This window comes from Budorcas taxicolor, chromosome 4 (genome assembly GCF_023091745.1).
Source record: "Budorcas taxicolor isolate Tak-1 chromosome 4, Takin1.1, whole genome shotgun sequence".
Lineage (NCBI taxonomy): Eukaryota > Metazoa > Chordata > Mammalia > Artiodactyla > Bovidae > Budorcas > Budorcas taxicolor.
Genome location: NC_068913.1, coordinates 113773196 through 113844081, shown reverse-complemented (window position 1 = coordinate 113844081; position 70886 = coordinate 113773196). Strand labels below are relative to the sequence as shown.

General features: G+C 50.0%; 1 protein-coding gene and 3 non-coding genes across 4 annotated transcripts; 2 read left to right on the top strand and 2 right to left on the bottom strand.

Annotated features, from left to right (window-relative positions):
- Positions 1 to 26468: 26468 nt before the first annotated feature.
- KRBA1 (KRAB-A domain containing 1) lies at positions 26469 to 48322 on the bottom strand. Its single transcript, XM_052638335.1, is given in 18 exon segments — positions 26469 to 29164; positions 29166 to 29956; positions 31618 to 31863; positions 32299 to 32403; positions 33090 to 33500; positions 34324 to 34506; positions 34957 to 35109; positions 36663 to 36836; positions 37292 to 37465; positions 38103 to 38327; positions 38920 to 39075; positions 39910 to 40095; positions 40250 to 40384; positions 41285 to 41434; positions 42034 to 42171; positions 42843 to 42962; positions 43822 to 43948; positions 48171 to 48322. Coding segments are annotated over 18 exon segments (3579 nt in total). The 5' UTR covers positions 48183 to 48322; the 3' UTR covers positions 26469 to 29071.
- Positions 48323 to 53924: 5602 nt separating this feature from the next.
- On the bottom strand, positions 53925 to 53996 carry TRNAC-GCA (transfer RNA cysteine (anticodon GCA)). The gene has a single exon. It is a non-coding gene; the product is annotated as a tRNA-Cys (tRNA).
- Positions 53997 to 58361: 4365 nt separating this feature from the next.
- On the top strand, positions 58362 to 58433 carry TRNAC-GCA (transfer RNA cysteine (anticodon GCA)). The gene has a single exon. It is a non-coding gene; the product is annotated as a tRNA-Cys (tRNA).
- Positions 58434 to 63296: 4863 nt separating this feature from the next.
- TRNAC-GCA (transfer RNA cysteine (anticodon GCA)) lies at positions 63297 to 63368 on the top strand. The gene has a single exon. It is a non-coding gene; the product is annotated as a tRNA-Cys (tRNA).
- Positions 63369 to 70886: the final 7518 nt, after the last annotated feature.

Sequence of the window (70886 nt, the reverse complement as noted above, 5' to 3'; positions counted from 1 at the left end):
ATAGAGGATCTGGCTGTGATTTATGTCGGAGAGTGTTTTGCCTATGTTCTCCTCTAGCAGTTTTATAGTTTCTGGTCTTACGTTTAGATCTTTAATCCATTTTGAGTTTATTTTTGTGTATGGTGTTAGAAAGTGTTCTAGTTTCATCCTTTTACAAGTGGTTGACCAGTTTTCCCAGCACCACTTGTTAAAGAGATTGTCTTTTCTCCATTGTATATTCTTGCCTCCTTTGTCAAAGATAAGGTGTCGATAGGTGCATGGATTTATCTCTGGGCTTTCTATTTTGTTCCATTGACCTATATTTCTGTCTTTGTGCCAGTACTATACTGTCTTGATGACTGTGGCTTTGTAGTAGAGCCTGAAGTCAGGCAGGTTGATTCCTCCAGTTCCATTCTTCTTTTTCAAGATTGCTTTGGCTATTCAAGGTTTTTTGTATTTCCATACAAATTGTGAAATTATTTGTTCCAGCTCTATGAAAAATACCATTGGTAGCTTGATAGTGATTGCATTGAATCTATAGATTGCTTTGGGTAGTATACTCATTTTCACTATATTGATTCTTCCGATCCATGAACATGGTATATTTCTCCATCTATTAGTGTCCTCTTTGATTTCTTTCACCAGTGTTTTATAGTTTTCTATATATAGATCTTTAGTTTCTTTAGGTAGAATTATTCCTAAGTATTTTATTCTTTTTGTTGCAATGGTGAATGGAATTGTTTCCCTAATTTCTCTTTCTGTTTTCTCATTATTAGTGTATAGGAATGCAAGGGATTTCTGTGTGTTGATTTTATATCCTGCAACTTTACTATATTCATTGGTTAGGTCTAGTAATTTTCTGGTGGAGTCTTCAGGGTTTTCTATGTAGAGGATCATGTCATCTGCAAACAGTGAGAGTTTTACTTCTTCTTTTCCAGTTTGGATTCCTTTTATTTCTTTCTCTGCTCTGATTGCTGTGGCCAAAACTTCCAAAACTATGTTGAATAGTAGTGGTGAAAGTGGGCACCCTTGTCTTGTTCCTGACTTTAGGGGAAATGCTTTCAGTTTTTCACCATTGAGGATAATGTTTGCTGTGGGTTTGTCATATATAGCTTTTATTATGTTGAGGTATGTTCCTTCTATTTCTGCTTTCTGGAGAGTTTTTATCATAAATGGATGTTGAATTTTGTCAAAGGCTTTCTCTGCATCTATTGAGGTAATCATATGGCTTTTATTTTTCAGTTTGTTAATGTGGTGTATTACATTGATTGATTTGTGGATATTGAAGAATCCTTGCATCCCTGGGATAAAGCCCACTTGGTCATGGTGTATGATCTTTTTAATGTGTTGTTGAATTCTGAATGCTAGAATTTTGTTAAGGATTTTTGCATCTATGTTCATCAGTGATATTGGTCTGTAGTTTTCTTTTTTTGTGGCATCTTTGTCAGGTTTTGGTATTTAGGTGATGGTGGCCTCTCAAGAGACCCACCTAAAAACAGGGGACACATACAGACTGAAAGTGAAGGGCTGGAAAAAGATATTCCGTGCAAATAGAGACCAAAAGAAAGCAGGAGTAGCAATACTCATATCAGATAAAATAGACTTTAAAACAAAGGCTATGAAAAGAGGCAAAGAAGGACACTACATAATGATCAAAGGATCAATCCAAGAAGAAGATATAATAGTTATAAATATATATGCACCCAACATAAGAGCACCACAATATGTAAGACAAATGCTAAGAAGTATGAAAGGGGAAATTAACAATAACACAATAATAGTGGGAGACTTTAATACCCCCACTCACACCTATGGATAGATCAACTGAACAGAAAATTAACAAGGAAACACAAACTTTAAATGATACAATAGACCAGTTAGACCTAACTGATATCTATAGGACATTTTACCCTAAAACAGTGAATTTCACCTTTTTCTCAAGTGCACATGGAACCTTCTCCAGGATAGATCACATCCTGGGCCATAAATCTAGCCTTAGTAAATTCAAAAAAATTGAAATCATTCCAAGCATCTTTTCTGACCACAATACAGTAAGATTAGATCTCAATTACAGGAGAAAAACTATTAAAAATTCTAACATATGGAGGCTGAAGAACACGCTTCTGAATAACCAACAAGTCACAGAAGAAATCAAAGAAGAAATCAAAATATGCATAGAAATGAATGAAAATGAAAACACAACAACCCAAAACCTGTGGGACACTGTAAAAGCAGTGCTAAGGGGAAAGTTCATAGCAATACAGGCATACCTCAAGAAACAAGAAAAAAGTCAAATAAATAACCTAACTCTACACCTAAAGCAACTGGAAAAGGAAGAAATGAAGAACCCCAGGGCTAGTAGAAGGAAAGGAATCTTAAGAATTAGGGAAGAAATAAATGCAAAAGAAACAAAAGAGACCACAGCAAAAATCAACAAAGCCAAAAGCTGGTTCTTAGAAAGGATAAATAAAATTGACAAACCATTAGCCAGACTCATCAAGAAACTAAGGGAGAAAAATCAAATCAATAAAATTAGAAATGAAAATGGAGAGATCACAACAGACAACACAGAAATACAAGGGATCATAAGAGACTACTATCAGCAATTATATGCCGATAAAATGGACAACGTGGAAGAAATGGACAAATTCTTAGAAAAGTACAACTTTCCAAAACTGAACCAGGAAGAAATAGAAAATCTTAACAGATGCATCACAAGCACAGAAATTGAAACTGTAATCAGAAATCTTCCAGCAAACAAAAGCCCAGGTCCAGATGGGTTCACAGCTGATTTCTACCAAAAATTTCGAGAAGAGCTAACACCTATCCTACTCAAACTCTTCCAGAAAATTGCAGAGGAAGGTAAACTTCCAGTTGTTTTATATATGCAAGACCTGGGAGACCTTAGGTGGAAGCTAGCCACACAGACATTGATGACTGTTGTGCTGGGGAAGGTGGCGAAAGGTGAAAAGCCAGGCTGCCCTCCCGAGTCAGAGCACAATGGTGAACAGAGCACAGCTCCTCATACCAGCCTGGGGCTTTGAGACCATCTCTACGGCTTAGCGGGCTCCTTCAAGCATCCACACCAGTGAAGAGGCATCCACCATTCCTAACTTGTTGCCTTCCCACTTTGGTCAGCGAAGGAGCCAACCTGCTGTGCTTTAAATATAGTTTCCTCCAGTATCTGAAAGTAGACCATTCCTATGAAATACAGCCAAAATTCACAATCACTACCACTATTATCCCCATTTTATAGATGTGGAAACTGAGTACAGAGCAATTAGGTCATTGGAACAAGGTCATTCCTTCCTTCGTTCATTCAGCAAACATGCATTGAGTACCTGCTTGTGTGTCCAGCATTGTGAGATGCTGGGAATAGAAATACTCGTTATAAACTAAAATGTGTTTAATACTTACTCTTTGCTAAGTACTCTCAAGTGTACTTAGTACACTCAGTAAAGCCCTAAGTGAATCAAGGGCTTTACAAGTGTTGGCCTGTTTTTCTTTCCACCACCCTGTGAGTGGGCATCCTTGTCCTTGGTCAAGTTTTTCTCATGAGGTAAAAGAAGCTCAGAGAGTCCAAGTAACTTGCACAAGTGACACAGAGTATGTGATGAAAGCAATGCAGTGGTTTGCTTCGAGAGCCTGTGCTTTAAAAAAAAAAAAAATTGCGGTGACTTCCCTGGTGGTCCAGGTGGCTCAGGAGGTAAAGAAAAAAATCTGCTTGCAGTGTGGGAACCCAGGGTTCGATCCCTGGATCAGGAAGATCCCCTGGAGAGGAAATGGCTACCCACTCCAGCATTCTTGCCTGGAGATCCCATGGGAGAGGAGCTTGGTGGGCTACAGTCCATGGGGGCAAAGAGAGGGACATGAATGAATGACTAACACTGGTGGTCCAGTGGTTAAGTCTTCACCTTCCAGTGCAGGAGGTGTGGGTTTAATCCCTCTGGTCAGGGAGCTAAGCTCCCACATGCTTCAGGACCAAAAAAAAAAAAAAAAAAAATAGATAATAACATAAAATAGAAGTAATATTGTATTAATAACAAATTCAATAAAGACTTTAAAATGATCCACATTAAAAAAAAAAGCTTTATAAAAAAAAGCAAATTTTATGTTCCCATCAACAGTGTATAAGGGCTCCAATTGTTCCTAGCCAACACTGGCTGTTTTTTGCCATTCTAACAAGTATGCAGTGGCCTCTCAGTGGGGTTTTGACTTTCCTTTCCGTGTGTGTGTGTGTGTGTGTGTGTGTGTGTGTGTGTGTGTGATTTAGTTGCTAAGTCACGTCTGACTCTTGTGACTCCATGGACTGCAACCTGCCAGGCTCCTCTGTTCATGGGATTTTCCAGGCAAGAATATTGGAGTGGGTTGCCATTTCCTTCTCCAGAAGATCTTCCCATCCCAGGGATGGAACCTGGGTCTTCTGTGTTGCAAGCAGACACTTTACCAACTGAGCTACGAGGGAAGCCCTTCATTCCCCTAGAGCCTGTATTTTTTAGCACCAGACTCGGTCTCCTTGCAGAGAGGTCCCTTATGTTCCCAGTCTTCAGGGCGCTCAGTGGATGGGTCTGGTGATCAGCATGCAGGGGACTTTTACACGAAGCACCATGGGATGAAGGTGAAGAGCGACGAAGTACATGTGGAGGGTCGGGAGGGTTCTCTGCAAGGAGGGGCGGTGACTCGCTGAGACCTCACCTGCTTGGACCAGGCTCTCGGTACCATAGTCACCTTCACCCCCCATAATAATGGGTGTCTGTCTCCTGGGAGAGGAGAAGGGGCTTCTGCCCAAGGCAGCAAACCACTTTCGGGGGCAAAGCCCTGCAAAAATGCAGGAAGCAACTGAAAGCAAGCTCATGTATCAGTTACAAAATGCCCACTTTCCAGAAGTGATGGTGAATTATGGAGTCACCCTGAGGTGGGGATATGAAGGTCTGTTTAGAAGGGTGGCTGTCCGCTAGAATCGACTTGTAATTGGGACAAGAGCCTGTATCACACGGGCTTTAGTGACACCACCCAGTGCAGCCCATCTCCCAGCCCGGGATCTGAGAACCGCCTGACAGTGGCCTGCTTGCTGCACACACAGAGAACTTAAAAGCTAAGTCTGCGCTAGGGACTCCTTCACCAAAGACACTCTGTTTCCTGGGGCTCCTGGAACCAAGCCCCACACACTGAAGGATGGAAAACATTCTTCCTCTCAGCTCTGAAGGCCAAAGTCCACAGCCAAGGTGTGGGCAGGGCCCTGTTCCCTCCAAAGGTTCTGGGGTGGGTCTGTTCCAGGCCTCCCTTCAAGCTTCTGGAGTTGCTGGCAAGCCTCGTTCTCCCTCGACTTGTGGCGGCATCTGTCCAGCCACCACCTCCTCTTCTCACATGGCCTTCTTTCTCTCTGTCTGTGTGTCTGTCTGTGTGTGTGTCTCTTCTCCTCAGGACCTAGTCCTAGTGGATTAGGGCCACCCAACATCCTCACCTGAACTCAACTGCATCTGCAGAAACCCAGTTTCCAGATAAGGTCACGGTCACAGGCCCTAGGGGCAAGGGCTTCAGCCTATCTCTAAGGGACACATTTCTGCCCATCGCAGGGACCTTCACAGAGATACTGTGCCAACCGTGGAGGAGGCGAAACTGACACACAGGCTGGGAGGGGCTGGGCTGGCTCCACCGAGGCGGGAGGGGGCAAGCGCTGCATAGTTCAGATCAAACTCGACTGGTCCCCAGAGCTCTAGCCTCATGGTGACAGGCTGGGAAACGAGCTTTGGGGATGTGCAGTGGAGCATTCAAACAGGCTAAACAATGATAACAAAGATGTCACTTCGAGTTCCTTGACTCTACAAGTGATTTTTAAAATTTATATTTTCTTACTTTTCTAGCAGTAAAACAGCTTGACATGACTGTAAACGAAGAAAAAGCACAGTTGACTTTTAGGAGACTGCAGGAGGAGCTGAGATATGAGCGATCTTCCATCAAATGTGACTGTTTTGTTCAGTGTTTCTGTAAACTCTGTGTGTGTGTGTGCGGTGTGTGTGCGTGTGGTGTGTGTGTGCTTGTGCATTCGCATGCATGCACCTGTTCTACAGTTTATTTGTGGGGAGATATAAGATAGAGGAGTCCAATGGGGAGATGCCGCCTTGAGGGTTAAGTGGGTTTGAAGGCTAGGGGTGCAGGTCAGACAGATGGGCTGAGATGGGAAGGTGCTTCTGAACGGCATTCTGAGGGACAGAGATGGGCAGACTGAAGTGGGATGAACTGGTCTCCCACAGTGAATGTTTTTTCTGCCCCCTGAGAGTCAAGAACCCTCCTGGGAGCTGTGGTGGGTTGTGGCCTGTGGTCCCAGCATGGCAAACACTCTCCGGGAGGGAAGTGGTTCCCAAAGGCTGGTGGAGACCTTCACCCTGCCTCATAGTAGGGGAGACAGGTTGCTTTGCCTGAAGGGTATTTCCTTAACCAGAGACACATCTACATTCCACTATGCAAGACATCGTGTCCTTTCCTGGGGGTAGTAATTTGGGGAAATTCGGTGGCAGAGTGATGTACTATGGCCTCAGGCAGAGGAGAAGCAGGGCTCTCAGAGGAAGTGAGCCTGGGTTCCTCGAGACAAGGCATTGCTGTCAGAGGGGGCTTGACTGAAGGCTTTTAGGAAACACTTTCCCAACTGCTTGACAGAGAATAGACCTGTGGGCTAGGATGAGTGCAGCCTAGCACTCATCCTAGCAGGGATGCTCTTGGTCAAGACCAGGAATTGGATTGACGTCATAGACTGATGACCCGCTCCAGTGTTCTCGCCTGGAGAATCCCAGGGACGGTGGAGCCTGATGGGCTGCCGTCTATGGGATTGCACAGAGTTGGACACGACTGAAGCGACTTAGCAGCAGCAGCAGCAGCAGCATAGACTGACGTAATGAACGTCATTACGTAATGTCCTTGGGGCATCGCAGTGGGTTCCGCTTCAGGCTCTCCAGATGCCTGACCTAGCGGCCCTACAGCCCAGCCACGCAGTTCTGCGTAGCTCAGAGCCCCTTTACCCTCGCTGGTCTTTCTCCACTCGCAGTTTCCCTGGACGGTTTTCAGGGCCCCCCAGAGACTGCCCTGTGGCCCAGCTTCCTCCCAGAAGGGCTGTATTTTGGTGGACAAGGCCAACTATCTCAGTAGCCGGCTCTGGGATCCTCTCCTCTGGGACGCAGGCCCACGCATCCTGAGGCACTTGCGCTCCCCACGCCGACTGGTCCTCCTGCACATTTGCCTAAGCCCAGGCCACCCCCAAGCCCAGGCTTGCCGACCACTTGGACTACTGATTTCTCCTCCCATTAGGTCTGGCCTCCAGCTATAGGCGAAGGTCCGTCTAGTCAAAGTTATGGTTTTTCCAGTAGTCATGTATGGATGTGAGAATTGGACCATAAAGAAGGCTGAGTGCCAAAGAATTGATGCTTTTGAATTGTAGAGCTGGGGAAGACTCTTGAAAGTCTTCTTGGACAGCAAGGAGATCGAACCAGTCAATCCTAAAGGAAATCAGTCCTGAATATTCATTGGAAGGATTGATGCTGAAGCTGAAGCTCCAATACTTTGGCCACCTGATAGGAAGAACCAACTCACTGGAAAAGACCCTGGTGCTGGGAAAGACTGAAGGCAGGAGGAGTAGAGGGTTGCAGAGGATGAGATGGTTGGATGGCATCACCGACTCAATGGGCAGGAATTTGAGCAAACTCCAGGAGACAGTGGAGGGCAGGGAGCCTGGTGCACTGCTGTCCATGTGGTTGCAAAGAGTTAGATAAGACTGAGCTACTGCTCAACAACAAAATGTTCTGAGTGCTTATTGTGACCTAGGCTCTTAGTTAATTCTCCAAAGTCCCCTTGGCTTATCCCCATTCCACAGGTAAGGAAACAGAGGTTTATCATGCTTGAGCGCTTAGGGATGTGAGGGCCTTGTCTCCCCAGACCAGCTGGGGGCAGCTCCAGGGCAGGCCATCTTGTTTACTATCTGGATTCCCGGACCCACCTCACTGGGTGCTTGTTGAGCTGTGGAAGAAGAGCACACCCATCTGTTCTCTCCCGGGAGCTTTGGTGCCTAGAATCCACCTTATCAGTCAGAGCTTCGACTAAGTCAGGGTAATAGCCAAAGCACAGATCCTGGAGAGAGAATGAATATTCAGTGATCCATTTTTCCCTTGGCTGCCAGAATGCTTAAAGCTAAATTTACTGCTCAAGTGCCACTCTAGGAGATGTCTGGTGTAGCTCACATACTTTACGTTTTACTAGCCGTATGGTAACGTATCGCCTTTGTTTGTGGTTCCTCCAGACGCTCTATACCTGCGGTAGCAGATACAAAGACAGGCACACAGACACAGGGGAGGAAAGAGCCTCACTTGGCAGAGGGGACCGGAAGGGAAAGTAAGAACGCTGGTGTTGGAGGAGCCTGGGAGTAGACCAGTGGTCCTTAAACTTCTTTGGACCACCAAGCAGGTGGGTAAGATATTTGAAAACTCTCCCCAGAAAAATGTGCATAAAAACAGCAGACTGGAGACTCCCCTGGTGGTCCAGTGGCTAAGACTCTGAGCTCCCAATGCAGGGGGCGCAGGTTCGATCCCTGGTCAGGGAAGTAGATCCCACGTGCTGCGGCTAAGAGTTCATATGCCACAACTAAGACATGGCACTGTCAAATAAGTACATATTTAAAACAAACAAAACCAAGAATTTGCATGTAATTTCAGAAGGCACATGGATCCTCCCACCCCCACCCAAGCCCACTCATCACCTTCAGAGTCTCTGAAGCTCTGAAATTTTAACCTCTCATCCTTCACATATAAGAGCAAGTCAAGTCAAGCTGCTCAGTCATGTCCGACTCTTTGCGACCCCGTGAACTGTAGCCCACCAGCCTCCTGTGTCCATGGGATTCTCCAGGCAAGAATACTGGAGTGGGTTGCTATTTCCTTCTCCAGGGGATCTTCCTGACCCAGGGATCGAACCCAGGTCTCCCGCATTGCAGGCAGAGGCTTTAACCTCTGAGCCACCAGGAGAGGGGCCCCTGGGGCTGAGGGTGGGAGGGAAGGAAACATGGAATCCACAGTTTTGCCAGGGCAGGCCCTACTGGCAGGTGTCCGGTTCTCCTTGTGACCCTGGGCCTGGGAGCACCCACCACAGGAGTGGGGAAACTGTGGGGCCAAAGTAAACAGCTCCCCAGCTCTGCAACGCTCTTCTTGTTCAGTAGGCTTGAGAGAGTGGGGTATGCAAGCCTACAGCTAAGTGGGCTGAGACTGGGGCCAGATCGGGAGTCTCCACTAGCCAGAGGACCCTGAGACCTCGCCTCTGGGCCCGGATTGAAGGCTCCTCCTACCTGGCTGGGCGTGGAGGCTGGAAGTACAGCCTGGGAGGTCCTGCCTGGGTCGGAACCAGGAAGCCCAGGGCCTGCCTGCCCGTGAGTTACCCCTTCCTCGTGAACAGTCTGATGAGGGCTTTTCATTTCGCAGCTGCAGCAGCTGCCGGCTCCACCCGTTCCATCTCATCTGGCTCTGTTGTGCTTTGTTTCAGGAAGAAGAGAAAGCAGTGATTACTCGCCCCCATTTCTATTCTCAGTCAAGGTCACAGGCTTCTCCTCTCCTCCTGGGGTCAGTGCTAGTCATCTCTTATCAGGGTTTCGAGAACAGTCTTCTGAGCTTTCCACAGCTCTGTGAAAGCGGTTGTTTGGGGACCCATCGCTGGGGGGTCAGGGAGACGCTCAGGAACTCTTGTTGTCTGTCTGAGTTCAGGTAGGCGCTTGAGAGAACCTGGGGGAAATCAAGGACTTATCCACTGTCACCATGGGGACCTGCCTTTTGCAAATGTATCTGGTTTATCAAATGAGCTGCACCAGGCGGGTGGCAAGCAAGAGGCAACTTTATTTTTTCTTCCATCATCATGTTCAACCCCCTTCTGTCAGGCCCACCTTCTTTACTGTACCAGATTTCCACTGCTGCCCGATTATCACCGACACCGAGTGACTGAAAACAACCACCTCTCACGTGCACACAGTCCTGCGGATTAGCAACTTGAGACAGGCCCCGAAGGACAGTTTTCCGGCTGGTGCCACCTGGGGTCCTTCATGCTGTTGTTGTCGTCTTGTGGCTTTGAGGCTGGATGGGGCCTGGATGGCTCCAGATGGCCGGTCCACGCGTCTGGTGGTTGGTGCTAGCTCAGCTAGGCCCCCTCCTGCCCCAGCTTTCCTGCTGCTTCATTCACGTGACACTGCCTCCATGTTTTAAAGGTCCCACTGCCACCACTGGGGCTTCTGGCTGCAATGCAGGAGATGCAAGAGATGAGGGTTCGATCCCCAGGTGGGGAAGATCCCCTGGAGGAGGGCTTGGGAACCCACTCCAGTACTCTTGTCTGGAGAATGCCATGGAGAGAGAAGCCTGGCGGGCTACAGTCCATGGGGTCACAAAGAGTCAGACGTGACTAAAGCGACTGAGCGTGCACACACACTGCCACCATCAATCAGACGACTGACTGGCTTTCTCAGTTCCAGATTCCTAGAGGAGAACATGGGACAGGCTAAGTTCAAGTCAAGTTTATTCAGGTTTGATCAGCCATGACCGGGTGGATGCTGTCTCGTGGTTGTTATACGAGCGTCATGTTCTGCTCTGTTTATGGCAGAAATGGAAATTCCCAAGGAGACATGTGGGCATGGGCTCCCGGGCTGGCCAGACAAGCCCAAGAGGCATGTGCTGCAGTGGGCACTGCAACCAGAACCAGCCCCAAGCTGACCACTCATGACAACAGCTCCCACAAGCCCATCAGGCTGATTAATTCGGAAATCATTGATGGTTACTTAGAGAGCTGCTTCAGCAAAGTGGTGGGAGCAAAAAGCAGATTACGAGTGGCTGAAGGTAAGTTGGAGCAAGGAAGTGGAGGCAACATTTACAGACTGCTTGAATTCATAGAGTCAGAAAGTTCACTGGTAGATGCTGGGGGCGGGTGGGGGCGGTGAGGAGTGGGGATGGGTACTTAGTGTTTAATGGGATGGAATTTCAGTTTCAGAAGGTGAAGAATTCAGGAGGTGGGTGATGGTGAGAGATGTACAACAATGTGAACGTACTTAGTGCCACCGAACTGTGCAGTCAAAAATGGTTGAAAGAGTATGTTTTAGACTTTTGTTGCTGTTCAGTTGCTCAGTCGTGTCCGACTCTGAGACCCCGTGAATGGCAGCACACCAGGCTTCCCTGTCCTTCACCGTCTCCCAGAGTTTGCTCAGACTCATGTTCATTGAGTCGGTGATGCCATCCAACCATCTCATCCTCTGTCACCCCCTTCTCCTTTTGCCCTCAATCTCTCCCAGCATCAGGATCTTTTCCAGTGAGTCGGCTCTTCGCATCATGAGGCCAAAGGATTGAAGTGTCCGCCTCAGCATCAGTCCTTCCAATGAATATTCAGGGTAGATTTCCTTTGCAGGATATTTCCTTTTCAGGGTTTGATTGCCTTGCAGTCCAAGGGACTCTCAAGAGTTCTTCTCCACCACAGTGTGAAAGCAACAATTTGTCAGCGCTCAGCCTTCTTTATGGTCCAACATCTGTACACAACTACTGGAAAAACCATAGCTTTGACTGTGCAGACCTTTGTTGACAAAGTGATGTCTCTGTTTTTTAATACACTGTCTAGATTGTCATAGCTTTTGTTCCAGGGAGAAAGTGTCTTTTAATTTCATGGCTGTAGTGATTATCCAAAGTGATTTTGGAGTGCAAGAATGTGACTTTTACCACAGTAAAAAACATTACCAAAAAAAAAAAAAGATGTTCAGACTGCTCAGAATAGACATCTTTCACTCATCCAGCACATCCGTCCTGGGGAGAGCTTCGCTGTTATTCCTCCTGCTTCACCGACATGGCCGGGTGGAGCTGCCATGTACTCACATGGTCCTGCTCCCCGTACCAGTTGGGTGAGGCCCCCTCAACTCCAGCTGGGCCCGTTGGAGCCCTTCCGCAGGGCACAGGACTTTGCACCAGGAGTGGGGAAGCAGAGGCCGTACTTGTCAAACTTGGAAGATTCTATAGGACGTTATTTTCTTATCATGTGGACAAGACCGGTCTTCAGTGAAGGACCATGGAGGTGACCACAGAGAGGAACGGGACTGAGAGATGGAGAGAAATTTGGCATCCAATGAACCATAGATTCCGGACATTTCTGAGGCCACATTGCATTCAAGGCTTTCTGTGGCAGCTATGAGATGCGCCTCGTGGGTTTCCCTCCCAAACCAAGGCCATTCCATGTGGGTGAGTTCAGCCTGGTCAGCCTGCTGCTGCCAGTGTCTCCAGAGTCCCCTTCAGCTTGTGAGCTGAGACTCAGCTCTCCCCAGGAAGTCCCTGCCAACTGGAGGGTGGCGGTCGCTCAGGCCTAGCCTTTTCTGACCACGTGGACCCAGGCATTGCCGTCTGAGGTCCCACCTGCACGATTCTGTTCCCCCACTTTCCTTTCCGAGGTGTCAGAGCTACATTGTGCCTGAGACTGTTTGCTCCCTTTTAAAAAGATCTTCCAAAGGAATTGGGCTTCCCTGATAACTCAGTTGTTAAAGAATCCACCTGCAATGCAGGAGACCCTGGTTGGATTCCTGGGTCAGGAAGATCCCCTGGAGAAGGGATAGGCTACCCACTCCAGTCTTCTTGGGCTTCCTTTGTGGCTCAGCTGGTAAAGAATCTGCCCGCAATGTGGGAGACCTGGGTTTGATCCTTGGGTTGGGAAGATCCCCTGGAGAAGTGAAAGACTACCCACTCCAGTATTCTGGCCTGGAGAATTCCATGGACTGTATAGTCTATGGGGTCCCAAAGAGTCAGACACGACTGAGCAACTTCCACTTTCAAAGGAACTACTTCCCAATATATCTCTTACCCCCGCCTCCGCCTGCTTTCAGAAGGGCTTATCTGACACCCCTTCCTATGAATTCAATGAACCAATATATTTCCCTTTTCATCTTGGCTAGTTGAGTTGGGCTTCTGACCTTGCAATCAAAAGAACCCTGACATTCTCTTCTTGGCTTACACAAGCAGTATTAAAAACACGAAGTGGGTTCCTCAGCCTCTTGCCCAGGACTCCTGCCCTTCCTGGAATCTTCTCTTCCCACCACCAGAGGACCCAGCTGGCCTGGTTTCCCATTCAAAGAATAGCCCTCCCAACCCCTGGCTTGTTCCTACTGCCTGGAGTCCAGAGCTCTGCTCCATCAGCAGAGAGGCCATTCCTGTGATGTTCATTGGAAGATAGGAACACAGATTCGTGGAAAAACCCACTCCCCTCTCCTCCTAGCCACTGATTCTCAGAAGATGGAGGCTCACCGCTTCCTCTTCCTCCAGGTGAAACAGCAGTGGATGGGCTCAAGAGCCCTACTAAATGGGAGCCCAGTTATGTGCAGGCCTCTAAGCGGGTGGCAGAGTCCAACACTTGCAAGCTTCCAGCTGGGATCAAGATTATTAACACCCCACTGTGCCCAACATCCAGGCAGTAACCATCCCTGGTGATGCCACTATTGGAAACGTCACTGCATGCCTGGCTGCTAAAGGAAAAGAGGGCTTCCCCGGTGGCTCAGCAGATAAAGAATGCCCTTGCAATGCAGGAGCCACAGGAGATGTGGGTTCAATCCCTGGGTCAGGAAGATCCCCTGGAGAAGGAAATGGCAACCCACTCCAGTATTCTTGCCTAGAGCATTCCACGGACAGTAGACCCTGGCAGAAAAAGAAGGTGGCAGCAATGGGCCCTGTAAGTTCTGTCAACTTAAAAACAAAGAAACAAACAAACAAACAAACAAATAAAAAACCCAGCCACAACCTAAGAGTGGAGAGTTATGTTTTATTTGGTGGAAATTTTTAGGATTTCAAGCTCAGGAGACAGCATCTTCAGTGACCCTGAGAAAATTGCTCTGAGGAGGCGAGTGGAGGAGCCAGGTTATAGAAAAGTTTTACCACAAAGGGTAGGTAGGCTGAACATCAAGAGATTACTGTTCATTAAAGGAAATAAGATATCCCAAGTCAAGGAGTGTAGCACTTTTCTATGTATGGGAAGTTGCAAGAGTCTGGGCTCACCGAAATCATTCCTTTCACATTATCTTAGCAATCTGAGGCCGGTACATCCTGAGTTCCTCAGTGCTCGCCGTTAGGAGTGGCTTCAGCCTGGTGGCTGCTGGATCTCAGGTATTGTTCTCATTCCCGGGTGTCTTCAGGACTCACAGATTCATCTTTGGATGGCTGGAATCGCTGATGACTGTGACATCCTTGTTCACTGATACAGCAGACGGTAAAGAATCTGCCTGCAGTGCAGGAGACCTTGTTTCAATCCCTGATTTGGGAAGATCCTCTGGAGAAGGGAATGGTAACCCATTCCAGTATTCTTGCCTGGAGAATTCCATGGACAGAGGAGCCTGGCGGGCTACAGTTCATGGGGTCACAAAGAGTTGGATGCAACTGAGCAACTACATTTTCACTTTTCACTCCATTTCTCAGTTGCTTTTCATCAGCCTGCCTTCCGGAACCATTGTTGTTGTTCAGTTGCTTAGTCGTGTCCGACTCTTTGCAACCCCATGGACTGCAGCACACCAGGCTTCCCTGTCCTTCACCCTCACCTGGAGTTTGCTCAAATTCATGTCCATTTAGTCCATGATGCCATCCAACCATCTCATCCTCTGTCACCCTCTTCTCCTCTTTCCCTCAATCTTTCCCAGCATCAGGGTCTTTTCCAATGAGTTGGCTTTTCCCATCAGGTGGCCAAAGTGCTGGAGCTTCAGCATCAGTCCTTCCAATGAATATTCAGGGTTGATTTCCTTTGGTTTGATCTCTTGCTGTCCAAGGGACTCTCAAGAGTCTTCTCTGGCACCACAATTCAGAAGCATCAATTCCAGAACCATCCTCCAAATCAAACCAGCATGATACCACAAGGACAGAAATGATAACTGAGGCCCTCAGGCCAGGGCCTGCAGCCAGGGATACATCCTTTCCTAGACCACCTAGAGCCATTTCCAGGCAAACATGGGAGAGCCCGCGGGTGAGGCAGCCCTCCCTCTTGACTGGAAAGACTGGCCTCCGGCAGCCTCAAGCAAGAAATGGAAGAGAAGGAAAACCGTCCCTGGAGTGGGGCCTGTGAAGGAAGAGGAGACCCCTGGCAGGCCTGTGCGACAAGAGGGAGAGCTCTCCACTCTTACAGGATGTGATTCAATGTGCCCCCAGCATGACTGGGAAGAGAGGACCCAGGGAGAGCTTATCTGACACCAACTCAGCCCTTCCCCTCACCCTAGCTGAGCAGGTGACTTAACTAAGCCCCTACTTCCTCTCGGCAAAATGAGGACAAAGTGACACTTCACTGGAGGAAATGAAATAGTGCATCATTGATGGAGCACAGGGCCTGGTGCATTCTGGGTCTGAAACTATCTAATGTTAATTAAAAAGCACATTAATTCTTATTTTACAAAACTCATTTGGGGCAGGACTATTCTCAAATCTTTCCAACCTAAGTCCTCATGATTGTGAGCTGCTGATAGTAAGTGCTTCCCTTGCGGCTCAGCTGGTAAAGAATCCACCTGCAATGCAGGAGACCTGGGTTCGATCCCTGGGTTGGGAAGATCCCCTGAAGAAGAGAGTGGCTACCCACTCTAGTACTATGGCCTGGAGAATTCCATGGACTGTATAGTCCATGGGGTTGCAAAGAGTCAGACACAGCTGAGTGGTTTTCACTTTTCACCTTCAGTGAGTGGTAGCCAGTGATGGTTTTGTTCATTTTGTTTTCTCCCCGGAGACAGGAGGTTTTATTGATGCTGATGGGGTAGGAAGGGCCCCAGGAGCCTGGAGCAGGTGGCGGGGCTGAGTCAGTCAGCAGATGCATAAAGCCTGGGCACATGGGGGTGGGTTAGGGCACATCCATCTGTTTAGGAGTCTTCTTTTCAGGGGTCTTCGTGGTGGCGTGTGAGATCTTTGGTTGTGGCATTTGGGATCTAGTTCCCTGACCCGGGATTGAACCTGGGCCCCTGCACTGGGATTGCAGAGTCTTAGCCACTGGACCCCCAGGGAAGTCCCCAGCTTTTCAGGATTCTTTGGCTCCTTCTTTGGGGAGGGGAGGGAGCACCTTGACGGGGAGCAATTTGCAGAGTGGCGAGCAGGAAGGTGGGGATGACTGAGAGCTCCTGACCTGAGAGAAGTCCCTGCAGCAGGCAGGAACATCTGTGGACGGCTGGTTTAGCTGGTCAGTAGGGGAAAGGGAGGGGGTCCTGGGTTGGCACAGGCCAGTTCTCTGTGAGTGACAAGTGCGTGCTCCAGCTGAAGGTCAGGCCAGGGTCAGAGGCACATTCGTTGAATGTGTCTTGATAAAGGGCTTCACAAACAGAGGTCACGGCCAGGGTGGAGAGGCCCTAAGTGAAGAGCCGTGGTGATGGGAGAGTAAAGAAAACAGGATGGATTTTAGGAGAGAAGTTGCTGGTTAGAAACATTCGTAGGTTTGGGGGCGTGTAGTTCATGCGAGGGTCACCAGCAGTAGGTCACACAGCCCAAGGTCCAAGTTCACATACCAGCCAAGTACTCTGACACTGCGGTGTCCCTCTTGGTGGAGGCATCTCTCCATCTCTCTCTCTCCCCACACCCTCCCTCGTAGCATCAGACAAAAGTCTAATCCCCACAGCAGACCAGCTTTCATCAGTACGTGCTGGACAAGTGCCAGCCACGGGTAAACAGTAGGACACCTAACATGCACGTGGGATGGGGTGGGGCTGGAGGTGGCAGCTGAGGCTCCCTCCTGCCCTTGTGCCCACGGCGGGCACACAGGCTGCCACTCGCCCGGCTAGCCCCACACGGCCAAGGAGGCCGGCAGGGCCAGGAGGTTGAGCAGCACGAGCGCCAGTAGCCACCCACCCCCAGCTGCACAGTGGTCCACGCCACTAGGCAGCCCCCCCACCGGGCTGCAACCTCTCTCTCTCTCTCTCCCCCTTTCCTGGGGGCAGGGACTTGAACAAAGGCTCAGGACCCCTCCCCGGCCCCTCTGCTTGGATCCGCATCCTTTCCCCAGGCTCAGGGAGGAGACGGTACCTCCGATGTGCCGCCCGCCCCCCCCCCGCCATGAGCCAGGGGCGCTCTGCTGGTTGGAAATCGTGGTTCTCAGCAGAAGCCTCTCCTCTCCCCAACTTCTTCCCTGCACCTGGAGACCCTGAACAGCCTGATATAAAACAATGGAGGACACTCAGCACCCCCTGGACTGGATGAGAGTCTTGAACACGATATCAGTCATGAAGAAATAATGAGTCAAATTCAGATAATGGGATGTTGTACAAGACAATGTGCTGACCCATGAAGAATTGTCAATGTCCTTAACAAACAGAAGTAGAGTTACCATGTGATCCAGCACTCCCATGCCTGGGCATGTATCTGGAGATATCTCCAAATATACAGGCATATATCTGGAGAAAACTCTAATTCAAAAAGATACATGTACTCCAGTGTTTATAGTAGGACTGCTTATAATAGCCACGACATGGAAGCAACCTAAATGTCCATTGACAGATGCGTGGATAAAGAAGATGTGATATACATGACGGAATACTACTCAGCCATAGAAAAAATGAAACAAAGGCATTTGCAGCAACATGGATGGGCTGAGAGATGATCATACCTAAGTAAGACAGACAAAGACAAATATCACTTATTTGTGAAATCTTTAAAAAATAGTAGAAATGAGCTTAGTTAGTTACAAAACAGACTCACATAGAAAACAAACATGGTTACCAAAGGGGAAGTTGGGGAAGGGATACGTTAGGAGTTTAGGATTAGCAGATGCTGCTGCTGCTGCTGCTGCTAAGTCGCTTCAGTCGTGTCCAACTCTGTGCAACCCCATAGACGGCAGCCCACCAGGCTCCTCCGTCCCTGGGCTTCTCAAGGCAAGAACACTGGAGTGGGTTGCCATTGCCTTCTCCAATGCATGAAAGTGAAAAGTGAAAGTGAAGTCGTTCAGTCGTGTCTGACTCTTTGCGACTCCATGGACTGCAGCCTACCAGGCTCCTCCATCCATGGGATTTTCCAGGCAAGAGTACTGGAGTGGGGTGCCATTGCCTTCTCCGGAGATACTACCATCTATAAAACAGATGAGCAACAAAGACCTCCTGTATAGCACAGGAAACTATATTCAGTATCTTATAATAACCTATAATGGAAAAGAATCTGAAATATATACGTATATTTATATATGCTATATATGTATATATATATAAAACTGAATCACTTTGCTATACACCTAAGACTAACACAACATTGTAAACCAATTATATACTTCACTGAAAAGAGAAAAAAGAATTGTCAATGTCATGGAAGAAAAAAGTGCAGAAGAGGTTCTACATGAAAGAAGACAAGAGATGGGCCAACCAAATGCAATGCATGACATTCAGTTGAACCTTGGACAAAGATAAACTGTAAGTCATTATTGGGACCACTGGGAAAATTTGAACATAGACTGCATTATACAATGATATGTCAAAGTTAAATTTTGGGGGTTGTAGTAGTAGTATTATGATTATGGAGAAGTTTATCCTTAGGGTATCAGTCCCGTCCCCCAATAGTCACTCAGTCGTGTCTGACTCTTTGTGACCCCATGGACTGTAGCCCACCAGGCTCCTCTGTCCATGGGATTCTCCAGGTAAGAATACGGAGTACAAGAGTGGGTTGCCATGCCCTCCTCCAGGGATTCTTACGGTATACATGATGAAATATTTCAGAGAGAAATACCATGATGAATGTATTCCATGATGAATAAAATACCATGATACTACATTTATGAATGATTCAGCAGAAAAAAAAATATATATATATATATGGAGAGAGAGATGTAAAACAATTGTGGCTAAGTTTTTTCTTTTTTAAAATTTATTTTGCTGCACCAAATCTTAATTGTGGCGTGTGTGATTTTGTTGCGGCATGTGGGATCTAGTTCCCCGAGCAGGGATTGAACCCAGGCTCCCTGCATTGGGAGCACAGAATCTTAGCCACTGGACCACCAGGGAAGCCCCACAGTTCAGTCGCTCAGTCGTGTCCGTCTCTTTGCGACCCCATGAATCGCGGCACGCCAGGCCTCCCTGTCCATCACCAACTCCCGGAGTTCACTCAGACTCACGTCCATCGAGTCAGTGATGCCATCCAGCCATCTCATCCTCTGTCGTCCCCTTCTTCTCCTGCCCCCAACCCCTCCTAGCATTAGAGTCTTTTCCAGTGAGTCAACTCTTCACATGAGGTGGCCAAAGTACTGGAGTTTCAGCTTTAGCATCATTCCTTCCAAAGAAATCCCAGGGCTGATCTTCAGAATGGACTGGTTGGATCTCCTTGCAGTCCAAGGGACTCTCAAGAGTCTTCTCCAACACCACAGTTCAAAAGCATCAATTTTGTGCTCAGCTTTCTTCACAGTCCAACTCTCACATCCATACGTGACCACTGGAAAAACCATAGCCTCGACTAGACGGACCTTTGTTGGCAAAGTAATGTCTCTGCTTTTGAATATACTATCTAGGTTGGTCATAACTTTTCTTCCAAGGAGTAAGGGTCTTTTAATTTCCTGGCTGCAGTCACCATCTGCAGTGACTTTGGAGCCCAAAAAAATAAAGTCTGACACTGTTTCCACTGTTTCCCCATCTATTTCCCATGAAGTGATGGGACCGGATGCCATGATCTTCATTTTCTGAATGTTGAGCTTTAAGCCAACTTTTTCACTCTCCACTTTCACTTTCATCAAGAGGCTTTTTAGTTCCTCTTCCCTTTCTGCCATAAGGGTGGTGTCATCTGCATATCTGAGGTTATTGATATTTCTCCTGGCAATCTTGATTCCAGCTTGTGCTTCTTCCAGCCCAGCGTTTCTCATGATGTACTCTGCATAGAAGTTAAATAAGCAGGGTGACACTATCTGTAGCTAAATAACAACTGGTGAATTCTAGGTGAAGCATGCTTGGATTTGATAATACCATTCTCTCACATTTTCTGTAGGTTTGAAATTAAAGGTAAAGATATCAATTCCACTATACTACAAGATATATTTTGTGGAATTGATATGTTTTGCTAGTGCTGAACGTCTTTCCGAAAACATTGGACTTCCCCTGTCCAGAGCCCTAAGATGCATATTCAGTGATTCTATTTCAGGGGACTTCAAAACAGGAAAAAAGCCTTGGGCACTGCAAGCCAAACACCAATAGTAAAAATATGTTCACACAAATGATGGTGCCTCAGTTGCATGGAATATTGTCCAGTGATTAGAACTGTAATGTGAAATGGTTCACACAGTCACATTAAACACTCAGGATAGACTCACTTCTGGCTGCAGGAATCATACTGGAGGGCTTTATAAGAACTTTGAGATTTATTAATACCAATGTTGTTGCTTAGTCGCTGACTTGTGTCTGGCTTTTTTGTGATCCCATGGATTATAGCCCACCAGGCTCCTCTGTCCACGGGATTTCCCAGGCAAGAATACTGGAGTGGGCTGCCTTTCCTTTCTCCAGCGGATCTTGCCAACCCAGGGTTAGAACCAGTGTCTCCTGCATTGGGAGGCAGATTCTTCACCATCTGGGCCACTAGGGAGGCTCCTTGCTAATACAATGGACTTTGTAAAATAAAATGTGAAAATTGAGAAAGGATATTTCTGGCAGGGGGAACAGCAAGGAAAACAGTGAATGCATGGGCTCAGGTATGCGGAAGGAGCCTGGCTGAAGTGTCAGTTCTGGAGAAGTGAGCGCGTGATAAGATTGTTCAGCCAAGTCTGTGGATACCAGCGGGAGGCGTAGGATTTGGTTCCGCCCGCCAGGCGGAGTCTCGGAAGGATGCTGACCCCGCCCCCACCCCACCCCCCAACTTCTGCCAGCAGCAAGGTGGCAGCAGTATCCAGCCCTGCTTTAGGGAGAGAAGCCTGGCAACAGTAAGACGTGGACTCACCCCACATCCAGGAAGCACACACAGGATGACCTCATGTGTGGGCAGCGGAAGCTTTGAGGGTGTCCTTCAACTTGTTCGGAAATAGGAGGGGCCGAGGTCATGGCTTCTCAGCCTTCCCTTCAGCCCTAGGACCACACTGGTTGCAGCTTTGATCTGTAATTTCTTACCTTTCCCTGCAGGTGGCGCCGAGGCCCTGGGACGGACGCCCCTTCTACCAGATGCCAGCCATTGCCTCCTAAACTGGAATTCCAGAAACGCAGCCACTCTGCCTCGGTTTGACAGAGCAGGTGGTTCCCATGCAAGGTGATGGACGGTGAGAGGCACCCAAGACTAAGGAGAGCCTCCTTCTCTGCTCACCACTGCCTGCGAGGCAAGGGGTGATAGAGCGATAGACAGACAGACCCCAATGCCAGGCCCCTCCAGACCAATGGAATCTGTGTGCCCAGGGATGAGGGCCGCTGTCTAGGGTCTTGTCCTTCGTCACCTTAAAGTCCAGATCACCGCCAAGCCAGAAACATTTACAACCTTTAGAGCGGAGAGGATGGAGTGTCAGGTCCCATGCTGGGAGGACACAGATGCTCCAGGATCAGGAAACAAAGTTCCTAACTTGTTTCCTGTCATAATGTGTGGCCAGCCTGTTAACAGGTGGTGCAGTGGTAAAGAACCCCCCTGCAATGGCACCCCACTCCAGTACTTTTGCCTGGAAAATCCGATGGACGGAGGGGCCTGGTGGGCTGCAGTCCATGGGGTCGGTAAGAGTCGGATACGACTGAGCAACTTCACTTTCACTTTTCACTTTCATGCATTGGAGAAGGAAATGGCAACCCACTCCAGTGTTCTTGCCTGGAGAATCCCAGGGACAGGGGAGCCTGGTGGGCTGCTGTCTCTGGGGTCACACAGAGTCGGACACGACTGAAGCGACTTAGCAGCAGCAGCAGCAGCCAGTACAGGAGACACAGGTTCAATCCCTGGGTCGGGAAGATCCCCTGGAGAAGGAAATAGCTACCCCACTCCAGTATCCTTGCCTGGAAAATTCCATGGACAGAGGAGCCTGGTGGGCTACAGTCCATGGGGTCGCAAAAGCATTGGACACGACTGAGCGACTCAGCACACACAAGCTGTTAACACGGCGGAAGCAGAAACACAGCGCTGAACCCCAAGTGTTGACGGTACAAGCTCACAGTTTCAGTTAGAATCTGGAGGTTCTATAAACCCTTGGGAAATTTCAATGAATTCATATCAATACCCTCGTTCTCTGGTGTCTCAAATCCAAATAAGAACATTATCCAGGCTTTCAGTACATGTTGATTGAAGCCCTACTATGTCCCTGACCCATTGTTGGTACAGAGATATGATATGTATCCACCCTCATTCATAGAGCTTACAGTTGGGGATGGGGAGCAGATGGTCAACAAATAATGTACAAATAAATATTCAAGTTAGTAGTTGTAAAAATCTTTTCTCTTCCTCCCTGAATTGCCTCAAATGTGATGGTACAGCTTTCAGTATGCCCTTGCTCTGGATGTTTTAGGCCTAACTTTGCTCCGAAGCCAGATTACCCAAGCTCCCAGCACAGCTTCATCCCCTGGTGGCTGTGTGACCTTGAGCAAGTTTATTAACCTCTCTGTGCTTCAGTTTCCTCATTTATAAAATATGAATGAGATAATAATAGTATTTACAGCTATCTAAACTGTTGTGAAGAATGAAGGAACTCATAAAAGTGCTCAGCAGTTTTCACCATATAAAACGTTGGCTGGATTTATTCCTAGATATTTGAATTTTTTAGTAAAGTTAAAAATTGTTTTCTAAATGCCAGCTGTTGGTCTATGCAAATATGACATTTCATGTACTGGTCTTTAGCCAGTTACCTTATAAACTCTCCCATTAATTTTAATAGGTTATCTATAGATTCTTTTTCAACTGTCTATGTATAGAGTCCCGTCACTTGTGAGAAACAACTCCTGTTTGTTTCCTGTGTCTCCAAACTTCGTCTTTACTCGCTGTCCTACCTGGGACATCCACTGCAGTGCTGAGTTACAGTGTGAAAGCCAGCCTTCTTTTCTTGTTCAATACGTCATCATTATGTATTATGTTTGCGGTAAGATCCCCGCCTTTTTTGGGGGTAGATAATCTTTATCAAATAAAGCAATGTCCTTTCAAAAGGACATCATGTTATTATAGGAAAGAAGTTAGAAACATTCTTTCCTCGTCCTGGAGCATCTGTGTCCACCCGGCATGGACCCGACACTCCATCTTCTTTGCTCTAAATGTTGTCCATTCTCACTTAGCATGACTTGGACGTGCCAAGTCATGTCCATGACTAAGTGTTTCAATTGTGTCTGACTCTTTGCCACCCCATGGCCCAGGACCCAGTCCATGGGATTCTCCAGGCAAGAATATTGGAGTATTGCCATGCCTTCCTCTCTTCCTGACCCAGGGCTTGAACCCACTTCCCTTAAGTCTCCTGAGTTGGCAGGCGGGTTCTTTACCACTAGCACCACCTGGGAAGCCCAATCTGGTTAGCGTATTTATGGATGTAGGCTCTTATCAAATGATCTTTATGCAGCTATTGATCATGTGACCTTTCTTCTTTATTATGACGAAGGGTTTTGACTAGTGATTTCCAAATGTTAAAACCATCTGTGAATCTCTGCAATAAACCCAACTCAGTCATGATGTTTTTTTCTTTTTATAAACTGCTGATTGTTGGATAATACTGTGAGATTTTTGTGTCTTTGGACGTTTTTGGAAACTAGCCTGTGACTTTCTTCTCTTGTACTGTTCTTAAGTTCTGGCTTCAAGATTATGCTAGTTTTACAAAATGAATCCAAGTATTCTATATTTTTCTGTTTCTTGGGATAATTTACATATTACTGAAATAAGCCCCTTAAATGAGGTAGAACTTACCAGTGAAGCTTTCTAGGTCTATCATTTTGGGGAAGGTATTTGATCATCAGTGCAATTTTTCTAATGGCCTGAGACTAGTCAGGTTTGCTATGGCTTCCTGAGTCTCTCTTGGTAAGTTGTATTCCTGTGGGAGTTGTTTGAGTTTTCAAATTTTTGGCAAAGTTTGCAATATCTTTATCTTCATATAGCCTATACCAGAATCTGCAGTGACATCAACTCTTTCATTCTTGAGATGGGTGATTTCTGCCTTTTTTTTTTTTCAGTGATGAATCACACCACAAACTGGTCAATTTTATTAGTTTTGTTAAAACCAAAATTTCTGGCTTCTTTAATTGTATCTATTTGTGTTGTTCAGTCACTAAGTTGTGTCCAGCTCTGCGACCCCATGGACTGCAGCATACTGGCTGTCCTTCACTATGTCCCGGAGTTGCTCAAACTCCTGTCCATTGAGTTGGTGATGCCATCCAACCATCTCACCCTCTGTCATCCCCTTCTCCTCCTGCCTTCAATCTTTCCCAGCATCAAGGTCTTTTCCAGTAAGCTGGCTCTGCATCAGGTAGCCAAAGTATTGGAGCTTCAGTTTCAGCATCAGTCCTTCCAGGAATATTTAGGAACTGATTTCCTTTAGGATGGACTGGTTGGATTTCCTTGCAGTCCAAGGGACTCTCAAGAGTCTTCTCCAACACCACAGTATGAAAGCATCAATTGTTTGACGCTCAGCCTTCTTGATGGTCCAACTATCATATCCGTATGTGACTACTGGAAAAACCATAGCCTTGACTATTCAGACCTTTGTCGGCAAAATCATGTCTTTGCTTTTGAATATGCTGTCTAGGGAAGCCTCTCTATATATTTATGTTTATGCTATTTCAGTAATTTCTACTGTTTTAAAAAATTAATTTAATTGGAGGATAATTACTTCACAATATTGTGATGGTTTTTGCCATACATCAACATGAATCAGCCATGGGTGCACCTGTATCTCCCCAAATTTTTCTTACCTTTACATCTCCTTACCCTTTAGGGGGATTTCCTTTATTGTCCTGTTTGTAAATTCTCAGCCTTACCTTTTTTTGTCCTCAACTTAGGCCTACCCATTTTTAAGTATTAATTTAGCGTAATCCCACAAGTTTTGATATGTGGTACTGAAGCAACAGTTAGAACTGGACATGGAACAACAGGCTGGTTCCAAATAGGAAAAGGAATACGTCAAGGCTGTATATTATCACCCTGCATATTTAACTTCTATGCAGAGTACATCATGAGAAATTCTGGGATGGAGGAAGCACAAGCTGGAATCAGGATTGCCGGGAGAAATATCAATAACCTCAGATATGCAGATGACACCATCCTTATGGCAGAAAGGGAAGAGGAACTAAAAAGCCTCTTGATGAAAGTGAAAGTGGAGAGTGAAAAAGTTGGCTTAAAGTTCAACATTCAGAAAATGAAGATCATGGCATCCGGTCCCATCACTTCATGGGAAATAGATGGGGAAACAGTGGAAACAGTGTCAGACTTTATTTTTTTGGGCTCCAAAGTCACTGCAGATGGTGACTGCAGCCAGGAAATTAAAAGACCCTTACTCCTTGGAAGAAAAGTTATGACCAACCTAGATAGTATATTCAAAAGCAGAGACATTACTTTGCCAACAAAGGTCCGTCTAGTCGAGGCTATGGTTTTTCCAGTGGTCACGTATGGATGTGAGAGTTGGACTGTGAAGAAAGCTGAGCACAAAATTGATGCTTTTGAACTGTGGTGTTGGAGAAGACTCTTGAGTGTCCCTTGGACTGCAAGGAGATCCAACCAGTCCATTCTGAAGGAGATCAGCCCTGGGATTTCTTTGGAAGGAATAATGCTAAAGCTGAAACTCCAGTACTTTGGCCACTTCATGGGAAGAGTTGACTCATTGGAAAAGACTCTGATGCTGGGAGGGATTAGGGGCAAGAGGAGAAGGGGACGACTGAGGATAAGATGGCTGGATGGCATCACGGACTCGATGGACGTGAGTCTGAGTGAACTCCGGGAGTTGGTGATAGACAGGGAGGCCTAGCATGCTGCGATTCATGGGGTCGCAAAGAGCTGGACACGACTGAGCGACTGAACTGAACTTATAGTTCAGTTTAAAATATTTTTTATGAATTCCTCATTGACCCACAGATTATTCAGAATAATTCTTTCCTAACATATAAGAATTTTTCATTTTTTGTTATTTGCTTCTAGCTTAAAGCTAGAGTATGGCCAGAAAACATACTCTGTATAATTTTAATACTTTTAAATTTGTTTAAATTTGGGCTTAGTATAATGTCAATTTTTGTAACTGTTTTACATATGCTTGAAAAGAAGGAATATTCTGTAGTCCTGTGGTGCAATGTTCTAACTATTCATCAATCGAGCCAATTTTGTTAACTGGTTTGCTCAAATCTTCCATATCCTTCCTGCTTTGTCCAGTTTCTAAAAAAGAAAAACTATGCTAAAACTTCCCAAATACGATTGTAAATTTGAATGTTTCCCCTTGTAATTCTTTAAATGTTGAGGCTCATCAAGGGGGGAAAGAATGACTCAAAACCCACAACACTGTCAGTAGGAAAGAAGCCCCCTGCCCGAAACGAGTGAGACAAAAACACCAGCAAAAATAAGATGGTATATTCAAATCTCAATATATCAACAATAATATTACACAGAAGTTGATTAAGGGCTCCAACTAAAGAATAAAATTTGTCAAGTTGGATTAAAAGCCAAAATCCAACAGGAGGCTGTTTACAGAAGCCACATCTGAAACACAAGGATACAAGAGGGTGGAGAGCAAGCCTGGTCCACCCGCCTGACGAGCTCCTTCCACAGAGTGGTGACATCGTGGGGTGTCTCCAACAGTGGGCTAAGGCCCCCCTTTCTGTCGGACCCTTGGAGGGGCATCTGGAGGCTGTGGGGCCTGCCCTAATCCACCCAGGTGGGACCTTCCCACTTTCCTGACTCACAGGGGCCTCGGGCTGACAGGCGGTGCTCGGGACACAGGGGACTCTCATGTGCGCAAGCGCCAGGGGAGGGAAGGTTCTCTGGCCCCCACCTCTGACCCCAGGAATTCCTGAGTTCACAACAGTCTGTGGTTTCTCCTACCAAAGTGACCACACTTCCTCACCAAGTAGATGGAGACGGACACAGGACCAAACTCCTAAACTGCCAACGGGTTTTTCTGCCAGATCAGTGGTTCTAGAAGGCTTTTCAATTCATGACTTGGGAGGAGTGTTGTCCATGTGGCAGTGGACCAGAGGGACGAACACGGCTGCAGCTCACAGAACCTCCCACCTTTCACTTCATGGCTGACTTTCCACATTCTTAAACAAGGATCTGAACTTCCCACAGGGTCCAGCTGGACTGGGAGACACCCGGCCTGGGTGGCATCAGGGCACGCACTGTCCTAACTCGGCCGGAGGAAGGCTGTGCATCCCCGAGCAAGCCCCTCGCCCTCTCTGAGCCTGTGTGCTCCTCCACGCCTGCGGCACAGGGTGGTACAAAGGCTGGTAATTGCAAAGCCCACAAAACCAAGCCTTAAAATGCCACACGGGCATGTATGGCAGGCCACCCCCCGACTGCTGCTACGGAGGATGAGCAGAGGGCCGGAAGAGCCCTCTTCCTTCCAGCCCGAGCCCCTGGTCCACAGCGCTGACTCCATCAGACCCTTCCAATGGCTCTGAAATGGCCCAGCGTCACTCCCTACACAGCCTGGAAACAGCTGGACTCATCTTTCTAGGCAGAAGGCCTAGACCTCTTCTGTTATTCTTCAAGTTATGGCTAGCTGTGAAGGCTGCATGTTTAAACAACCTACTTACATAAACTCATATACCTAGCTTCTGAGACGGTCATCAAGGGACTTGCTCCAGTCCTGGAAACGTTCTAACACCCACTTTTGATGGTCTGTTTAGCCAGCACCTGGCTCTCCCGCCGTTGGCATCAGTGTCTGCTCCTTCCACAGGGACCATGAGCAGCACAAGCCAGGCCCTGAGTGTCCCCCAAAACCCAATTTTAGGGGCACACTGGGCAAACCAGCCAATGGGCCCCCCTTGAGCACTCACTGCAGCTACAGTCCCTCTGGGTCCCAAGCCGGCTTGGGCCTCAGTGCTGCGCCCGGTTCCCTGACAGCACAGCCAGGCAGGGCCTTCCCGGAGTGCATGGACTGATCTGAGCTTGGTGGGGAAAGAGCGGGAAAAAAGATCTGAACTGCAGTGATGACAGACAGGTCACTCCTGATCCCCCAAGTGAGGGGTGGGCCCCAGAGCAGCCTGGTGGCCCCAGGAAAACAGGCTTAGTGACCCTGGTGATGCTCCCTCCTCCCACCAGGACCAAGACAAGCTTGGTCCCTCATGTGTGGATTGTGCACTCCCGTCCCCAGATTCCCACACTGGAACCCTAACAGCCCCAGGACCACGAACGAGACCTGAGTTAGAGATGAGGTCTTTACAGAAGCGATCGTGTTAGAGGGAGGGCATGAGCATGGTGTCCTTAGACAAAAGGGACACTGAGGGGCATGAGCAAGGGGAGAGCGCACTGGGAATGCAAGGACAGTCAGCGACCGGCCCCGCAGAGGGGCCTAGGGCAGACTTGGAAGGAACCAGCTCTGCTGACACCCGCGTCCTGGCCCTCTGGCCTCTGAACTGGGAGGATGTAAATGTGTGTTGTTGGAGGCTCCTGGGCTCTGGACTGTCACTGTGGGCCCAGGAAGCCAACACGTGCGCCACTCTCTCCCTGGGGGGTTGGTGGGATTCTTCCCCTAACATCAGGCAGGCTGCCAGATTCTCTGGAGGAGGTGGGAAGGCAGGAGCCAGCTTGTCCCCGGTGCTGGTGACGACCACACGGCCACACTCTGCTGCGGCCCTTCTGCGTGCCTTTCTTCCCCTTGGCAACCACCTTCAGTAACTCAGAATGCACACAGGCACACCCAGCCTCGGCCAGGGCGCGGGGGCGATTTGCCTCAAAGGGAAGCTTCCCGTGGACTGGAAAGACGGGCACTGTGCTCCCCAACACTGAGGTCAGGATGGCAGGTGCTGAGACAAGGTGATCTCGTGGCCCCTCTGCAGCGGCTCAGGGCACCCTGGGCACATGTGGTGTGCCCGCACATGGCACACACACACATGTGGTCGCACACCACCCCCCTGCCCGCCTTGGCGGTTCTGGTGGGAAAGGCCAGAGGGGGAAGCAACATTTAAATGAACCTGAGTCAAGAAAGCCAGAGGCATGGTTGGGGAACGCAACCCCCCCAAACCCCCTGAGCAATGGTCACCCTGGAGTCAGGGGGCCCCTTCACGGCCTCAATGTGGGGAAGGTTCTGCTGGAGGGGGGTGAGGTGTCCGGAGGTGGGGCACCCTCCGCGGGGCTGAGTCCACGAAGGTGGCAGCTGGGGGGTCCCCACGCTGGGTCCCTGTGCTCCCCACCCCACTGTTCACCCTCGAGGGCTCTCTGGAGCCCCACCAACACGCCGCCTGGATCCTTGGGCCACCTTGGGGTCCTGGGTGGGGCAGCCACCACACCCCGCGGTTCTGCCTCTGCAGTGCCCACCGGAGGAGCCACCTGGGGGGGCGGGGCAGCCGGCAGTGAAAGGGGAGGGGGGCTCTGGCGGGCCTCGGGGTGCCCGAGGGGGTGACGTACAGTCTGCACAGCAGGGCCGCTGCAGGCTAAGGAGTGAGGCTGCCAGGGAGGGCTGGAGCCGGGCCCAGGGGCCTCCGCTGAGGGGGTGTCCGGAGGCACCCGACGGAGCCTCCCATTGGACAGGCCCGATGACAGGTCCCCGGCCCTGCAACCTTCGGCGGGGGCCCCCCGCAGGATCTTCGGTCTCGGCCTAAGGGGGCCCTTGTGCCTCCAGTAGGGTGGGTGTCTGTGGGCAGGGCCGCTGGCCAAGCGAGGGCCCCGGGGGAGGCCCTTGGGTCCCGCGCCCCGTGGGCGCCGTCCAAGTCGATCCACCTGGGTCCTCATGGTAGCCACCTCCTGAGCCAGGCCGGCCAGGGCCCCAGCCAGCCGGTCCAGCTTCTCCGAGAGGGCGGCACCCAGGCTGTGGAGTTCTTGCTGCAGGGAAGCCCCACAGGGGCACGGCGGCCGCGGGGAGGCACCAGGGGAGGCACCAGGCGAGGCCCCAGGGATGGCGGCTGCAGGCGCTGGCTGGGGCACACCCCCAGGAAGGGGCCCCCCGTCGGTCCCGGCTGAAACCAGAGCGGGATACGGTGAGTGTGATCAGCTGCCGGGACCTTCCCTCCCCCGAGGCCCTCCAGCTGGTGTGTCTGTCACCCTGCCCACTAAGGGAAGGAAGGGTCCTGGTGACTCAGGCTGGGCAACGTGGAAGGCTGCCCCCCTAATTCACGGGCAAGATAGATCACAGGCTGGGTCTCCACAGAAACCAAGCTGGCTTAGGACAGTGGCCTCCCCACTTCCTAGGAAAAGGACTGGTGTGTTCCTATGCCACCTCTGGGCCCTACTGCCGCCTCAGAGCAGCTAATTCTGCCTCTGGAGGGTCGGCGGGCAGGGCCCAGAGAAGCTGCCGTGAGGCAGGGCCGTGGGCAGTGTCTAGAGAGGGCCCAGGTGTTTCTAGCGAAGAGGCAAAGGGGCCGCGTCAGCACCTAATGCTATTTGCTCTTCAGTCACTAAGCTGTGTCCAACTCTCTGCAACCCCATGGACGGCAACACTCCAGGCTTCCCTGTCCTTCACCATCTCCTGAGTAGCTCAAACTCATGTCCACTGAGTCAGTGATGCCGTCCAACCATCTCATCCTCTGTCGTCCCCTTCTCCTGATTTCACTCTTTCCCAGCATCAAGGTCTTAGTCATAAGCAAACCACAGGGGTCCCCACCGCTCCTGACCTTTACCCTCCCTAATCAAATTACAGACGTAGGACTTAAGTTACTTTAAAAAAAAATAAAAGTCACCTACTCCTTCACCCAAACTTCTCCCGGACCTGGTCTTCACCCGAGGCCAGCCTCATAAGGAAGCCCCATTATCACCTGGAGCCGCAGGACAGACCTGGTTTCCCACCATGTCGGAGTCCCTAGACCGGCTCCGGCCTGAATCTCCCAGGACCCCCAGGGCTTCAAACTGCAGAAGTGGAGACTGGAGCCCAAGGACTCAAATGCTGCCCGGCCACGTTCTTTAGGAAGGATCTCGGCTAAGGGTCAGCAACGGTGCTGGTGTCCCGGGTGTCTTTCTACTCAAGCTGGGGCAGTGAGTTCATGGGCCTCAGGCCAGCTCAGCACTCCTAACAAACAGCTGCACCTCCAGGCAGGCCAGGCCCGTGACAGGCCGGAGCCCCCACCGCAGGCTTCAAGCGTGAGGATCTGGGTGCACGGCCCAGAGTAAACCAGGCACCGAGCCCCGCTCGCCCACCTCTGCCATGGTCTGGAAGACCTTCCCGGGGTCAGGGTACAGAATGCATCTCTGGGAACCTCTCCACCTGGTCACTCACTACTGACCCTCATTATCCCTACCTGTTCTCTAAAGTCGCCTCAAACCCCAAACTTTGATCCTGGATGCATCTATTCAGTGTTTGTTTTGCCTCCAAGAAGTGTCTGCGTACTTTCATAAAATAGCCAGCTATTCCTATAGGAAAACCCTGAAATGAAATAAGCCAGCTGAAGTGGACTGGACGTGAGGCTCTTCCTACTTATGACCCAAAGGAGCCTGGAAGGCTGTTCAGAGAAAGCCTACCCCAGGCTGTAACCCCATGGGTTCTCACCAGCCCACCCCACCAAAAGGAGCTGAGCAGCGGGGAAGGAGGGAGGGGTGACCGTGCAGACGCTGAGCCCCAGCCACCCCCCCACCCTGTGCCTGTGGGGCTCCCGATACTTGGGGGGCCGGGAGACCCCCAGTTCACCTGTCACACCTGGTCTTCTGTCCCCAGGCCCCAGGCCCCTGGACTCTTCACCAGCCGTCAGTTTCCAGGATTGGCACCCACGGGCTGAACCAGGAGGCTGGCAAGGCCCAGGCCCCGGCCTTCTTCCCAGCTGAGCGGCAGGGCAGGGATGCCCAGTGGACCACGCAGGAAGAGCACAGAGCATTTCCGGTGTGGATACGCATGGCTCCGCCACAGCCACACTGACGGGGGATACTTGGACACGGCCTAAAACAAAACAAAACTTTGAACTTTCAAGCACTGGTGAAATGAGACGCAAGAGGGTTACACTGGGCTTGCCAGGAAGCCCATCTCTGGTCGAATGGCTGGCTGGGGCCCACGGGCTGAGTGAGGGTGGACATTGTTTCCAGAATCTTCTGCGGCTCCAACACGAGGCCTCTGGCTCTCCCAGGAGGCTGGAGAGAGCAGGTGGAGAGGGCCATGCCCACAGGTCCAGCCTCCGGTGAGGCTCCTCCAGGGATGTGCTGGGGGTCCTGTGGTTCCATGCCCGGCCCACTCTGCTGTCTCCTGTCAGGCCCATGGGCAGGAAGGAAGGTGGGAACCAGCCAGGGCCTGTTCAGAGGCCACGGACTGGGTGGAGTCACTGGCCTGAGTGCAGCAGGGGGGCCCCCTTCCCAGACCTGGCAACCCACCCACCCCTACCTCCTCCGGCGCTGCCTAGGGGGCCAGGCGGTCCCAGGGTCTCCAAGCACACCTCTCTCCGGGGCAAGTGGGACCTGCCTCCCACATTCTCTTCTGCTTTTCCTGCTGGGAATGATCACTGGGTCAGGACTGGACTGAGAAGCAAGGAAGCGTTGATACATATATACATATATATATATATATATATATATATATGCATGCGTGCATGCTAAATCACTTCAGTCGTGTCCGACTCTTTGCGACACTATGGACTATAGCCCGCCAGGCTCCTCTGTTCATGGGATTCTCCAGGCAAGAATACTGGAGTGGGTTGCCATTTGCTTCTCCTATATATATATCAAGTTTACTGGGCTTCCCTGGTGGCTCAGACAGTAAAGAATCTGCCTGCAGTGCACAACACTCGAGTTGGATCCCTGGGTCGGGAAGATCCCCTGGGGGAGGACATGGCAACCCACTCCAGTATTCTTGCCTGGAGAATCCCATGGACAGAGGAGCCTGGCAGGCTACAGTCCATGAGGTTGCAGAGTCAGACACGACTGAGCAATGGACACTTCGACTTTCCAAGCTGATTACCAGGTCTTTAAACACACTCGTTTGACACCCCTGGAGCCCCAGGGGCCTCAACATCTCCACCTTCTTTTCTTGGACACGGCTCATCCTATGGGGAACTCAAGTGTGACAAAGGCAGACAGCCTTCTGGCAAGAGTCAGGCCAAGTGATGAGTGGGACGGTCCCTGCACCCATGGCCATCCTGGGGGACATGCCCCTTCCTCCAGAGACCCCGGGCTCACCTGCACTGAAATTGCAGCGGTGCCCAGGCTCAAGTCTCCTCAAGCCTTCCCCAGGGCTGCAGCCAGCACGGGGGCCACCACGTTGTGGGGACAGGGTGCCAAGGCCCTTCCCGCTGGGAGGGTGGTCCCTCTCTGGCAGAAACAGAGCCGGGGTCAGGGTGGCGTTCACACACTGAGGCTGGGCTCCCAGTCCCCCTCTTGCCCCGACAAGCTCACCCTGCAGGAGAGGCTGCCAGAGCTCAGGTTCCGGCCTCGGGTCTTCTCCTTCTGAGCTGCTGATGCTCGAGCTGGAGCTGGAGCGTGGGCTGGGGCCCAGGCCGGCCAGGCAGCCAAAGCGCAAGGGCCCCTCGGGCAAGATCCCCTTCAGAGAGTTCTCCAGGCAGTGGAGTGGGGAAGGCTTGGTGGCTGGCCCTGGGCAAACGGCAACCAAAGAGCCCTCCCTCCATGAGCTCAAGGACAGGCCGGAGGGCCTCGGCCTCCGTGGGCGGGCACGCAGAGCTGGTCCCCCTCCAGCTCAGCCCCACACAACCTCTGGGGGAGCCTGAACAGCATCCCGTGGCCACGGGAAGCAGAAGGAAGCAAAGCCAGACACTGGTCTGGCCCCCAGCCACTCTGGAAGGCTGCAGCAGAAACTTCCAGAAGCCTCAAGACCCTGGAGGTCACTAACAGTCTGGTTCCAGCCAGGCTCTGGGTCTCATAAGCCAGGCAGCCCTTTCTACTTGTGTTCACGCAGGACCAGCAGCCTGCAGAGAGGCTCAGTCAAGTCCACGGGAGGCCCCCAGAACAGCGCTCGCCTGGAGGGAGTATGACAAATACCTGCACTTTCTCAGTTAGGTCAGGCCTGACCCATCCACTTCAGCAAATCTAGACAAGGATTCTGCTGTAAGTTCAGCTGAACTGCAGCAGCAGGAGGAGGAGCCCCCTCCCCTCCCACCCCAACCTCCATCCCCAGGCAACGAGAATTAAGGAAACAACCGGTGCTTCGCCCAGAGAAACCCAGTCTCTGGATGAGAGCAGTGCTTTCCCCACTTGCTTTCAGCACACCTCGGAGCGCTCCAGCCAGCAGGCTTTCGGAGATGCACGCTCACACCCTCCAGCCAGCAGTCCAGGAATGGCTGAGACAGTGAAGGAGTGGAGGAGTAGGAGGGGAAGGGGAAGTCTATTCTCTCATCAGAGATTTTACGCAGAGGGGAGGAGACATGCGAGCGAGTCCCTGGGCAAGAGTCCCGCTCACCGTCTCGAAGCCATCTCCACTGTCCTGGCCTGGCTGCCCCGAGGTCTCTGGGGCCTCTTGGGGAGCAGGTGGGCAGGGCACCAGAGGCAACGGCCTGTGGGCTAGCCAGTCGGAGGCTCCTGGCGGGCACGTCACCCCCACGCTGTCCCAGGTGCGCTGGTTCACAGGCCTCGCCCCTCAGTCCTGTTTCAATGAGAAGCCAAGAGGCCCATCAGCTGGGAGCCCTGAGTTAGCTCGCAGGCCAGGGAGGCGCTGTTCAGAAGACAAGCTCCGGTCCAGGGTGTTGGATGACGCTACCGAAGTGGGACACACCCTGGCCCTGCAGATGTTCCCAGGGCCACCTTCACCCTCCAGGATCTCATTATTTCTGGACCCAGCTACCCAGCCTCCTGGGAGCCCCCACAGCTCAGCACCATGCCAGAGACCAAGGCCAGGATACAGACACCCTGCTGCCAAGGCCCTGGCTCAGGCCTGGACTCGGAGCAGCACTGGGGGGCTGGGTGTCCAGGCCCACTGCACCCCTCCGCCCAGGACAGCAGCGCTATTGGCCTTGTGGCCTCCCACGAGCCTTGGCCAGGCTGCTTCCAGAAGGTCATCTCATCTCAGGCCGGGACGTGGGCCCGCCCACGTTACCTTCCGTGCCTGCCGCGGAGTTCCTGGGCTCCGCTCGCCGTGGCCCTCCGTCTCCAGCCAAGGAGCAGGGCCAGGCAGGCTGCAGCCGGGGCGCAGGTATCTCTCTGAGACAGTTCTCCAGGCCCTGGAGCGGGGAGCTGCCCACGGGGCTTCCTGTGAAAACCCAACACTCGCGGTCCTGGCTGGCCAGAGCTCAGTCCTGCGAACCCCAGGAGCCTTGCCCGAGCCCCAGGTCCACTGCAGCTGGGGCCCGGGGCCTGGCATGCCAGCTCAGGGCACCCAGAGGGAGACCTGGCCCCAGATCCGTGTCAGCCCTGCCTCTGGGTGGCCCTGGGAGAGGCCCCTCATCTTGACTGCCTACACAGAGAAGCCAGTCAGCAGGCCACCGGGCCAGTGACGGGGAAGATGGGCCCCGAGGGTGGAATGTCGTCAGCTACTCACTATTCACGTGACTAGTCAAAGAGGGGGAAAGGTACAGATGCAGCAGGTGAAGGAGAACATGAATGCATTTCAACTTGAAGATAAAAACACACTGCAGAAATCCTATTTCTAGTGACAGCGCTGGAGAAGCTATGGCCACTACAATTCTAGATAAAGGAAAAGCCCTCCCCTTCCACATCTCAGCCATGCTGTTTCCTAAAAAGCATCTTTGCTGATGCGGGTGTCAGGCAGACAGAGGGAGAAGAGAGAAGCTGCCAGAGGTCCGGGCGTCGTGGGGCTGGGACCTCAGTGTCTTGAGAGGAGCCCTGCACGTGGCTTCCCCACGGACGCTGCAGGGTTCCGGGGCAGTGCTGGGAGAGCTCGGGGCCGAGCTGGATGCGTCCACAAGGCAGCGTGAAGTTGTCTGCTGTTTGGGTGACTCAGAAAACCAGGTCTGCCGATAGAGAACCCTCGAGAAGGAACCACAGACACTGAGCAGCTGCAGGAGAGAGGGGAGGGGGCCCACGCAGCACCGAGGACCCTAAGCCCAACGGGAAGCGGGAAGACGGGAGCTCGGGAGCTCGGTGGAGAAGCCGCGAGAGGGATGCTCGCCCGCGCAGCGTCCCTGGTGCAAGAAATGGCAGCAGGGATGGCTCAGGGGAGGAGGGTGCTGGAGGGCGGGGGAGGGAGGCAGACGCCAGGACACAGAAGTGAGCCCCGGGGAACCGGGTGTCCATGAACAAGACGGGGAGCCCTGGGGTTATTGAAGTGGAGAAAAGGGTTGAGGTCCTGCAAGGTCCCTGCAAGGTCCCCTCAAGGAGGGACCCGGGGGAGCATGCACCAAACACACCCTCTAAGATGGTGTTACGTGTTTTCTGTCAGATGTTACAGACACTGACTTCTTTGAGGCTGGGATAAGGAAGTATTTGATGCTTCTAGTGAAGTGAAGTGAAGTCGCTCGATCGCGTCCGACTCTGCGACCCCATGGATTGTAGCCTACCAGGCTCCTCCCTCCATGGGATTCTCCAGGCAAGAGTGCTGGATTGGGTTGCCATTGCCTTCTGCATCAAATGCTTTCTAGAGATCTTTGTTGTCCTGCTTCTTTTGAGCCAAGCCACTAAAACAGACCCCCGCCCCCTAAAACAGGTGTGTCTGTTCTCTGTGGCCACACCGGGCATGGAGGCCTGGCTCGGACACTGGTCGGGTCGGATGCATGGTGGTGGGCAAGGCTGCGCCCCCCTGCCCTTACCCAGGACCCACTCCCAGCCTCAGGATGGCCAGCTCACCTTTTCCAGGCCGATGCCCCTGGCTGCACTCAGGGCTCTGGAAATCCAGGTCCCCGTCAGAGCTGCTGGACGACGAGAAGCTGCTGGGGGTGCCTTGGGAGCCCAGGGGCAGGGCAGGGCTGTCTCTCGTGCAGCCCTGCAGGCCCAGAGCCGGGAGAGGCCCCATGACCACCTCTGTGGGGAAACGGCACGGCTGGCATCGAGGGAAAACCATGGGCCAAGAGGTCCCCTGGGCGCCGGGCTGCGAACGGGCGCCGGGCTGCGAACGGGGGCCCAGCCCTGCCCCAACGCCTGTCCTGTGTGATCTCCCCTGAGGTTAGGGTACTCACGTCCCTGATTAAAATCCAGTAGCTTGTTAACCCACATAAACCCAACTGCTGGCCTCAGGAGCCTAGAGGGTCAGTGAAGCTCTCAGAGGTGGAAGGGGGCAGAGTTTAACTGGCTTCCACCAAACACAGGGGTTGTTGGGGGGCAGGCATGAGAAGGAGCTGGGAGACAGGGGCATGTGTGCTCCCTGCTTTGGCCTGGGATGAGGAAGGGGGACCTAATGGCATCCTCAGCATTCCCCCCCACCAACCCCGTTCCGTGCACAAGGACAAATGCCACCCTGAGCCCACGACGCAGGCTACCTTTGCTGTGTGGTCCAAGGCGCGGCAGCTTGGGCCTCTGAGACCCGGGGTCTCCTGGCTGGGGGCTCCGGGACCAAGGGCTGGCCGGCGGCTGGGGAGGTAACGACCCACTCAGGGGAATGCCCCTCAGACAGGCCTCCAGGGCTTCCAGGGGTGAGCTCGAGGCGCTGCCGGCTGGGACGGGGAGATGGCCCATCACCATCTCTGGCCCATCTTCCCCTCCAGCCCAGCCCTGGCTGACTGCCTGGCCTGCCTGCCTTACACAGGGGTGGTGAGTCCCACACCAGGCGTGGGGCCTGCCAGGCAGGACACCCTTCCCTCAGTGCCGGCTCCCATCAGCTCTCTGCTCCCCAGTCTGCCAGCCAGCTGTACCCAGGCCCAAGGGTGGGTGGAGAGAGAGCCACACGCATTGGGCAGCTTCCTGACACTTGGGGATTCTCTGCAAAACCAAGGCCCTTCTAATGGAAGGCTCCCTGGGCAAGGGCCTGGGTTAAGGAGGATGGAGATTAAAGGATAGGATTAACTGCTGGGGACCCCGGAGAAGGAAATGGCACCCCACTCCAGTATTCTTGCCTGGAAAACCCCATGGAGAGAGGAGCCTGGCGGGCTACAGTTCACGGGGTCACAAGAGTCAGACACGACTTAGCGACTAAACCATCACCACCACTACCGCTTGGGAAGGACGCCCAGGTGGACGCCTCTGTTCACGCATGAGACACCCAGATGCCCCTTCCCTGTGGGCTGGCAGAACCTTGTTGGGGGCCTGAGAACCCCACCCGGGAGGACTTGAGCTGACGAGCCCAGGCCTCACCTTGAGCTGCAGGGCCCCAGCTGGGCACCCGGACCTGGGCGGGGGCGGTGTCTCTGACATTCCTGGGGCTGCTGGCGGCAGAGGGGCCGTGGGGCCGCTTGCTGAGCTGACAGGATGTGGGCTCTGGGGATCCCTGGGGCCAGCTGTCCTCCACCTTCACTGCAGAGAGCATGCTGCCAGCTCCAGGCCCAGGCTCCGGCAGAGGAGTCTGGAGGGGTCGGAGTCCTGTGGGAAGTCACTCATGAGGTCTCTACAGGGTCAGGATGGGGTTTCCACAGCCCCCAGCTTCCACAGCCATCTCAGCTCTGACAGTCACTGCCCAACCACCAGCAGATGGACTAAATCCCACCTCCACATCTAGAGGTTTCTACAGAGGGGTGCTGCCAAGCCAGCCCGCCCCAGGAGCACTGAGTCAGGGTCCTGCTTCCGAGGCCAGCAGCCAAACAACTCTCAGGAGTTCTGGAACACTGACGACCCACAGTGAACCCAAACGATCACAAGAACCCCCACATCAGAACGAGCCCCGGCATGTGCACTGCCCGGAGCTCCGCCTCCTGCTTTTTGTCTCTCCTTCCCACCATTCCCTCCTTCCTTCTGGAACCCTCAGCTCCTACTATAAGAGCCAATCTGGAACGTTTTCACATTGATGCACCTGCCACACGCCCAGCTCCTTCTATAGCGTGAGCCCCCACTTCTGGCCACTCCAGCCGACACACTGACGTGTGGGCCCGAGTGACTGGTAGCGGAAGGTCTGCTTGGAGCAGAGAAAGGAAACAAGCGATACCCAGGGGCTCCCTGCCCAGCTGGCAGCCTTTACCTCCAGAATTCCTTTTCCAGGCCCCTGGGTCCTCCCGCAGCCGTGGGTCACTGGCTCCTGAGGGGCTGGGATGCCGGTCCCGAGCTTCGGGGATCTCCTTCAGACAGTTCAGCAGGCCCTGGAGGGGACAATCTCCCGAGGCTGCCTCTGTCTTCACTAGAGGAAAAAAGGAACACGCATCCCCCTGAACCCAGTAACCTCAGTCTTGGTGACAACAACCGAAAGAGGGATCAATTAAAGGTCCAAGGCCAGAAACCCGAGGATGTGGGTCTTCTTGCAACTCACTCAGCCTTGCCTGGGGCCATTGTCTTCTTAGCGCTTGGTTTAAAAATGCCTGGCTACACCTCCCAGAGCTGGCTGGGTAAAAGGAAGATGAGGTTCTGCTCTGAGAACAAACAAAGGAAGTGGGTGGCCTGGCTCACTACTTGGAGACGGTTCTCTTGGCCTTGAACAGAACTTAGTTTGAGGACGCCCAAGCGTTTTACAAACACTTACACACACATCATTAGTGTGCCTAAGCCTCAGGACAGTCCACTAAGGTGAGAACAGTTACCCCTTTGACAGACGGGAAACTGAGGCTCGAAGCCTCAAGGAGCTTTTCACATTCTGCCCGGCTACCAAGCTTCAGAGCTCAGAGCTGGGGCTCCAGCCCCCACCATATCACTCCCATCCTCAAAGCCCATCCCAAGGATCCTGCTTAGTGTCAACAAGATTCTCAGATGTCCCACCTTAGGATGAGTCAAGAACCCATAAGAATCCAGGGCAAAATCTATTTCTGGTTTTCTACGAGCTGATGATGCTGACCTTGCTGTTCCCTTAACACAGCCATCTGGCTCCAGAAATGCGACACTGCAGATACTGGAGCAGCCAAGCTGGCAAGGATCCTTAGGGAAGACGTCATATCTACAGAGAAGTATCTACGGAGAGCAACTGGAGCTCTCCACGGGCTCAGAAACCTTGGCCCGAGGAGACAGGTCCGCAGGGACTCACCAGCCCAGGGCGGGCCCCCTGGCCCCAGCTCTGCCCTGGTCAGCTGGGAGGCACCCAGGCTGGGGGCAGGTGGTGGTGGCGAGCTCCGTGGTCCCCCAGGGCCCTGGGGCCTGGGCTCGAGGATCTCCTTCAGGCAGTTGATGAGGCCTTGCAAGGGGCTGTGCCCAGGAGAGATGCCCGCAGCTCCTGCAAGGCCAGCCGCGGTCAGGTTTCCCACCCATGACCACAGGGATGCCGTCTGCCAGGTAGGACCATCAGGAGGCCCCAGGTGGGGGCCACATGATGCCTCCCCACCTGCCCCCCATCCTCAGCCCCACCCTCAGGAAAGCCAGCCCCTCACCTGCCCCCAGGGTCCCTCTCTCCGGATTCCTGCGGCTCTTGCTACTGCCCTGACTGCAGGTGGCGGCGGGGCTGGGCCTCCGGCCAGGGGCTCCTGGGCTCCCCTCCTCCACAGGCCTTGGCTTGTCAGCAGTTTCTGTTGCAGCAGAGACAGGCAGGCCTTTCCAGCTCAGGCTCCAGAGCCTGAGAAATGGCCCCTCCCCAACACACACACAGAGGATGGGCCTTCTAACTGCTCCCCGAGGGACAGCTGAGTCCTGGGAACTTGGTGGCTCAGCCAGCTATAACGGGCTTGTTCCCAGAGTCCATCCTAAGGGTGGCAGGGTCCTTCCCCATTTCCTTCCGGCGTGAATGTAAACACAAGACTGCTCACCCCGGGGACCCTCCCATGAGGGCAGCCTCTGATTGCCTCCGCAAGTCAGGCCCCTGCCTCTCACTCAATGTTTCTCAAAGCTGGACACGGGGGACCCCAGAGCAAAGGTGCCAGCTGACGCCTGAAACTACGGGCTAAATGGGGCATGCTTTTCTTTTTTTCTGGTGGCCACCGGCATGTGGAATCTTAGTTCCCTGACCAGGGATTGAACCCACGCCCTCTCCGTTGGAAGAACGGAGTCTTAACCACTGGACCAGCCCCTAAACAAGGTTTTTTTTTTAGCACTGGCTATTTTATGCCATATTAATTTAAAATAGTTTAGATAAAAATGGGCATTTAGGCAAATGTAAAATCCACAAGCATTTTAAAAATAAACTGGGACCCAGAGAAATTCCAAAGGCCAGCCTTGTCTTCCCCCGCTGTTAGGGCTGCCCTGATGAGAGGTCTGAGAGTCAGGTCCGCAGACATGCTGCACACAGCACTCCATGAGTGAGGCTAAGCATTCTGAATCCTCGCTGGTCCCCAGACAGAGGCCAGCACCAGGCCTGCTCTGCACCTCCCCCAACTCTGCCCCCCCCGAGGAGCTGAACCCAGTTATAAAGGAAACCGAGTCCTGGAAAAAAATCAAGAGGGTGTGGGCCCCCTGCACTGGGTCCTACTCACTGATGGGGAGGGGGCTCCCCAGCCCCCCGGCTCTGGGGGTGCTGCTGGACGAGCTGCTGCTGGGTGTGGTGGCCAGGCCAAGCAGGCCCATGGGTGTATCTGGAAGGCAGTGGAACAGGTCTCGAAGAGGGCATGTGTCCTCCATCACAGCTGGTGGGGGGGGGGGTGGGTGGCAGGAGGACACTAGAATTAAGCCTGGCAGGAGGTACAATGCCCCAACACTGCCCCATGCTGGCCCTTCCTTGCCATGTTCCACTAACAACAACCAGGATGTCAGTAACCTCTGCCTTGCCATCCCTGGGCTCCGAGATGTAGATTCAGGCTGTGGCCTTGTTCTGATAAGATCATCCCCAGCTGACCATCAGCTGAGGGGATGCAAAGAAACCCCGCAGGCTTGGGGCTGGGGGGAGAAACTTCTGGGGAGGTGGGAGAGCCTTGCGAGCTTGGGAGAGGAAGAAGTCTGTTAAGATAAGGAGAGCACAGGCTGTGGGGGACTCGGCCGCTGGGCACTCATCTACACAACAGGGACGGCCTCACCCGCCACTGTAGGGCAGGATGCAACGGGGGCCCCAAGGTCATGGATGAAGCCAGGTCGAAACCACTAGAGAAAATCAGAGGCCGCAGTCTCTCCCCCATCAGGGGACCAGCCTGCAGCCAGACATTCACATTAACGGGTAACTCCACCCAGGGTCCAGGCCGGCAGCTTGAACTTGTCTGTGGGATGCAGCGGGGCCCGCCGTCAGACTCACCCTGGGGGCTTGCAGCCACCCCATCCAGGCTGGCTCCCCCACTACTCTCGGGGCTGCCTTCCCCAAACAGGAACTCAGGGATCTCCTGCACGAGCTGCACCAGGGCGCTGAGGTGCAGGCTGTGCTGGGGGGCTCCTCCTGCCAAGAGACCACAGTGAACTCCCGCCCCCCCAACATCAGTCAACACGTGCTGAGTCTCATGTAATCCTCCACCACGGGAGGGGCTGCAAAGGTGACACCAATGTCTGCAAACAAAGAGGATCTGGGTTCAGGGCAGGTGCCCCGCGCGTGGGCACAGCAGGACCACGATGCTGGGGGCTGCGGGTAAGAGCTCCTCTTTGCTCTGTCCCTCAGGCCCTGTTGGGCCATGGAGGGGACGTCAAGGAGGGCTGCCTCCCCATCTCCGGCCACCATCCAGACTCCTGCCTCTCCCGCCATCCCCTGGACCACATCCACCCCCGCCCCCCCGAGCTCTCTGGACCTTCAAGAGCTGCAACTGGCTCTGCTCGGGTGGCGGGGGAGGGGGCCTGAGGGGCAAAGACTCCCGGGTGAGCCCAGGCTGCTTCTGAGCGCTTCACACAATGAGCAACAGTATACCAGGCTCCTGGTCCAGAGGGGTCGGGGATGAAAGGTCAGGGAGGGGTGGGTGTGGCGAGGTGGGGAGTGCTGAGGTCACAGTGTCCTGTACGGAACGAAGCCAGGGAACGAGGACCACACGGCGGAAGGGACGTGAGTGAGTCCACCGGGGCCCAGGCGACGCAGGGGGTCCAGAACCCCCCGAGGGGCTCTCATCTGCACAGATTACTCACCCAGGGGACCTCCTCCTTGGGGCAGCTCCTGCCCGTCACCAGCACGGCTCCGGGCCCCCACAGCTCCTCCAGGCTCTGAGGGAGATAGGAAGGCCGAGAGGGGGAGCGGCTCCGCTGTCCCTGGGAAAGAAAAGAGGGACTGTCCCCGGGAGTGGAAGCCAGCCTCCGCCCTTCTACATCATCACACCAGAGGCCAGGCACCCAGACATCCAGGCACCTATGTACATGTATGTATGTGTGACCACCCAAACCCCTTGTACAGGTGTACATGCCTGTCTGTGTGACCACCCAAACCCCATGTACATGTGTGTACATGTCTATCCATGTGACCACTCAGACTCCATGTGCATGTGTGTATATGTGACCACCCAAAAAACCCTGTGTACATCTATACATGTCTTTCCATGTGACCCCCCCCAAACCCCATGTAATGTGTGTACACATCTACCCATGTGACCACCCAAACTCCATGTACATGTGTGTACATGTGACCACCCAAACCCTGTATACAGGTGTACACACGTTTCTGTGTGACCACCCAAACCCCACGAACATGCATGTACATGTCTATCCATGTGACCACCCAAACTCCATGTACACGTGTGTACCTGACCACCCAATCCCTGTGTGCGTGTGTATACGAGTGTGCTCGTATGACCATCACAAACCCATGTACATGTGTGTACATATGTGTGTCTGTGTGACCACCCAAACCCCAGGGACCGTCAGAAACTCCAAGACCAGTGCCATTGTGCCAGCTCTTTGGCACCCCTGCCAAATCACACTCAGACCCTTGGTACAGCCCACAGTAACAATGGCATGAAAGACCCAAGGGACTCCCCCCACCCCAGCTCAGCGCCGGCTCTCGGACACCACCTTGCTGTGTGAACGAAGACTGAGGCCCCACGAGCCGCCTGAGCTCCCAGGGGACTCTGGGCCCTCGAGGTGCTGCGCCGGCGCCCTCCCACCCGCTCCTCACCCAGGGAGGCCAGCGTGTCGTAGTTCTCCCGCATCACATCCAGGTAGAGCGCCCTCTGGCCCTCCCCCAGCAGCCGCCACTCGTCCTTGGAGAACCGCACGGCCAGGTCCTGGAAGGCGATCGACACCTGTGGGTACAACCTCAGGGCAGTTGGCTCGTTCCCTCCCAGCAAGGCCGCCCAGGAGTGGTCCTCGGCATGCTGACCCAGCCCGTGTCCCCTGGTGGACACGGCGTGGGCACCTGGCTCGTGGGAACGGGCAAAGGGGCATCGGGACAAGAGACGTGTCCCTAAAAAGGCACGCTGATGTCTTCACCCTGGTACCCGAGAATGTGGCCTTTATTCAAAACTAGGGTTGCTATAGATGAAATTAGTTAAGCTAAGGTCATAATGGAATAAGGTAGATCTTTTATTCAATATCTGGAGAAGGAAATGGCAACCCACTCCAGTACTCTTGCCTGGAAAATTCCTTTGGACAGAGGAGCCTGGTAGGCTACAGTCCATAGAGTCGCAAAGAGTCGGACACGACTGAGCAACTTCACTTTCACTTTCTTTCACTTTAATCCAGTATGACTGGTGTCCTTATAAGAAGAGGAGCAGAGACAGACCCACAGGGAGGAAAGGTCCACGTGACCAGGGAGGCAGGAGTGATGGGGCCACAAGTCAAGGAATGCCAGGGCCACCAGATGCTGGAAGAGGAAGGCATGATCCTCTCATAGAGTCTTCAGAGAGGGCACGGGCTCGCCAACATTGTGATTTTGGACTTCTCCCCTCTTGCACTGTGAGAGATTAAATTTGCTGTTTAAGCCCCCACCCCCGCTTTGTGAAAGTACTTTCATGGCAATCCAGGGAAGCTAATACAGAGAGTCTCGTGGCCTGCAGCTCAGGCCCAAGAAAACGTTGACTCCAGGATGGGAACTCCAGCCAGCCCTGAATTCACCATGCTATAACAGGTTTTTTAAGATGGTGATGGAGGAGACAGGATGGCTCTTGAGTACAAATAAATGATAAATAAATACAAATAAATGTGTGTGTGTGTGTGTGTGTGTGTGTGTGTGTGTGTGTGTTAGTCGCTCAGTCGTGTCCAGCTCTTTATGACTCCATGCACTGAAGCCCACCAGGCTCCTCTGGCCGTGGAATTCTCCAGGCAAGAATACTGAAGTGGGTTGTCATTTTCTTCTCCAGGGGATCTTTCCGATCCCTGAATATTCACTGGAAGGACTGAAGCTGAAGTTGAAGCTCCAATACTTTGGCCACCTTATGTCAAGAGTCACTCATTAGAAAAGACCCCGATGCAGAGAAAGATTGAGGGCAGGAGAAGAAGAAGGCAACAGAGAATGAGATGGTTGGATGGCATCACCGACTCACTGGACACGAGTTTGAGCAATTCTGGGAGATAGTGAAGGACAGGGCAGCCTAGTGTGCTGCAGTCCATGGGGTTGCAGAGTTGGACACGACTTAGCAACTGAACAACAGCTCCTGCATTGCAGGCAGATTCTTTACCATCTGAGCCACCAAGGAAGTCGCTGCTAAATGGCTGAGTTTAACAGCACGGCCGTGGCTGTAGCAGCAGGTGGGGAACCCAGCAGAGCTGAGTGGCGATTCTGTTGACCAGCTAGTTCACGCCAACAGATAGCTTCTCTATTTAGCAAACCAGGTGAAAAATACTCTGCGTCCTTATCTTCTCCCATCAGAGTTTACTACCTAACAACTGAAAACACAAAAGAGCTTTTAGGTTCAAATAAGGCTCACAGTTCCCTTTATTGAGGACTGAATTTCTCACCTGATCTTAGATCGACTAAATCACAATTGTGTTCAGTGCTTTCAGCATCCAGAAGCTGACATCTTCAAGCTTCCCAGATGATTCTGACACATTCTAAGTTTAGAATCAGAGGGCTGGGGAAGAGCTGCTGTCCAGTTCCTGGCTGGAGACTGGGCAGAACCTGCCTGGGCTGCCAGAAATGAAAACTACTCCGGTAAACGGGACCCTCTCCTCCCCCCGGGGGCGAGCTATCCACTGTAGCATGTCCGTGAACTAGAACTCACTGACAACTGCAAAATACCTTTAAGGGGCAGTGAACATTTAGTGCCAACTTCTAGGCTCACACGGTAAAGAAGCTGTCTGCAATGCAGAAGCCGCAGGGAGATGTGGGTTCTATCCCTGGGTCGGGAAGATGCCCCAGGGAAGGGAATGGCCACCCACTCCAGTATTCTTGCCTGGAGAATCCCATGGACAGATGAGCCTGTTAGGCTACGATCTACAGGGTTGCAAAGGGTTGGATACCACTGAGTGACTAACTCATTCATTTTTTTTTCCATTTACAATAGGGGGCTCTTCAATTTCTACTTGAATACCCATAGCAACTGTGGGGGCTCACCACAGTCCTATGGCTGGCCTAATCTGGCATTAAGAAGTTCTGGGACACAAACAGGCAGAGTGTGGAGGTTTGAGCTTGACCCCAGGAGCCAGGTGGCTGGAATTCCAATCCCTGCTTTGCTTCACATTTAGCTCTGGGCCCAGTAAACTCATCTATGAAAGGAGGATCATAAGAACCTCTCTCATAGGGATGTTGTGAAGAGTAAATGAATTATTGTAAGAACAGTGCCCAGAACAAATGCTGGGATGTGGTTAAGTGCTATGATTCCTGCTCCTGCAGCCAAATCTGTCTGCCTCACATCCACTGGCAGGTCACAGTCGGCCACCTCACACACCACTCCTGACCCCAAATGCCTCTTTGTCTCCTGGCTAAATATACCAGCTCTTTTAGACATCCGGAAGAGATGGTTTCCAGGCCACTTGCCACCTCAGCCAGGAGATAAACTCTTGTCCAACAAAGTTGGGAACAGGAACTGACTGTGGCCAGGGTAAGTGGGTCCATCGGTAGCCACCCCCACCCAGAAAAAACAGAGGAGTGTGTACGTGTGTGTGTATGCACGTGCACAAAAAAGGTAGGGAGCGAGAACAATGTGCAAAGCCTCAGGTCACAGACTCGGCCTGCGGGTCCTTCCCAGGGCAAACCCACTCTCCTGGCGTGTTTCAGACTCAGCCCTGAGCCTCCAGATCAGACCCTGGGCATTTGGGAGTCACAGTAGACAGGAAGACAGGAGGCGCACCCTGTTCCTCTCTGTCTGACTGTCACCTACCAGCCGCCAAGGCCATGGCCAGGCACTTTTTCCATGAAGACACACAGTGTAAGGACACACCCCAGGACATCGGATCTGAACGATCAGTGATCCAGCCCCTCGCTGTATAGAAAAGGAAACTGTGGTCTGAGGAGGCCTGAGCACGGTGCCCGTGGGCACATCTGAGCAGAGATGGGTGATGGTGGAGGGTGTCCTTCGGCTTCCTAACTTTCCAGCTAGATCTGAAGAGGAGACTGCCCCTGCTCCCACAACAGCCAGTCTGCCTGTTGTTCAGTCACTCAGTCGTGTCCGACTCTTTGCAACCCCATGGACTGCAGCACACCAGGCTTCTCTGTCCTTCGCCATTTCCCGGAGTTTGGTCACACTCACGTCCATTGAGTCGATGATGCCATCCAACCATCTCATCCTCTGTCGCCCCCTAATCTACCTGGCTTCTCGCTTTTCCCCGGGAGCTTGTGGGGCATTAACACCATCAAGGTCTTGGCACAGTGATGCTCTGCCTGGCCACAGACTGCCCCAGCCCCTCATCACCATCTGCTCCTGGGCCCTCAAACCATGGAGTTGGCAGTTGCCGGAGGTTGGCCCGAGCTCTCCAGGGGCCCCCAAAAGGATGTCCAGCAACTCCCCACTGGTATCATCAGGTTTCCTGGCACCTTCACTGCCCTGCACACAACTTGCACCCGACAAACTGGCCCCAGGCTATGACAGATAGGGCTCTCCCAGTAGCTCTCCGACCTACACATCTCACCTAATGGCTAAAAACCTGGGACCCTGTTCATGCCCTCCCCCAGCCGGGACCCCAGGATCCTACCAAGAAGGAAAGTGCCCAGATTTACTCTTTCTCCTTGGGCCTCCATGCCCATCGCTCCCAGGATAATTTATAATTAAAAGCCACGCCAAGAGAGGGTGAGGCTTAACCCAAAGGAGTTTCCAAAGATGGAGCTGCGGCTCCAAGTCTGCTTACACGGCGGGGACGGGGAGAAGGGAAGAGGGGGCGTCCCAGATCCTGGACTTCTCTGCACCAAATCCTGCGCACCCCAACCCCCCACCCACCGCGCCCGGCCAAAGTTGGCGGGTCCCAGGCTCGCCCCTCGCCCTCGAGGCCCGCACAGCGCCGCACGGGGCAGGCCCGGCCGAGGCGATCGTCTGTCCTCCCCGGCTGCCGGCGGGGTCCCGGCTCGCGCGGCGCGGTCCGGGCTCGCCTTACCTGGCCCGCCATCCCAGACTCAGTCTCCGCTCCCGACTTCCGGCACGGCGAGGGGAGCACTCGCTCCGTCAGCGATCTAGGTCGGCGCTGGAGGAAATCGGGCCCCGGGGAGCAGGCCGCAGGGGACGGGGCAGGGTAAGGTGGGAGTCCGGAGCAGCCCAGCGCAACGCATCCCAGGAGAGGGGGACCAGCCCCCGCGGCCCTCCGGGCGCAGGCGCGAACTACATTTCCCAGACGGCGCCGCCTAGCCGGCCGAGAAGGCAGGGGGCGAGCGGAGGGCGGGGCGAGCCTGGCGGCGCCCCCACCCCGCTGGTTCTGCCTAGACCCGGTGAAGCTTGCCGGGGAGGGGCTTGGCGCCGGGATCGGCCTTGTGGCCAGCTCGCAGTGTGCTTGCCGGACTAAACCCGTGCATCCACACATCCATCCATCCATCCATCCGTTCTTGCATCCAACTTTTACTGAGCGACTCCTATCCGCCAGGTGGAGATGCTCAGATTAAACGGGACCCGTCTCTGCCAAAGGACGTATCCCGCAAGCCTACCGTGACTAGGGAAGGGGCAGGGGAAGCGGACCCCGAGAGGGGCGGAGGGGGCTGCAGGCTGGACCCCTTGACTTGGGTGGTGGATGGGCCGGAGTGGCCGCCAGACCCAGGCGCGCTCTCAGGTCTGTCCCCCGGCTCCCGCGCTCACCCTCGCCTTGACCCGGGAGCCACTGTACCTGTGTGACTATTTGCGCCTCTGTTTTGTGATTTGTAGACGTTCCTGGCACGGAGTAGGCCCTCAGATAAATGTGTTGAATGAATGAAGCGCGAGCCCACCATTCTACAGGTCAGAAAGGACGCAGAGGAGCTGGGGGAGAGTTGTGGACTCGGTGCGGGGGAGACGGTCCCCGGCTGGGCCTCATCCCCGGTCTGGTGAACCCTTGTTAGAACAGCTTAGAGAAGGCGGGCTCGTGGGGCTAAACCTGCGGTTTGCAGGGGCCGAGGAAGCCGGGGTCCAATAGGAGGCGACGCCTGCGGCCCGGAGAGCCCTTCCCCACGCCTGCGCCCCGACAGTTCTCTTCCTCTGGACTCTTAGAGAAAGGGAATTTCTTGCCCAGAAATCCCAGTGTTGGTCCCTGTGGGTCTAACCTCTGTGCGTCTCCGCTGGCCTTGCTGCGGGTCACCTCCCAGAACTTCGGGGTACAATGCTGACCACCTTGGCCTGGCCTCCAAGGAAAGACCGCGTGGGTAGGACACCCCCAGTGACTGTCCAGGCCCTTCCCTGGACAAAGCCCCCCTTCTCCACACCCAGGGAATCACTGACACAGGACCCAGGTCTGTGAAGCCCACGGTCCTGGGTGGAAAAAGGCAGGTTCAAGTTCAACATCTGCTCTCAGGATTCCTCAAGGCCACAGCGCCCCTTGGTAAGTACCTTACCTGTGCTTGGTGCCTAGGGCCCTTCTTGCTGAGGTCAGCTTCCTCCTGGTAGGTATCCCTTCTCTCAGCTCATCCCACATGCCACCCTTAGTTTCAGAATCTGTAAACTTTAAAATCCCTTCACTTAAAAAAAAAAAGTAATATCTGTACCCAAGAAAGATATGTTTCCTTTAGCATGTACAGGCTTGGTACCTCTTTGATTCAACCTCCCCCTTACCTGACCAGGCTGGGGCCCCAACTGTAGACTCTGGGTCAACAATTGCTTGAAACAATTCACCAAAATCCTATGTGCTGAATGACCCGGTTGCCAAAAATCAGTTTGCAAATGGCCAGTTCTCCCAGTGCCTGAGAAACCTCTTTCCTACCTTTAAATTTTGGTCGTACCTCCCACCCCGTGCCGGCATCCACCTTGGCTTCTGTAACTGCCTTGTGAAATGATTGTGGAGAATGGTCCTAAATTTAGATCAGCATTTATTTGGCAGTTCTGCACACAAACAAAGGGATGAATGCAAATGGAACACACTTTTTAAAGATTTTCAATAATTCAGATTGGTTTTTCAGCAGCTCAATGTTCAGTGGTTTAACTTTCATACATTTTGCTTTTGGCTCTCTGGGCAATTGGTGAACTAGCCAGCTACAGTTTTCCCAAATAATTTAGCTAGCTTGCTGTAGAGATGCTATCTACTTCTCCTTGTGAAAACAGCCACAATCAATTTGAGTATTTAAATATGTTATGATTTTTGTTATTTCCTTTTCTATCTATTAAAGTACTTTTTAGTTTCCAAATGTATGTCTTTAACGATGTCATATTTTTGTAACTGAGTTTTGCCTTGCATTAAAAAAATATAGTAGTGGTGCTCATATTTTTAAGGATTTTCTGATACGCACTTTGTGTTCAAGTTATGCAATAAATGTTTCAAAGTGTTCTGTTTGCTTTAAAAGAGTACATATATTTGTGTGTGTGTGTGTGTGTGTGTGTGTATGTGTGTATGTAGGGATCAAGTTAGTTCTATTACATCAAGCTTGGGTTGTGTTATTTATGTCTTCTATATCATTTTTTTTAACTTTTGATCTATCAGTTACTTAGAAAGATGTGTTAAAACCTCCTATCAATCTTGTGCATTTGTCAGTTTCTTCCTGTATTTCTGACAGTTCTTGCTTTACATATTTCGAGACTGTGTTTACAAGTTTAGAATTGTATTTTCCTGGGAAAGTGTTTATTTTATTATTACGAATTAATTCTCTTTATCCTTAATAATACTTTTAACCTATACTCCATTTTGCCTGACTTAGTATTGCTACATTAACTTTATTTTTGATAGTATTTGTTTAATATATCTTTTCCCATCCTACTTTCAAATTTTCTGGATATTTATATTTTAGTTGCATGTTTTGTAAGAGCATGTAGCTGCATTTTGTTGTTGTTGTATAATCCAATATGACAATCTCTATCTTAATTGGCAAATAGTCTATTTACCTTTATTGTGTTTAGTAATATGTTTTACTTCATTTCTACCTTTTTATTTCTTGCTTTCTATTGATAATGATTTTTTCTGTGCCTTTTCTCCATTCTTTCCTTCTATTGGATTGGTTAATTTTTCTTTACTCACCTTTTTTATTCTACTGATTTGAAATGTATGCCTTCCTTTTCTATGCTTTTAGAAGTTAATCTTTAAATTTTTTATACACATATCTGTTTTGCTGCTGCTGCTGCTAAGTTTTGTTTTAATATAGTCTAACTATATTTTACAGTTCACTCTCCTTCTAAACAATAGAAGGACTTTAGTATATTAATTTGTATAATCTATGCTGTTTAGATTTACCAACATGGTTGCTAATATCTTCATTCACTATTTTTCTCTTCTTTTTCTTTTCTTCTGAGTTCTATGTTTTTCTTTCTGAAGTACAACTTTTCAAAGTTCTTATAGCAAAGATAGATATGTTAGAAGTAAATGATTTCAGTTAAATACCTTATTATTCTCTCACTCCTGAATATTTGAGCTAAGTAGAGAATTCTAAGTTAGTTACTCTTGTTCTGTTTAGTCTTTGCCACCCCATGGACTGTAATCCACCAGGCTCCTGTGTCCATGGGATTTTCCATGCAAGAATACTGGAGTGGGTTGCATTTCCTCCTTTAGAGGATCTTCCTAACCCAGGGACTGAACCCGTGTCTCCTGTGTCTCCTGCATTGGCAGGCCGATGCTTTGCCACTGAGCCTCTTGGGAAGCTCCAGTTACTCTTAAACACATTTAATATTTTATTTCATCGTCTTCCAACTTTCATTGCTTCTGTTGAAAAGTCTGCTGTCAGTCTAATTGTTAGTCCTTCTCACAAGAATTGTCTTCTCTGACTGCTTTTAAAATCATCCTTTTAAAATCATCCTTCTCTGACTGCTTTTAAAATCATCCTTTCATGTGGTATTATGAAGTTTCTCTGCAATGTACCTAGGTATGGATTTATTTTTATTTATCTTTCTTGGAACTCATGGTTCCTAAATCTGAGGCATTGTATTTTTGTACAAGTCTGGAAAATCTCAAACATTATATCTTTTAATAGTGCCTCTCCTCCATTATTTTTTCTGTTTGTAGAATTCATATGTGATATTTGTTGGAACTTTCAATTTTATTCTCTACCTTTCTTAGCCACTCCTTTATGTTTTGCATTCTTTTAGACCTCTGTGCTTTGTTCTTGGTAATTTTTTCTAAGATTTCTATCCCATTTCATTCCCAGATTTCTCTTTTCTCTCTCTCTCTGCCTAAACTGCTCTAAACTATTAATTTTAATTATTGTATTTTTTATTTTAAATGAATGTCCTTCATCTCATTAGAAATCATCTATTCTCATATATTCAATTCCTTATATCTCCAATAACATTAACCATACTTAATTTATAATACCTGTTTGATAATTCTGCTATCTGACATTCTTTATCTGTCTAATGGTTTTCATTCATGGTAGATGGATTCCTCATATATTTTACTATTTTGAACTGTGAACTCATCTTAATCCAGGTTTCATCAGTAGAGTTCTGTGGGGCCTCTTGAAGGCATGCCCCTAAGAGTTTGTGTTTGCTTCTTCTGGGTACTCCAGAATCATTGTTAGCCTGAGTGCACTTTTTATGTTAACTTTCAGCTTGGGAACTTTCTGAACCATGCAGATACTGTAAATTCAAAGCCATAACATATGTGGGAGTAAATCCGTGGCTATGAATTCTCAGGGGAGATGCCTTCTTCCTCCTGAAGAGAGAAAGGCCCCCTGTCCTCTTGTGCTGGTATTTTCCTAGTCCACCCTTTCACTAATGGTGTGGCTGCTACTGCTAAGTCACTTCAGTCATGTCTGACTCTGTGTGATTCCAGAGGGGATTAAACCCTAATTTCCTGGACTGAAATGGCTATTAAGACTCAGGCAAGTAGGTTATATCACCACAACCATCACAGTCCTTCTTGGAGGGTTTTAGTTCACCCTCCACCCCCATTCCTAAAAGATCTTTACTGCTGTGAGAGCTCAGCAAGACCTACGAATGGATATTTGCTCTCTTTTACTTTACATTTCTGGACATTCTAAAGTAGGAGGAGTTTTAGAAGATCAAGTTTAGCATATTGCTGGTTACAGAAATCCTTTTCTTTTATTTTTGTCCTTTTTTTCCCTTTTCTTTTAAATTAGAACCTTTCTTCATTTATCCAGTTATCCTTACATTCAATTGACCATTTCTTCATTTGATTCCCTTGCTCACCACAGACAGTTCCTGATGAGCTCGGTCTCTCCTGTGTCTGGCATCAAGTAGAACACAAATATGTCTTGAGTAAATGGATGATTCTGTGATAGCCATTGCTCTTATTTGTGTAAGCTTTGTGAGGATAGCGTGGGGGTCAAAGAGCCCATGCCACTGTAGGGAAGATGGGTCAGGAGCAGAGGTGTGCTTGAGCCCGCTTGCACCAGGGAATCACTTGTCAGCATGTCTTCCCAACACCATGATCAGCAATCTTGTGTTTGTGGCTTGACATTGGACTTGGTGAGATTATTTATACCATGAATTTGGAAAACACTGCAAATCAATGCTTCCCCTCCCCTCAAGAGCTGGTTGTTAAACACTTACCAACACAGCACTGACTTAGGGCAATGAAAACATGTAGAAACAAGCCTATGTAGAACAAGACCAGTGGTAAGTGAAAGAAAAAGCCATTGTTGGAGGAACGTATCACTCTAGAGTTGTGATGTTCAGAGACAGGGTTTTCAGTTACCTCAGATTTGAGAGGACTTGGTATCCTGAGGCCCTGGATTAGGGAAAGGAGCTGAACCTTCAATACCAGCTCCAGCTAGCAAAAGTGAACGACAGCAGGGGGCACCTGGATTTGAACCAGGGACCTCTTGATCTGCAGTCAAATGCTCTACCCCTGAGCTATACCCCCTGATGTAAGTAGAGGCCTTAGTACTGCCTTTTATCTGTGTCGCCATGCCCAACATTCCTATAAATTTTTGCCACAAGATGTTCACCAGGCTGGGCCTGCTCAAAGCTGCCAAACCAGCCTCACTATAATTTTACTCCCTTGATGCAAAACAAGCAACAGGTTCCCCTCCCTGTAACCACCTCCCTGCTCTTTCTGGAAAAGCACTGACACTGGTATTCATGGCAGGAGAGGCCTTCAGGGTCACTGGTCTATGCCCTTCACAGTGGGCATCTGAACACAGAGATTCAGGATTTCTGGTCTGCCCAAGCACACACAGCTCCTTACAGATAAACTCAGGACCTGAATCCACTTGTCCTGACTTTGGGTTCAGGACCTTATAACTAAGCCAGTGAGTCTCTTATCTTCCTCTTTTCCCTATCCTCTATCAGTCAAAAAATGTAAAGGCTACAGAAGAGGAGCGTTTTACTAGATTAATGATGAGTTGGGACCATCAGGGGAACTAGAGTGTGGGCTTAGCAGGGCACGCAGTGCCATGCAACCGAAGGACCACAGGGAAAAGCTTAACGGGGACACCAGATTTGACCCTGGGCACGCTGCACCCTTCGGGCCAGTCCTCAGATTTCCTGTGCTCAAGAAGCACCTTGGGAGCTTGTAAAACATGCAGATGTGATGTGGGGTTAGGAACAAGCTTCTTATCGAGGCTCTGGGGGATCCCACTTTGAGAAACACCTGTCACAGATCTATATCGGCTCCCTTGTGCGCCACCTACAGGAAGCCTTAGGTACTGAACCCCCAGGAAGGGAGGGGTTAGGAATTCTAGCACCTGCCCCAGGGTCAGACTGAGCTGGTGGGCAGTTCAGTTCAGTTCAGTTGAGTCGCTCAGTCATGTCCGACTCTTTGCTACACCATGAATTGCAGCACGCCAGGCCTCCCTGTCCATCACCAACTCCCGGAGTTCTCTCAAACTCACGTCCATCGAGTCGGTGATGCCATCCAGCCATCTCATCCTCTGTCGTCCCCTTCTCCTCCTGCCCCTAATCCCTCCCAGCATCAGAGTCTTTTCCAATGAGTCAACTCTTCACATGAGGTGGCCAAAGTACTGGAGTTTCAGCTTTAGCATCATTCTTTCCAAAGAACACCCAGGACTGATCTCCTTTAGAATGGACTGGTTGGATCTCCTTGCAGTCCAAGGGACTCGCAAGAGTCTTCTCCAACACCACAGTTCAAAAGCATCAATTCTTCGGTGCTCAGCTTTCTTCACAGTCCAACTCTAACATCCATAGACGACCACTGGAAAAACCACAGCCTTGACTAGACGAACCTTTGTTGGCAAAGTAATGTCTCTGCTTTTCAATATGTTGTCTAGGTTGGTCATAACTTTCCTTCCAAGGAGTCTTTTAATTTCATGGCTGCAGTCACCATCTGAAGTGATTTTGGAGCCCCCAAAAATAAAGTCTGACACTGTTTCCACTGTTTCCCCATCTATTTCCCATGAAGTGATGGGACCAGGTGCCATGGTGTTAGTTTTCTGAATGCTGAGCTTTAAGCCAACTTTTTCACTCTCCTCTTTCACTTTCATCAAGAGGCTTTTTAGTTCCTCTTTACTTTCTGCCATAAGGGTGGTATCATCTGCATATCTGAGGTTATTGATATTTCTCCTGGCAATCTTGATTCCAGCTTGTGCTTCTTCCAGCCCAGCGTTTCTCATGATGTACTCTGCATATAAGTTAAATAAGCAGGGTGACAATATACAGCCTTGACATACTGCAGAGCCAGGATGAAAACCAAGGACCACAATCAGATTGCTTATCCTCTGAACTCTGCTCTAGACCCATGCTTCTTAATTTGGGGGTGCATCAAAATTACTTGGAGGACTTGTTAAAACAGGGATGTCCGGACTTCCCCCTGAAAGTTTCTGATTAACAAATTAGGTACCACTGATGCTGGGAGTCTGGGGCCGTGCTTTAAGAACCACTGCTCTAGATCCACCCATCTGTGACCAGGCCCTTTCACACTCGCAGTCACACCCAGGGCACCTGTTCACCCTTCCCTCATCTTGTGTTTACTGAGCACTGGTGCCTCCTCCACTCCATCAAAGATCCATATCCTGAGACCCCCCACCCTTTTCTCCCATTGCCTGCTGGGAGCCCCTGGGAGGGTCTTCTTTGTCATGGATTAGCTCTCTTCCCAGTTTACCATTCAGGAAACTAAATCTAAAAAAGCTTCTGCCAATACGGGGAAAACTCATTCAAGGGAGCCAAGGAGATCCAGCTCTTCTGTCCAGAGAAGCCTGATTCAAGTTGAAGATCTCAGTCTGCCTCAGAAAAATTCAGCCCAGGGGGTTGCATTGTGGCTTCTATATTGCAGAGGAGGAAACAGAGGACTGGAGAGTATCTTTGGCCCCACAGAGGCAAGTAGCTCAGGAGAGAAGGCGGCTCCAGATATCCCAGGGGTGTCATCCTTCAGCTTTGCCTTTCCTTGGTTCTCTCTGGGTTCATCTCCTTTCTTTCTCCTTAATTCATTGAGGTTCTGATCCAGTTAATGGTCTTAGGTTTGGCACATCTGAAATGTCTTTCTTTTGTCCTCTTGCTTGAATGTCAGTTTACCTGGGTTCAGAATTCTAGATTGAGTCTATAGCCATAGCACCCTGAACACACCCGATCTTGTCAGAAGTCTAAGTTGGAAGTTATTTTCCTTTATACCTGAAAAATTTATTTTATAATACTATATAGTATCAGTAAAGACAACTTTATTATTCAATTGCTCTTCTCACCGAAGTATCACATTTAAAAATTTTTTGAAATGCACACATGGTTCATGGGTCTGGCCACACACCTATTTAATTTTACTTATTTGTGCCTATATTTTCACTTACACAATTTTTAAAAATAACATTTTCCTAATTATGATAAATAATAATCAAGTGCTGTACTCAGTATATCAGCAAATCTGGAAAACTCAGCAGGGGCCACAAGACTAGAAAAGGTCAGTTTTCATTCCAATCCCAAAGAAAGACAGTGCTGAATAATGCTCAAATGACCATACAGTTGTGCTCATTTCACATGAAAGCAAGGTAATGCTCAAAATCCTTCAAGAGAGGCTTCAGCAGTACATGAACTGAGAACTTCCAGATGTCAAAGCTGGATTTTGAAAAGGCAGAGGAACCAGAGATCAAATTGCCAACATGCATTGGATCATAGAAAAAGCAAGAGCATTCAAGAAGAACGTCTACTTCTGCTTCTTTGACCAGTTTAAAGCCTTTGACTATGTGGATCACAACAAACTGTGGAAATTCTTAAAGAGATGGGAAAACCAGACCACCTTACCTGTCTCCTGAGAAACCTGTAGACAGGTCAAGAAGCAACAGTTAGGGTGAAAAAATTGGCTTAAAACTGAACATTCAAAAAAACAGATTTTGGCATCCAGTCCCATCACTTCATGATAAATAGACGGGGGAAAAGTAGAAACAGTGACAGACTTTATCTCCTTGGGCTCCAAAATCACTGCAGATAGTGACTGTAGCCACAACATTAAAAGACACTTGGTCCTTGGAGGGAAAACTATAACAAACCTAGATAGCATATTAAAAAGTAGAATATCACTTTGCCAACAAAGGTCTGTATAGCTGAAGCTATGGTTTCTTCAGTAGTCCTGTACGGATGTGAGAGTTGGACCATACAGAAGGCTGAGCACCAAAGAATTAATGGTTTTTAATTGTGATTGCTGGAGAAGACTCCTGAGAGTCCCTTGGACTGCAAGGAGATCAAACCAGTGAACCCTAAAGGAAATCAACCCTGAATATTCACTGAAAGGACTGATGCTGAAGCTGAAGCTCCAATACTTTGGCCACCTGATCCAAAGAGGTGACTCACTGGAAAAGACCTTGATGTTGAGAAAGACTGAGGGGAAGAGGAGAAGGGGACGGCAGAGGATGAGATGGTTGGATGGCATCACTGACTCACTAGACATGAGTTCGAGCAAACTCGGGGAGATGGTGAAGGGCAGGGAAGCCTGGTGTGCTGCGATCCATGCAGTTGCAAAGAGTCAGACACAGCTTAGCGAATGAACAACAACTATTATAAAGCAATAAAAAGGTATAAACCCACAGGACAAAAAGTATGTGGATGAGATAATTAGTTTCACATGGAAGAAAAAACAAAACAGCTGACATAGTCTGTAGAGAAATCATCCAAGAAGTATTCTGTGGGAGGCGCAGGGGAGGTTGGAGACCAGAGGGCGTTACTGAGGGATGCCTTTCTACAGGTTCCCACTGGCTCTCAGAGAATGGATGGTGATTGCCGTCAACTGCCTACCTGGGTGTTCTGACATAGTGAATTGGTGCTAGTTCAGAACCTCAAATGGCCTGGGGGTATAGCTCAGGGGTAGAGCATTTGACTGCAGATCAAGAGGTCCCCGGTTCAAATCCGGGTGCCCCCTGCTGATTTTCTTTCCATCTGGAGACCACATTCGTGGTCACTGTAGATTAGATCTCAGTACCACCAAACTTCACCTCCACCCCCAACCCCGCTTGTTGGGAGGTTTTTTAAATTAGGCTACTTTCCTCTAGGGGGGCTTAGCAAACAGACCATGGAAGGAGTAAGGAGAGGAGAGGAAAGGTAGAAAAGGTCATCTTCTGACTCAGGAAATGGTTGGAAGTTTTCCTCATCCAGCGTTAGAGGCTTTGTCTTGACCCTAAGAGCTGTGTGTGTTTGGTCAGCTCTTCCAATTGCTATTTGTATTATTATTTCTCTTTTCAAGTGAGTTAGGAAGGTCCAAGGAGCCAACTGAATTAGCAGCTGTGCCCCCGCAGACTCTGGGGACGAATCCGAATACTTTTATTTGAAAAACAACACATTCTCTGCTCTTCCTACGCGACCAGCACTATCTACCCGATCAGACACATTTGGGGAGAGATGACACTGGATGATTCTCAAGCGCATTTTGCCTGAACGTGGGCTTCCCAGGTGGCGCAAGTGATAAAAGAACCTGCCTGCCAATGCAGGAGACTAAGAGATGAAGGTTCAATCCCTGGGACGGAAAGATCCCCTGGAGGAGGCCATGGCAACCCACTCCAGTGTTCTTGCTTGGAGAATCCCATGGACAGAGGAGCCTGGCGGGCTACAGTCCATGGGGTCGCAAAGAGTCAGACACGACTGAAGCGACTTAGCATGCACATATGATTATCAAAGCCAGTGCCCTCGACAGGGCCAGGAGCAAGGAGGGAGAGGGCAGACCTAGTGAGAAAGTCGTGCTTCTGCCAGGGGGCAGACCCCCAGGTTCTGGAAGCCACAAACACCTGGGTGACTGGCTGTGCTACTGTTCAGGATAGCACTGTGGGTGGAAAGATGCTTTAGATAATAATGGCTCACAGTTAGATCATTTAAACACAGATCACAAGGTCTAAGATCCATAATCCAAGTAACCCTACTGCTGTCACTTTAAAAAATTAATAGACTTTATTTTTCAGAGTAGTTTTAATTTTACAGAAAAACTGAGCAGAAAGTGCAGAGAGCTCCCCTCCATCCCCTCACCTCAGCTGCCCCCTCCCAGGTGCCCCATTATTAAATTTTATATCAGTGTGGTTGTTGTTGCCCAGTCTTCCAGTCATGCCTCTTTGGGACACCATGGACTGCAGCACGCCAGCTTCCCTGTCCATCACCATCTCCCAGAGCTTGCTCAAACTCATGTCCATTGAGTCAGTGATGCCATCCAAACATCTCATCCTCTGTCGTCCCCTTCTCCTCCTGCCGTCAGTCTTTCCCAGCATCAGGGTCTTTTCCAATGAGTCGGCTTTTCACATCAGGTGGCCAAAGTATTGTAGCTTCAGCTTTACCATCAGTCCTTCCAATGAATGTTTGGGACTGATTTCCTTTAGAATTGACTGATTTGATCTCCTTGCAGTCCAGGGGACTCTCAAGAGTCTTCTCCAACATCACAGTTCAAAAGCATCAATTCTTCTGTGCTCAGCCTTCTTTATGGTCCAACTCTCACATCCATACATGACCAGTGGAAAAACCACAGCCTTGACTAGATGGACCTTTGTTGGCGAAGTAATGTCTCTTCTTCTTAACATGCTGTCTAGGTTGGTCATAGCTTTTCTTCCAAGGAGCAAGAGTCTTTTAATTTCATGACTTCAGTCACCACCTGCAGTGATTTTGGAGCCCAGTGAAATAAAGTCTGTCACTGTTTCCATTGTTTCCCCATCTATTTGCCATGAAGTGATAGGACTGGATGCCAAGATCTTAGTTTTTTTGAAAGTTGAGTTTTAAGCCAGCTTCTTCACTCTTCTCTTTCACCCTCATCAAGAGGCTCTTTAGTTCCTCTTCACTTTATGCCATATGGGTGGTGTCTGTGTATCTGAGGTTATTGATATTTCTCCCAGCAATCTTGATTTCAGCTTGTACCTCACCTGCCTGGCATTTCACATGATGTACTCTGCATAGAAGTCAAATAAGCAGGGTGACAATATACAGCCTTGGCGTATACCTTTCTCAATTTGGAACCAGTCCATTGTTCCATATGTGGTTCTAACTGTTGCTTTTTTACCTGCATACAGGTTTCTCAGAAGACAGGTAAGGTGGTCTGGTATTCCCAATCTCTTTAGGAATTTTCCACAGTTTGTTGTGAAAAATTAAATGCACACAATTAAATGCTTTAGTGTAGTCAGTGAAGCAGAGGTAGATGTTTTTCTGGAATTCTCTTGCTTTTTCTGTGATTTCTTGCTTTTTCATCAACATCTGCTAGATGTTGGCAATTTGATCTCTGGTTCCTCTGCCTTTTCTAAATCCAGCTTGAACATCTGGAAGTTCTTGGTTCATATACTATTGAAGCCTGACTTGGAGAATTTTGAGCATTACTTTGCTAACGTGTGAAAGGAGTGCGATTGTGCCGTAGGTTGAACATTCTTTGGCATTGCCTTTTTCGGGATTAGAATGAAAAGTCCTGTGGCCACTGCTGAGTTTTCCAAATTTGCTGGCATATTGAGTGCAGCACTTTCACAGCATCATCTTTTAGGATTTGAAATAGCTCAGCTGGAATTCCATCATGTACTCTAGCTTTGTTTCTAGTGATGCTTTCTAAGGCCCACTTGACTTCCCACTCCAGGATGTCTGGCTCTAGGAGAGTGATCACGCTGTTGTGGTTATCTGAGTCATGAAGATCTTTTTTGTATAGCTCTTCTGTATTCCTGCCACCTCTTCTTAATATCCTCTGTTTCTGTTAAGTCCATACCATTTCTGTCCTTTATTGTGCCCATCTTTGCATGAAATGTTCCCTTGGTATCTCTAATTTTCTTGAAGAAATCTCTAGTCTTTCCCATTCTACTGTTTTCCTCTATTTCTTTGCATTGATCACTTAAGAAGGCTTTCTTATCTCTCCTTGCTATTCTTTGGAACTCTGCATTAGATGGATATATTTTTCCTTTTCTCCTTTGCCTTCCACTTCTCTTCTTTTCTCAGATATTTGTAAGCCTTCCTCAGACAACCATTTTGCCTTTTTGCATTTCTTTTCCTTGGGGATGGTTTTGATCACAGTCTCCTGTACAATGTTCTGAACCTCCGTCCATAGTTTTTCAGGCACTGTTTCTATCATATCTAATTCCTTAAATCTGTTTGTCACTTCCATTTTATAATGGTAAGGGATTTGCATTAGTGTGACCTTTATTAAAAATAGCAAATGAATGTTGATGCATTAATATTAACCAATGTGCATGGTTAACATTAAGGTTCATGCTTGGTATCATATGGTTTTGTGGGTTTTGATAAATGCATAATGTCATGTACCCGCAATTAAAATATCCTTCAGAATAGTTTCACTGCCCTAAAAATTCTGCTGCTATACCTATTCATCCCACTCTCCCACCCCAAATCCCAGGCAACCACTGATCTGTTTGCTGTCTTCACAGTTCTGCCTTTTCCAGGATGTCATCTAGTCAGAAATGTACACTATATGGCCTTTTTAAACTGGCCTCTTTCACTTAGCAATATGAATGTAATATTCCTCCATGCCTTTTTGTGGCTTGATAGCTAGTTACTTTTCATCACTGAATAATATTCCTCTGTTTGGACCTGATATGGGGTGTCTGGAGGTCTGCAAGGGGACAGACACACATAGGACCCAGGATCTCCCACCACAGGCCAGAAGGAAAGAGCTCTGACCACACAGCAGTGCCCCTTGGTCCCAGCCTGTGGGCCCCCAAATAACCACCTTTACATCCGGTCATGAAATTGAAAGACGCTTGCTTCTTGAAAGAAAAGCTATGACCAACCTAGACAGCATATTTAAAAAGCAGAGACATTACTTTGCCAACAAAGGTCCATCTAGTCAAAGCTATGGTTTTTCCAGTAGTCATGTATGGATGTGAGAGTTGGACCATAAAGAAGGCTGAGCACCGAAGAATTGATGTTTTTGAACTGTGGTGTTGGAGAAGACACTTGAGAGTCCCTTGGATTGTAAGGAGATCCAACCAGTCAATCATAAAGGAAATCAGTCCTGAACATTTATCGGGAGGACTGATGCTGAAGCTGAGGCTCTGATACTTTGGCTACCTGGTGTGAAGAACTGACTCACTGGAAAAGACCCTGATGCTGGGAAAGATTGAAGGCGTGAGGAGAAGGGGATGACAGAAGATGAGATGGTTGGATGGCATCACTGACTCGATGGAGTTTGAGCAACCTCTGGGAGTTTATGATGGACAGGGAAGCCTGGTGTGCTGCAGTCCACGGGGTCACAAAGAGTCGGACACAACTGAGCAACTGAACTGAACTGAACTGAACTGAACGCCTGGTCTTAGGTTCTGCAATTGTGCTCCCCAAAGGATCTTGGCGCCACCTCTCCGCGTGTCTCCCCTGGGTTCAGCCCCTAGGACCCCGCCTCAGGCGGGGACCAGGCCTGGAGAGGTGAGTGTGCCATGGAGGGTCAGGCAAGGAAGAAGGCTGAGGCAAGGAGGCTGGCGCAGAGCAGGGGGCGGAGTCAGAAGAGCTAGGGGAGGAGGGAAGGGAGGAAGAACGTGGAGGGGGCGGGGTTTCAACCCTAAAAGCCCTCTTTCTCAAACATGGTGCCTCCCTCCCCGCCGCCAGCAGTGCTGGTGGCAACTAGAATGGAAAGGTACCTCTTAGACAAGGGCGGGGCCTCGGGGGCTGCAAAGGTGAACTCATGGCCCGAGAATGGCCTCCAGTCAGTTTGTGGTGGCTTTGCCAGTTTCAGAGGTGGTGAGGAATGGATAGAGTTTACAGAAGCTATGGAATGCTTGGGTGTGGTAACACACCTGAAGTAAGGTATTGAGAAGCTATTATGGAGCAAGGGGGTATAGCTCAGGGGTAGAGCATTTGACTGCAGATCAAGAGGTCCCCGGTTCAAATCCGGGTGCCCCCTGGTAGCTTCCTTTATTGCCAAATGGCTTCCCTGACAACAGATTTTTCACAACCCCGCCACTGCTCTTCCCCAGAATAGTTGTCTTTCCAAGTGCCTTCTCTCTTGTGTCAGAGTGAAGTGAGGTAGACTGACCTAGTGGCTGTAATTCACCTCTATCCTTTCTACCCCTGTTGTTTTGTGACCTATTTTTGCCGCTGAAGCCGGTGTGCTCTGTGTCCCTTTGCTCTGGGCTCTGCTGCAGTTATCAGTCTAGGCCAGTCAGGAGACAGAAACTACACAGTACTTTAAACAGGGACTTTATTTTATTTTTTAAAATAAAGAATGATTGTGCTATGAAGAGGGAATAACTATAAAGGTGCAAAAGTGAAAGAAAGTGAAAGTGAAGTTGCTCAGTTGTATCCGACCATGGGATTTTCCAGGCAAGTGTCCTGGAGTGGAATGCCATTTCCTTCTCCAGGGGATCTTCCTGACCCAGAGATCGAACCTGGGTCTCCCACATTGAGGGCAGACACTTTACCGTCTGAGCCACCAGGGAAGCCCCATAAAGGTACAAAGAAAACCTTAAAGGTATCCCTGGGGTGAAGGGCCCAGTCAAGGGCGAATTTGGAAGGGGAACCCTTCACCAAAGATAGGATTCAGACCTCATCGAGGAAGGTGGGGTTGCAGCCCGCTTACCACATTGCCCCAGCCAGACCAGCTCATGGTTTCCAAGCAATCAGGAAGCAGCCTTGGGGGACACAGGTAAGCCTTGTGGAGGTGTGAGGCCTGAACTGTGCAGTGTCCACACTGGGAGGATGTGAAACCAGACTTCTGGGCAGAGGCAAGTCGAGGCTGGCTGGCAGGTGCATGGGGGGGGAGGGGAGGCTGGCAGGTACAGGAGTGGTCACCCACTCAGCTGGGGCTGCAAGGTCACCAAGTGACTAGTCTTTTGGGTGTGTACCTGGGGCAGAGCATCACCAAGTGTCCTTACACACCCACACCACTCCCCAGCTTGCAACAGGAGGGCCAGGGGCAAACACCTGTAGCAGGAACTAGGCAAAGGACCGCTTTCTCCTGCAGTGTCCCTCCTGCACCTTCTACTGACAACTGTTAATATTGTGCTCACTTAAAGGAGAAACAAAGAACCCAGTCCATTATCCCTCAGCAGGTATGGAAGGGTGAATTTGGAGCTGAGAGTCTTGATAACCGGCACACCATGTGTTTTGGCCAACAGGATGTGGGTAGACATGATGCAAGCAGCGCCCCGAGATCTACTTGCAAGGTTGGGTTTGCCCTCTGGCACTTCCGCCCTTACCCTGAGCCAGGCTTTCCCTGTAAGCTTCTCTCCTTCCGCTGGGCCCCTGAATGAGCACAAGACCCAACCCTGAGCCCAGCTCACTGAGAGGCGCCAAGGCCAGCTGGCCCAGAGCTTGAAGCCCACTCACCCAGCCCAGCCCAGCCTAGACCAGCTGATTCCTGCAAACCCATGGAGGCGACAGTAAATGCTTATTGTTGTGTGTTACTGGTTGGGGGCGGCTTGTTATGCAACATTTTTCTGAATAAGACCAGCCAGTACTGAAATCAGTGTCTCGAAGGAGGCTCTGGCTGTACCCAACGGTAGAAGGGCACATGGTGGTTTCTTCTGCATACTCGTATCTGCTTCCTGTCTTGTCCAGTCTGTGAAAGTAGATGTTTATTGCAGTGAGTCTACTGCAAGTGGTCCACTGCTGTGAGTCTGCAGTGCCCTGTCACTGGATTCGGGCTGCGAGAGGGGTGGATAGCTCAGATCATGGTGTACATGTGTAGCTGCTTCAATCATAGCTTCCCGGTGCCTCACTCGGACCTAATGTAGATCCTGAACTTTGTCTGATTGAATGAGGCTTTGAGGACTCGGGATAAAGCTGAGTATATTTTGCATGTGGTAGAGCTGTAAATAATTATGACCAAGAGGGCAGATCATGGTAGATTAAACTTTTCCCCCGCCTTGTTCACTTACTCTGTCTTGTGCCCTTTGCCACAAGGCTTTTCAGATCCTCCCATTAGAAGGAGGTATGTTTCCCTGCCCTTGCTTTAGGGCTTGGTCCTATGACTTGTTCTGACTGATGGGATGTTAGCACATGTGATACAAGCAGAGGCTTGTGATCTGCTTGCGTCGTCAGACTTGACTTTTTGCATTTTTGCCATTTCCAAGAGAAAGCTTCCCCTGCTAGCTACTACTCCTCCAACTGGGACTCTGGAATGAACAGACAGAGAGCAAACCTAAGCCCAGTTCACAGAAACCGAGCACAGATGGACCTACAGCTTGAAGCGGGGCCACCAGGTAAAGTCCAGCTGAGATCCATCGTTGTTTGGCATCTGTGCTGCTGCCCTGTGAACATGAAAATAAATACTTATGGTTGCACGAATCAGAATCCTGGGATTATTTGTTTTGAAGCATTACTGTGGGCGTCACTGACTGATACAACTACAGTTCTTACAGTCTTCTCTCCCCCATGACAGTGCTCACCAGCTTCTGAGTGAGGGGAGAGGATGAGACTTCAGTTTTTGAAGAAATTCAGTTTGTGGCTAGAGGGTGGAAAAGTGTTGATTAGACAAGTGTGGGGTCTCTGGGGATCGGGAAAAAAGATGAACTCATAGACAGAAGTCAGTCTCTACCCAGTTTGTGGTGGGTCCGCCAATGTCCACAGTCTGCTTGGGAATGAACAAAGTTTATAGCACACTATGGAACTGGTTGGTATGGCAACACAGGTGAAATAAGCTAAGGAGGACCTTCATTTAGGTACGGGGGTATAGCTCAGGGATAGAACTGCAGATCAAGAGGTCCCTGGTTCAAATCCGAGTGCCCCCTGTGGTAGCTTGCTTTATTAGCAGATGCAGATAAAGGACCCTATTTAGCGTTTTCCACCACCTTCACCATTGTCACCACTCGTCCACGGTCCATGACAGCTTTCTCAGGTCCCCCGTGTTCTCTGACACAGATCATGGTGTGCGTGCATAGTTGCTTCAGTCATGTCCGACTATTTGCGATCCCATGGACTGTAGCCCACCAGGTTCCTCGTAGTTCTGTCTTTAAGGATCTGTGTGTGTTTCACTTCTTCATGAGTTCCTCTTTAAAATTTACATTATGGAGGACACACTGAATCACAGGTTACCCAGCTTGACTGCACCAGAATTACTTAGGGACATTATTAAAAATACAGAGTAGCGGAGGACGGGGCAATGTCGGGTAGGGGATTAAGAGGTACAAACTATTCGGTTATAAAATAAGCTACAAAGAGATATTGTACAACACAGGGAATGTAGCCAATATTTTATAATAACTGTAAATGGAGTATGACTTTAAAATTTGTGAATCACTGCATTGTACACCTGTAACGTATTATACAACAACTCTATTTCAATAAAAAATAAAATTAAAAAATTTTGAAATACAGATTAGCCCCAGAAATCCTGACTTAGTAGAACTAATGAGGAGCATGTGAGCTTTGTTTTGAGGAAGGACACACTCCTCTGCTAACCTTGACCCCAAAATCCAGTGATTCTAAGTGGCTGGAAAATTATTTTGGAACTTGCGTATGCATGTAAGTCATTCAGTCGTGTCCAACTCTTTGTGACCCTGTGTGTAGCCCGCCAGACTCCTCTGTCCCTGGGATTCTCCAGACAAGAATACTGGAGGGGGTTCATGCCCTCCTCCAGGGGATCTTCCTGACCCAGGAATTGAACCCAGATCTCCTGCAGCTCCTGCATTGCAGTTGGATTTCTGCTGAGCCACCGGGGATGCCCTTTGGAACTTATACCCCTGTATGATGCTAAACAACCTCTGGTGGCAAACCTCAAGGGTCCAGCTGATACCTTCGACCCAGGACTGAGGGAAGACAGGGTGCAGGGCTGTAGGCATAGACCACGGCCAGGTGTGCAGAGGTGGGAGAATGTGGGACCGGGGAGAAGGGCACAGGCATGGTAGAGTGGTGACAGGTTATAGCGGTACAGTATTGCCAGGTGGGGTGACTGCCCATAAGTAGTAACTCAGCTCCCTTCGTTAAAGTTCAGCATTGAAACAGGCTTATAGACACCACTGGTTGTGTCAGAGTAAAACATCTGATTGATGATTCAGAGAATCCTTGTTTATAGGCGGATGCGGTGCTTCCTTTTCCATTTTTCCCCAGCCTTTCAACACTTTTCCATGTGTTGAGGGTTCCCTATTGTGTGAGCACGAGCCCTGGTGGAAGAAATGGCCTCTGCTGGCAGCTGCAGAAGCCAAAATCAAAGGCTATTTCCTCCCTCTGTCCTCCTGGCATCTCCGACTCACATGATCTCTGTAGACTGAGTGGCACACATCCCAGGGTTGGCAGGGCCCGAGCACCATCCATGAGTGCCCTAACCAGCGTGACTTGCCCAGCAAGCTGGCTGGGTTCCTTCCCTTGGACCTTCCCTGGTTCATGAACCCGTGTCTTCCACCTGCCTTCAGTGCCGTGAACCCTCCCACATCAGACAATGCTTACCTCTCCAGTTTCGCTTTCGGTGACGCTGTGCCTAGGGTAACGCAGCAGTTGGAGCGGGTTGCAGACAGAAGACTTCAAAGAGAAATAGGGCAGGTGTAGGACTGGTTTTCTGCCCTGATTGGGACTGAATGAAGTGGAAATCCTTTGATTCTTCAGGGCCAAGAAACCAGGAGCCCAGGGCTTCAGTGGCAAAGTAGCTGAGTAATTGATCACACAGATGCAACTGACCGTCCGGATTCGAGGCTGGTTATTCATCCAGAAGGCACTTAATGGCTATTTATAACTGGCATCCATTCTGATTGGTCAGTGTCTGTGGTTGCCATTGAAGGTGTTGAGTATCAGCTCTTCTTGGACAAAACTTGTAAAGACCAGCTGCTGTTCTGAGAACGGTGTGAAGGGCCGAGTCCGAAGGCTTTGGGAAGCTCGAAGACACATGGTGGAAAGCTCAAATGTCTGCATTCTCTTCTCTGACTCAGGTGGAGATGGTCAGTCTTCCCAGTGACTGCACTGAAAAACTCAGCTCGTGCTGCTCAGTGACGGAGACTGCTGGAAAATGAAGGCACAGCTGCCAAATTACAATCCTAGTTGGGTTCGTTGTTTTCCCCACTTCTGGTACCAATTGCCGCTTCAGTGACGGCCACTCCCACAAAGTTTCAGAGACTCTCAGGACAACTCCTCACACTTGAAACACAAGTTGGGGCATCTTGCCCTCACCTTAGCTTCTACTGGGAGTGTTTTCTGTTCCTCAGGTAATGGTTAAGGATGTTAAAACACTTTGACACAAACACGGTCTCCCTGAGTAGCTGTGTAGAGCCAGTGGTTACTAGTTGCCAAGTTCTACATCTATGTACCTGTGTTTTTATATTCGTAGTAATCCCAAAGTTTTTTCAGAAAAATATTTAACTCGTACATACACATGCACACGCATGCATGCACGCACACACACACAAGCACACACACACACAACTTTGACATCTCGCATTTGAATGTCTGTGGTGGCTTAGACTTTCTGTTTCTCATCCAATAACATCTAATAATAAGTTGAACTTTGTAATAAGAGAAGGGCCTCCCAGGTGACTCAAAGAATCTGCCTGCAATGTAAGAGACGTGAGTTCAATCCCTGGGTCGGAAAGGTCCCCTGAAGTAGGAAATGGCAACCTACTCCAGTATTCTTGCCTGGGAAATCCCATGGACAGAGAGTCAGACATGACTTAGCAACTAAACCACAACCGTAAGAGAAAGAGCCTTGGTATTGAGTTCAAAGGGATATTTGGCAGAAGCAAAAAGTACAGACTAGGAAAGCACTGGTCTCCCAATTTCTCTATCCTCTCAGACGTCCGGTTGCAACAACTATTACTATACTGCAAACACAGCAACTGCTTCACATTTCTTGATGCACATATCTCAATAATAACTAACGTTGTGGATGGAGGGGGAGTACTCTGACTTCTCAATCTCCATTTCCTCGTCCTAGCAGCATTCCGGTTTCCACTTGGATCAAATCTGGTAAGGAATCTCAAACCTTTTATAACTAAGAAGTGGGCATGCCTTGATACTAACTAGGTCATGCGAATGATCCCTCTTTGGAAGGAATCTGAGCCTCGGGCAAGAGACAAAGCACCCAGATTGGCTGGTTCTGGATTCTGCAAATGCATTTCCCTGACTACTCCAGCCTCACCGTGAGATTGCTACTGCAGTATTCGAAGCTGATTTCAGAATCTTGGAGTTTGACTTGGTCCTGCCTTTCACATTGTCGTGGCAATTTTGTGATGTGTTTCCAATAAATTACTCTCTTAAATTAGGAAAAGAAGTTCGCTGAAAAATGGATACAGCTGTCTTCATGCTCTTCTTACTTTCTGGCAACTGGAAGATCCAAGCGGTGATGTGCTTGGACCAGCGGTGGGTGAGGGTCAGAAGCTTTGTGAGAAAAACCTATCTGGTTCTGCAGAAATGCAAAAACTCTCTCAAATAATAAAACCACTGGAGTCACCAAAATGAGGTCAGAGATCCTGAGTCAGGTGTCACCGCGCGATGAGACAGCAGCCTGGATGCTGCGTCTTCTGTGCAACATGATCAGGAAGAAAGGTAAAATCTGGGCAGCCAGGACCTGTCTCCGTTGACCCATTTCAATCCTTATTCAAATCAGTTTTTTTTTTTCAGATGAAAGCATTTCTTAAGTGACACTGACAATTGAAACCATTGCTGTTTTAAAAAGCAAGACTGAATTGTCTGGAAAAAAGCAAATGAGTCATTTCAGAGATAATACGTATTTATAATATGTGTATAATTTTCTTACAACAATTAACTCTTCTTCCTGTTTTATGATGATTTTTAACAATAGAACTCTTGATTACTTTTTCATGCCCATTAAAAAAAAAACTTTTCAGGACACCTTTCATAGTAGCTGCATCGTATTCTATATGGCTGCTGCTACCATTTATTTAGCCAGTCCTTTGTTGGATATCTGTGCAGTCTCTAATTCCACTCCTATAGACAGCTCTGCAAAGGGTCCTGTTGAAGATGTGTCTCTGTTTCATCTTACTTTATCATAAATTCCTAGACATGGAATTTATGCATATGCATGTTTAAGCCATTATATTGTGAAATTTTTCTCCAGAAAAGACATATAGACATGTACTGTCAACATCAGAGTCTGAAAGTACCAGCAAATAGATTTTCATTGTGAAATATACATATAGAAAACTTATATGTACTATTTAATACAGTATTTAATAAACACTTATAGATAGCCCTGTGTCCACTGCCGAGGGGAAGATAAAACGTTGCTAGTCACCCCCTTCCCCGGTGGCTCAGCAGCAAGGAATCGGCCTACAATGCAGGAGACACCGGAGATGCGAGTTGGAGGAATCCAATCCCCTGCAGGAAGGTCCCCTGAGAATCCTGCAGGCCACCTCAGGGTCCATTTGCGTCCCCTTTACTTATCACAACACCGTCCCTTCTCACGTGCATCCTGATCTTTGTGAAAATAGTACGTGTGTATCAATTAGGCCATGGTTGCCAGCTCTGTTATGGGCCC